We start from the raw sequence: 72,089 nt of genomic DNA, 5'->3' as shown, positions 1-72,089 counted from the left end.
CTGATGACGGTCGAATCTGAATTTAGTTGACAAGCCGTTAACGACACACTGTAGGAAGTACATTCAACTTTTCGATGACCATTAATCGGCGCATCAGACAGAAGATATAATGACCGCCCATCATTGCAATCATTTGAGGGAAAAGCTTCTTCACCTTGAACTCTATAAACATCGAAGGCCACCATCATTAAAGAGGTTCGATTTCGACACAGTTCGTCATATACATAGAAGATAGAATACACAATTAGTTAGCCGTTAGTCTGTAGTGTTCATATACTTAGAGGTGGAGGCAAGTAAAGAGAAGAAGACGCCGAGAGATCACTTCTGAATAGCTCGAAAGACTGCTGGGAGGCACTGCAAACGGAGAGAGGGCCGACACTTGCAAAAGAAGGAATATTCTTCTGGACAGAGTATAGTAAAAAGACAGTGTAAAAGCCTCGGGAAGCAAGGCATTGCTACCGGGCTTCTTATCCCTACTTTCTGTTGTCGTTTTGTATTCTAACTTTATTTATAAAATGGAATTTGCATCTCAACATCTGTTCAATCTCTTCACATTTCGCATGAGTAGCTAAATTTCCGAATTGAGAACTACTTAGCTAGCATGACCTAAGATCTTCACTTTATGCGATCATCTTGTCTTATGTATGCGTCCTTCACCCTTTAGAGATACTTGAGAGAGTAGTCTATAGAAAGAACCTAGACTTGAGAGAGTCAGGTTAGAATCTAGGCTTGAGAGAGTCATATTAGAACCGCTTAAGCAAGAGATAGAAACTTAGAGATAAGTTCTGTTTGCTATTATGCATCGCATGCACCCTAGAAATAGGATATGATAGTATGCAGTCACCTTGTGTATGTGTGTATCATTCATCATCACATAGACAAGAATAGAGGCTTAGACATAAGTCCTATCGACATTATCGTATATATCGCATGCGTCCTAGAATTAGGAACTATGGCATTTGCATTGAGAGATGACATGTTATTGTGTGTGTAGCATAGTCGCATAACTTGAACGCAATCTTAGGAAGTGTTAGCTAAATTCCTTCTCAACCCGTTCCCCGCATACTCATTGTAACTTTTGCTATCATCAACTCTTTACTCAATTCCGCCGCATAGAATTTACACTTAAAAAAATACACCAACCAACTTATTTGTTTTTGTCACCGCAAAGGAATCAAAATATGTAAAGTATCTTAGTAGTCCCTGTGTTCGACTCTAGACTTACCAGGAAACCTAGTAAGATTTATACTTGGGTTTTACTAGGAAAACTTCCATGTGCAACGCATAAACCATCATCACAATTATACACCATTTGTCTCACTATAAATAAGAACCATAATTCCAACAGTCGTGATTAATATTGACATAATACAAGTAAGTGGATCGATCAAGTAGCCCAACTCTAAAGAAAAATCATTATTGATAGTTCAAGACCATACATGTTGATAGATATAACTACTATTTATTCGGCGATTCCTGCTCATTAATACATAGAGTCCAATAAGTATATCTTGAGTTGGTACAGAAATGGGATCCCCAATAGCTGAAGACAAGAGATTCATATGAGAAAACATAAGTAAACGCGCCTCTGCTTGAGCCTCCAAAGATAAAGGTACATGAACAACCATTTCCAAATATTTTTCCGAATCCGTTTTTTTGATAGAGAAGTGCGCTTTTTTGGAACTGCCATTCAAAAATTATAATTGATTATTCATTGCTATAGTTGGATGATGTCATCACATTCACTACGCATCACTGCATTAAGTTCCGAAGATTGAATATTGTCTTCAACTCGTATGGCACTCATTCCCTTGTTGTTTTCTTGTTCATAGCATACCGATAATTAGTGTTTGTTTGCATAACTGTATGTTTTGAATGTATAATGTGTATTTCGGTCACGGTGAGATCGGAGCAATCCAAAATCTCTCATGGAACTCTTTGGTAAGAGATTCTTCAAACCTAAGCCCTTCTGTGGGGCTTGCGACGCTAAAGCCCTAGAAAATTTCATCTTTGATATAGAGCAATATTTTAGGGCAACGAACACAGTGACTGAAGAGTCCAAGATCACCTTGGCAACGATGCACCTAGCAGACGACGCCAAGTTATGGTGAAGGTCCCATTTCATGGACATTCAAGAAGGTCTATGTACCATTTAAAGGAACTCTTATTCAAGAGAACCAATGAGTGAAAGCAAGATCTTTCCAAGCCCATTGTGAAAGAATTAAAGGCATTCACAAACATACAGAACAGTTATGCATCTTAGAACAAATTACAACATTCTTTAGAAATCAAATACAAAAGGGAATGAGAAGCATACCTTTAAAGAACATTTCTTCTGTAAATCTCTTGCTCTCGTGATGAATTGGACAACAACCTTTTGCTCTCGTTCGGATCGCCTACCCAATCGTCTAGTAATCATGAACAATCTTCTCCACGAAAAAGCACTCTTCGACACCACCACTTGGCAACCTTAGTATTCTCGGAGTGAGAATCCAAGAGGTGTGGGCTTTGTGTGAATTTGGTAGAGGGATGGAGGAAAACAACGATCGAACTATATGATTAAGTAAGTGGGAGAAGGTACTATCTATCGCATAGACTATGAATGCTTGATCGTTTAGTGAATCTCACTAGTACACGATCCTTTAGTAAAACACGCTAGATCATTTAGTAAGTTTCGCTCTATCGTTGGATCGTTTACACGATCATTTAGTAAGTGTTGCTTTATCGTTGGATCGTTTACACAATTGTTTAGTCTCTCGCTTGAAGGTTATCATGTAGTCTCTCGTGAGCTAAACGATTAGTAATGCAACTAATGAAGTGATTTTTTTTTAACAAAATGAACACTCTTTTCATTTTATCCTTTAGTTATTTAAAACTGAAAATAACCTCCTACCTTCACGATTAATGGAGAAAATAACGAACCACAATTATCATATAATTGTTTAATTATAAATAAATATAATAACTAACTTATCATATTCTATTTGTAACCTATAGTTTTAATATCACATCATATGTAATATTTAAACCATAGTTCATTTCTCCATTATTTAATATAAATCATATTTATATCAATTCTTCCAATTAATGTATCTCTTACATCATATCAATTATATCACATATAATTGAACCAGTTTAATTATAACATATATAATCAAACTCTCTCTTGTTAATTTGAACACTTCAAACTAATCCAAAAACTTATTCTCAACTTTAATCCATTGAGCTATCAAGGGGACCTTATGGACCCGTAGCTTGAAGCTTCAACGATACATGAATAGCTGACTAAACTCTTTAATCACAAAATTCACCATCTGTTAACTGTCGGGCACTCCACTAAAGACCAGTAGCTGCACTTTTTTTACTATAGATATATTTATGTGTCCATTGGATATAACCAATCAACAGTACAATAACCCTTCATGATCGTTCATAAGTACAGCTGAGCCAATTTACCATTTTGCCCCTATAGTTACATCTAACTCTTTAAGTACCACTGATTCCTCTAATGAACAATACATCATAGTCCTACTATGAGTGAACACCTCTCGGGCCATGAGAAAGTGTATGGCGCCACATTGTTCAATCCCCGGTATCAGCTCTTAAGGGAGCAATCTATTTACTTACCCCTGCTTCAGGGAAGGAGTATATTCCATCTTGTGTAGCTGAGTTCCCAGCTCCCCAATCAGACAAATCCCCAAAGTGGTAGGTTTGAGTCGGCAATCTGGCCACTCACACCCATGCAAATCAAAGACTGCCCTCGTAGGTAAGAGTTCCCAACTCTCTCAGGATTAAGGTCATGTTACTTATGGTCATCCTAGTGAAATGAAAGTCTCTGTCATAAACAGTGTTATATAACGAGACTAAATATTTCGTGGTCCTGTCTTATACATACTCTTTTATATAGGACACCCCCGCTCGCATGTCTCCACATTAATGATTAGGATCAGACCATTAGTAGTACTTTACAACACTTGTAACATCCATAAAGTGGGTCGTATCCATAGTGTCAACAAGATAAGGTTTCCCTTATTTATCCATATACTGCAGATCATTTAGGTTATCACTTAAGGCATGATCCACTTGTATGTCTCCACATACATGCTTAAGTTACAACGATAACCAGAGATCTTAGTTTATTAGTTTGTGGTAAATGTAACTAAAATATCTCATATTTCATAGACAACGGTGAAGAAAATATCTCATATTATTACATCACGAGCGTTTGTTCAAACAGATGTTTACAAACTACAAGACTCTACGAGATTTAGGGCATCAACTCCAACAATCTCCCACTTGTCCTAAAGCGAATGGGTGTACAAGATAAAAAACAGTACAAAATAATACACTAGGGCCCTCAACACATGAGACATGTTGAAACAAGAATTATGTTCTTAATTCTTCCCCAAGAATGTTGAAATCATGGCGAGACTTAAACTGCGAAAACTGAAACATACTGGTAGTATCAAGGAATATGTAAAGTAATTCGTGGGACTGATGTTGGACATTCGAGATATGTCAGAGAAAGACAAAGTTTTCTGTTTTTTCAAGTGCTTTAAGACATTGACGAAAACCAAATTTTATGAACAGAGAGTTCTAAGTCTCCCTGAAGCCTATGCTATAGTAGAGCGGTTGTTTGACCTCACTAATGATATGCCCCAAGAGTCGAGACGAAATCCTCCCTCCTCTAGTGGGGGTAACAAACCAAACAGATCTAGCTCTCTCAAGAGTGGGGGAGGGGACAAAAAGGGATGGACATAGCGTAAACCCTTCCATCCAATGGGAGGTATATGAGGCGTACGCCCAATCAACAGTAGAGTAATTACAAGGGGGGACCCCTTTCGTGCTTCCTGTGTAAGGGACCCCATTGAGTGTACGAATTTCCTAATCGAGCGGTCGTCAAAGCTTTCCAGGATTCGTTGGCAACAAACTCTAAAACTGATGGGAAAATACCTGAGTCAAACTCACCGACAGAAGAAGGCGACGATAACCCACGGATGGGGGCCCTAAAGCTTTTATCTGCCCTCCAAAAGAAGTCAGAAGGAAACAAGGGATTGATGAAACGTGGGCTCATGTATGTCAAGGCATGGGTGAATCATAAACTAGCCAAGAGCACGATGGTCGACTCAGGAACCACCCACAACTTTATGACCAAAACGGAATCTCGTTGCCTCAACCTGCAGTGGGACAAGTGAAAGAAATCACAACAGAGATCTCTATGAGCAACAGAAGAGGATCGTTCCAAATTCCATTCAGAATGAACACAAATAATTACAGTCTAACCGGAAACAAACAGATTATGCATAAATTGAAATTACAACATGCTACAAGAAGACACAAGGGATAGAGTATGCGTACCTTTGAAGAACTATTCTTCAAGTATCCCTTGACCAATGTCCAATGCATCCAATGCAGCACTCGAATGCAACAAACAGAACACCAACAGCACGATCAACTGGATGCTCCTCGAACCCAATTGAGTCCAACTCGATCCATGAATTGAGTTAGAACACCACCACGAGTGTTACCTTGGTATTCTCAGTGTGAGAATCCAGGAGTTATGGGTTCTGTATGATCTTGGAATGAGGAAGACAGGAGGTATAAGATTGAGTAGACGATCGAGTAAGTGGGAGATGAAGACTCTATCTATCGCATAGACGATGTACTCGATTGTTTAGAAAATGGAAGCCTATCGCATAAACAATGTATTCGATCGTTTAGAATATGGAAGCCTATCGTATAGACTTTACTACTCGATCGTGTAGCAACGATCAACGAGTAACTATCGTATAGTCAACTCTTAATGATCGTATATGCTCTCAACGACTATTGCTTAGTAAAAACTTTTTTTACTTGATAGCTTTTTTCGTGAGAATTTTCCGAATTAATCAACTCACTAATTTTGGAAAACAATTTTCCTTTTATCTCACGATTACCATAAAACTTCCAATAACCTCCCACTCAAATCTTAGAGAACAAGAATTAATTATCATATAATTAATATATTATAAATAACTATGATAACCAACTTATCATATTATATTTATAACCTATAGTTTTAATATTTTATCATATGAAACATATAAAGTTCTTTTTCTATTTTATGGTATTTAATATAAATAATATTTATATTAATTCCTCTAATTAATGTATCTAATACATCATATCAAGTATATCTCATATAATTGAGTTTCCTCTTGTTAATTTGAACACTTTAAACTAACCCAAAATATGATTCTCTTGAACCCATTGAGCTACCAAGGGGACCTCATAGACCTGTAGCTTGAAGCTCCAATGGTACGTGAATAACTGACTAAACTCTTTAGTCACGAGATCCACCATCCATTAACTGTTGATCACTTCACTAAAGACTAAGAGTTGCATTCTTCTCACTACATATATATTTTTGTGTCCATATAACCAATCAACAGTGCGATAACCCTCCACAAAATGCTTGTAAGTATAGTTGGGCCAATTTACCATTTTTCCCCTGTAGTTACATCTAACTCCTTAAATACCATTGATTTCTCTAATGAACAATAAGTCATAGTCCTACTATGATTGAGTCCTCTCTTCCAAAGAAAGGGTGTGGCCACTATGTTTAAGACCCGGAATCGGCTCTTAAGGAAGCAATTTATCTACTTACCCCTGCTTCGGGAAAGATGAAATTCCATTTTATGTAGTTGAGTTCCCAACTCCCCAATCAGACGAATCCCCAAAAAGGTAGGCTTGTTGAGTTGGCAATTGGGCCACTCTCACCCATACTAATCAAAGGAACGCCCTTATAGGTAGGAGTTCCCAACTCACTCAGAATTAAGGTCATGTCATCTATGGTCATTTTAGTGAAATGTAAGTCTAATTATTAATGGTGTTATATAAAGAGACTAATCATCTCGTGGTTTGGTCTTATATATACTCTTTGCATAGGACACCTCCGCTCGCATGTCTCCACGTGAATGGTCAGGATCATACCATTTGTAACACTTTACAACACTTGTAAATATCTACAAAACGGGTCGTATCCGTAGTGTCACCAACATAAGGTATCCCTCCTTTATCCTTATACGACAGACCATTTAGGTCATTACATAAGGCATGATCCACTTGTATGTCTCACACACATACTTAAGTTACATGAAATAACCACGGATCTTAGTTTATTGGATATGAGTAAATGCAAATAAAATAACATTTATTTTATTAATAACAATGTGTACAAAAATGTTTACAATCTACAAGACCACCGAGAGAATTAGGATACTAATCAGCATAATAAGGACCCAGGAAAAATCAAAGTGGTCCACTCAGTCACCTTACCCATTAGGGGAGTTGCACGCAAGGTCACGATAAAACTAGGTTCATGGGTTGGGTAGGCTGATTTTGTGATCGTAAAAATGGATGACCTTGATGTTGTGTTAGGGATGGAGTTTCTCCTCGAGCAGAAGGTCATCTCTATGTCTCCCGCCAATTGTTTAGTAATCACGGGGTTGAACCACACTGTTGTTCAGATAAGCATCAAGCAGCCATACGGAGTGAAAATGATATCGGCTCTCAAACTGAAGAGAGGCCTAGCCCACGATGAACCTACCTAATTGGCCATCCCCGTAGTCGAGGAAGAGGGGCAAAAGAAATTTATTCCCAAGGAGATCCAGTATGTGTTAGACAGATATGTTGATGTAATGCTAGAGAGTTTGCCGAAAGCCATACCTCAGTGGAGGGGGATAGACCATGAAATTGAGTTGTTACCCGAGGCTAGACCCCTCGCTAAAAATTCATATCACATGACGCCGACAGAGTTGGCGGAACTTAGAAAACAGTTAGATGAACTACTAATTGCAGGATTCATTAGACTCGCCAAAGCGCCCTATAGGGCCCCTGTGTTGTTTCAGAAGAAGAAAGACAGAAGTATCCGGTTGTGTATTGACTACAGAACATTGAAAAATCTCACAGTCTAGAACAAGTACCCTCTACCCATCATCACTGACTTGTTCGATCGCCTCCATGGGGCCAAATACTTTATGAAGCTTGACCTAAGATTAGGGTACTACCAAGTTTGTATTACAGAGGGCGATGAGTCAAAAACCACTTGTGTTACGAGATATGGGGCATTTGAGTTCCTGGTCATGCCCTTTGGCCTCACCAATGCCCCAGCTACATTTTGCATGTTAATGAACCAAGTGTTTCATGAATATCTAGACAAGTTTGTGGTAGTCTACCTTGACGATATAATTGTGTACAGACCGTCTATGAAGGAACACTAGGTCCACCTATAGTTAGTATTCAAAAAGTTGAGGAAGAACCAATTGTATGTAAAGAGAGAAAAGTTCTCATTTTCACAGTAACGTATCAACTTACTCGGTCATATGATCGAATGCGGGCGAATAGGGATGGAAGAGGAGAAACTGATGGCTATCCGGGATCGGAAGGTGCCGATCTTCGTTACTAAATTGCGATCCTTTCTCAGACTAGTCAATTACCACCATCGATTTGTGGAAGGGTTCTCTAAACAGGCAGGGCCCCTGACAAAGTTGCTAAAGAAAGATACGAGTTGGAGGTGGACTCCAGAGTGTCAAGACGCTTTTGAAGGCTTGAAGAAATCCATGATGGAAGGATCGGTCCTCGAGATAGTTGATGTTACTAAGCCCTTCGAAGTTGAGACTGATGCATCAGACTTTGCTTTGGGGGTGTCTTTCTCCAGGAAGGGCACCCCATCGCGTATGAGAGTCGAAAGTTGAATGACACTGAGAAGCGGTATGCCACTTTCGAGAAAGAGATATTGGTCATTGTTCATTGCCTGAGGGCCTGGCGGCAGTATTTCCTGGGGGCTAAATTTGTGGTCAAGACAGACAACAGTTTGATATGCACTTTTTCAATCAACCCATGTTATCATCAAAACAAGCACGATGGCAAGAATGCTTGGCCGAATTTGACTTTCAGTTTGAATGTAAGCCAGGTAGGGCTAACTAAGCAGCAAATCCTCTTAGTCGAAAGAGCGAGTATGTGGCCCTGTGCATGCTCGCCCACCTCAAAGCCAACAGTTTGAGTGGGAGTATTCGGGAGACGATCAAAACACATCTTGCAAATGATAAGGCGGCTTAGGTTATTGTGTAGCTAGCGAGGGAAGGGAAGACTCACTAGTTTTGGGTTGAAGAAGACCTCCTCTTCACCAAAGGTAACCGTCTATATGTCCCTTAGTCAAGGGAGTTACATAGATTACTGATGAATGAGTGTCATGACATATTATGGGTTGGACACAATGGTTGATAGAGAACTTACGCACTGTTGAAACAAGGCTACTACTAATCGAACCTCAGAGACTATGTCATGATACACCAAAACTTTTCTTGTTTGCCAACAAGACAAAGTCGAGAGGACAAAGTTAGCAGGTTTATTAGAGCCCCTACCAGTACCCTCAAGGCCGTGAAAAAGTGTATCTCTTGACTTCATCACGCATCTATCGAAAGTTGGGGAATTTAAATCAATACTGGTCATCATTGACAGGTTTTCAAAATATGCCACATTCATCCCAACTCCGAAATCATGTTCTACTGAGATGAAAACCCACCTGTTCTTCAAGCATATCGTGAAACTATGAGGTGTTCCTGCGAGCATCATTAGTGGCCGTGATGGGAGATTTACGGGGATGTTCTGGATGGAATTATTCAGAATGTTGGGCTCAACTCTAAACATCTCGTCGAGCTATCATCCACAGATTAATGGACAAACTGAACGCTTCAATAGTATGGTCGAAGAGTATCTCCGACACTTCATCGATGCCCAATTTAGCTTCAACAGTCAGAAAAGCTCGTCCATAGGGAAGACCCCATTTGAAGTTGTTTGCAAGCAACAACCTCTCATGCCTCATGTCATTGACCATCCCTATGCAGAGAAGAGCCCCCAGGCACATAACTTTACCAAAGAGTGGAGACAGTCTTCTAAAGTCGCACGAGCGTGCTTAGAAAGCGTCAAAAGACGCATGAAGAAGTGGCCCAATACTAAGCGTAGACCTCGAGAGTTCCAGATAAGCGACTAGGTATTGATTAAACTGCGGTCAGAGCAGTTCCGATTTTGGGGCCAGCGAGATAAACGCCTTATAAGGACATATGAAAGACCAATTAAAGTGATCGAGAAAGTCGGGAAGACCTCTTATCGAGTTCAGTTGCCCTCATAGGAAGATTCACCTTGTCATTCATGTTAGCAATCTAAAGCCCTACTATCTGGAACTCAATGATGAACAACGCAACACAGTGTCCCGTTCGCTTGTCACGATGAAGAACACAGTAGAGAAAGAAGTCAAAGAAGTCCTTACTAAACGAATGTGCCACATTGGCCAACCAAGATGAGATGTACTAAAGTTTATGGTGAAGTGGAAAGACCTCTCAAATGAAGAAATCAGTTGGGAGCGTGCAGAAGACCTAAAGAATGTTATTCAACAGATTGTTAAGTTCAAATAAAGTCGGTTGACGAGGTCATCAACCAATTGAGTGGGGGAGAATGTAACGGTCATGCTTGTCTAGGGCGTGTTGCCCGTGGTTGCAAGCCGATCCAGCCCTTTTTTATCATGCTTTCATGTTATATATTTCATTATTTATGTTAGTTGACTTTCCTTGTAGTTTTTTTGTAAGTAACAGCTCGCCCTTTTGCATATGCAAGTGTGCCAGTTGGCTTTTTGTTCAAAATGCACTATATGGGGATCAGACTAACCCTCACTTCCCCATATCTAGAGTAATATGTTATAAAGCTATTGTTGTTGCTTATTGCTTTCTAGCCTACTACAATATTTCTCTTCTCTATTCATACATTCAAATCGTTTGCAAAAACCTTTTCTCCAAACCCGTTTTCTAAAACCATTTTCTCTTAAATGAGGGTGGAGGTTGCGAGAGGCATCCAGTGTGCTATCGGCGATCCATGTTCGAATTGGCTGACTTGTTTGTGAGCGGAAACAAGTGCCGCACAATCGCTAAGTGAAGCTTCCGAAAGTGTAATTATGACACCATGCACTCCATCTCCCTTCATGTATTTGAGCTTATAAATTGAAGCTCAATGCTGAGAAATTAGAAGGCATGCTGAGACTTACACCAAAGGTTGCTGAAATAGAAACCCATTTGCCCTCTTTCAAATTCACCTAAATTTAGCTCAATTTGAGTGTTACCACCACATAATCCTCACTTGAGATTAGTAGAGAAGATCTTGGTGGTGGTCTACTTGAAGATTCAAGCTCAAATTCGTGGATTTCTTGATGAATTAGTGGAGTTTTCATCAAAGATAATGTATAACTCAAACCCACTTGTAATATAGTTATGAGTAGCATGTTTTAAACTCAAATTAAGTGTAGTTAGAGTGCTTATTGATTCTGATTTCTTTCTTTGCATGTTATCTAACTCCATTAGATACCTGAGTTCTTAAGGCATCGAGAGCATTCTTCGTGTCCTGTTGAAATTTCAAAGAGTTATCAACTAAACTTTTAACAATATCCTACATGGACATACTTGAGCTCGATTAAGCTCCTTTGCTATTGAACTTGCTCATTCTGGCCACCCCATTTAAAATTTGGATGATCCTGCCACCCTGGATTATAGCTCTGACTGAAAGGGTCTCTTTGTCTATTTTTTCCATTAAAGTTGAACCCTTCAATAGCATTTACTTTTGGGATTATCCCTTGGAATCTATCTCATCCTCAACATCCTCAAGGGTTCCTAAAGGGCACATGACTAGTATATACCTGATCACCATGCATACTTGGCAAACTACATTGGGTTTGTTCTTTTCCAAGACCATCTGTTTCACAACATCAACAAGATTAGAAATTTGCCAGACCTTGATGAAAGTTAAGGAACATAATGTTGGGTTGTATGTCCTAAAACTCGTGGTTTATAAACAATAAACATATTATATTTTCCAATAAACTTGTTATTGAGGTTTATTCAGTAAAGATGTTATTGAATATGTGAATTGCACTTAAAAACCCTAAATCCAATAAACTAAGAACCCCTTACTATAGCATGAGTACTTGAACTATATGTAGAGACATAAAAGTGGATCAAGTTCAAGTAATAGTCGAAACAATCAATAATATAAGGATAAGGGTGGGTACCTTATCTTGGGGACACTATGGATTCAACCCCCTTTATATTTGATACAAACGATGTGATCCTGAATCGTTCATGTGGAGACATGCGAGTGGAGCATCCTATGCAATGAGTTTGCATAAGACCAGACCGTGAAATAATCAATTTTACTTTACAACACCGTTTACTGTTAAGACTATCTATTTTAATACGATGACCTAGGTAACTCGATTGTAATCCTGAGCTAACTATGAACTCTTATTTATTCAGGATTATCCTTTAATCTACATAGATGAGTGAGTTCGTCGACTCAATAAGCCCCACATTTTACACGTAAGATTAGGGATATAGTCCTACAAGATGGAATTCACTCCTACTCTATTCTAGGAATAGTAGATGGATTATTCTCTTAAATGTTGACTTTAGGTCTTGAACAAAGGGCCTCACCCTCTCATTGGCCTGAGAGGGGGCTTGGTTTGGTGGTTGGACCACAAACCAATTGTTCATTAGAGGATCAGTGGGATTTAAGGAACAAGATGTAATTACAGGGGTAAAACAGTAATTTTGACTCTAATTACGATCAACCCGTGAATATCGACTTACTAATCATGGTTATACTAAATGGACAGAAATATTTCTACAGTGAGAAGAGTGCAGCTACCGAGCTATAGTGGAGTGTCCCGGTAGTTAACGAATCTTGATTAGCTAGGTTAAAGAGTTTAACTGGTTAATCTCGGATTGTTGAAGCTCATGATCTTTATGTTCATTAGGTCTCCTTGCTAGCTCATATCAGACTAAACCTTAGAATAGTGTTATGAAAGAATTTGAATTGCTCAAATCGGCTTAGGGAATAAACTTTAGTTATATGCGATATAATTGACATAATCAATATAGTTTAATTGTGAATTAAACTATATTACAAAGAGAGTTGGAAATATATAAATATGATTTAAATATTCTACACATGAGTAAGGATTCATGATTAAGATTGTTGTTAATTATTAATTTATTTGATATAATTAACATTATTAATTAATTATTTAATATTAATGTTAAATAATTTAATATTTGATATTAAATTAGTATTAATTAAATTGTAAACTAATTTTATTTAGAATTAATTTTATTGGTTTTAAAATTAATTAGAATTAATTATTTGAATTAATTCAAAACTTGAATTTTGGAAATTATAATTTTATGGAGATGGTGGATTTATCCAGGTTTTCCTCTTTAACACCTAAATCCCGTTATAACTAATGTTCAGTTTCCTATCATTTTGAGGAGAATTGAATATGCATGGTTTCTTCTTTAAATAGAAGAAAATTTGTTGAGAATTGAGTTCTTTTGGCTACCTTATGAAGTTGGAATTTTCTCTCAAAATTCATAAACTCTAACTCTCTCAAAACTCTATTTTCCCTTCAAATTCATCATGTTTTCCTCATTAACACCTCAGTTCTCTTTGCTTTAACTTACATGTTCCTTAAACCGAGTCCCTCTTGGGCCAATGAGAGGGTGTGGCCCCTTGTTCAAGACCCGGAGTTAACACTTAAGAGAACAACCTATCTATTATCCCTAGAATCGGGTTGGAGTGAATTCCATCTTGCAAAACTATGTCCCCGACTATTTGCCCGGTCTTATCCCTAAAATATGGGGCTTATTGAGTCGGCGAACTCAGGTCACTCTCACCCACGCAGACTAAAGGATAATCATGAATAAACAGGAGTTCATAGTTAGCTCAAGATTAAGATCAAGTTACCTAGCTCAAGATTAAGATCAAGTTACCTATGTGATTGTATTGAAATAGTTGGTCTTAACAGTAAATGACGTTATAAAGTAAAAATGACTATTTCGCGGTCTAGCCTTATGCAAACTCATTACATAGGATGCCTCCACTCACATGTCTTCACATGAACGGTTCATGTCACATTGTTTGTATCAAATACAAAATGAGTCGCATTCATAGTGTCCCTAGGATAAGGTACCCAACATTATCCCTATACTATAGATCGTTTTGGCTATTACTAGAACTTGATCCACTTTTATGTCTCTACATATAATTCAAGTAGTCATGCTATACTCAGGGGTTCTTAGTTTATTGGATTTAGGGGTTTTAAGTGCAATTCATATATTCAATAACATCTTTATAGAATAAACCTCAATAACAACTTTATTGCAAAATATAATACATTTATTATTTACAAACCACGAGTTTTAGGATATAAAACCCAACATTCTGTTCCTTAACTTTCATCAAGGGTTGGTATGTCTGCAGCTCGTTGAGTAGGGTGGTCAGGTTGTAGTCAAGCTTGTTCATGACAGTGTTGCTATGGAACTGAAGCTTTCAGATAAAGTTTCCAAGATGAAGCTAACTTGACTGGCTTCGTCGATGACATACCCATTTATCTCCATCATGTTAAAGTGGACCATCATGTTCAAAAAATGTTCACGAACAGATGTCCCTTCTTTGATTTGGGCATTGAAGATGTGCTTGAGAGCGTCATGCTTAAGTCGTGTGGACGATTGTCCAAACATTCCCCTCAAGGACTCCATGATCTCATGGGCCATGAGTATAGGCTCATGCTTCTTGCCAAAACTTCAGACAAGCTGGCCAAGATATGTGTTTGGGCCTTTTCATTCGCTTTAACCCATCGCTCATATGCTTCCCAAACATTTCAGGCCACATTGGCAATTGGGACTTGAAGAAACTCCTCAACCAGGACGAAGCATAGGTTATCGATAATGCGTACAGTATTAATAGTATTATTCCAGCTTGTATAGTTATCGCTGTTTAACGTATGAGTAGAAGGCCGATTTAAAGTAGCGCTCATCATTATGAAATTGCTGAAACCATACAATTAATTTATATTAGTTGTTAAACGCATGACCCAATTAAATAACTAATCAACTTAGAAAAATTTTAATGTACCATATGTGACATCTATTTTATAATGATGCTTCAATGAGGAAGGGTAAAAGTCATTGTAGGGTGATCAGTTACCCTTTCCCTGAATTGAGACAATCTCAACTAATAATTACACTAGAATAACTCTTATTCCTATAATTATTAGTCACCATTGTTTGGTCCAAAAATTATTAACTTGCTTAACATTTTCTTGTAAGTGTAACTTCTCTTTTTAGATTCTAGAGTTCTGCCCCAATGAGCCAACCATAGGAAAAAATCGATTGGGATAAAAACTAAATCAATCCTATCCATTTCTAGAGTTTGAGTAAAAAATCATGCAAACACCATCCGTAGGGGACACAAGCAAAGGTGTCTTGAGGTCGAGTATGAAAATTTGCTACAAACTAATGAACAAGACTGTGGGATTTGTTGACACACGTCTCTCTCCCACTTACTATGAACACTTTCTACATTCACCTTGTTATTGATCTATGCAAATACCATCCATAGGGGGACACAAGTAAATGTGTCTCGAGATCAAGCATAGGTCTCACTATGTGAACTTTATAGAAGAAACATGAAAGGAAACTGAAGTATCATAGACAAATTTTCCTCCCACTGAGTATTCTACCTAACGTTGATTAACTTAGAAAAATTCGGTTAATAATTATCACTAAGTGTTTGTTAACTTTTCCAATGTAACATTTACATTTGATAGTTTAACAATGTTGATTATTATTCATAAACACTTTAACAAACTTTAATAATTCATTGCATGTTTGTAATAAATCTATCTAATTTACCTTCCAGATCAGTTCTTAGGTAGGGGTGTTTCGTTTCTGTCATCTTAAGTACCTCAGCCTAGACAAAACTATCATAAGACAAAGGTCCTTTATAAATACATTTGTTACAAATTTAATCTTTTATTCAAATTCAATTTAATCCTATTAAACTGAATTAAAAGATTAAACCTATTTCTAATCGTATTAGAAATTTAATAAATATAGGTATAATGTGAAATCAATTTTAAACTATTTAAAAAAGATTTAACCTATGTTAGCATGCAACTTTTTATTATAGATTTTAGTTCTAATTTCATTTAACTTATAACAATTATAAAGATTAAATGAAATAATTAAAACCTATACATGCATCTAATGACATACTTAAAAAATTATAACAATTATAATTTACTAAAGTGGTGTCATGCATCATGCGATCCCTGTTTCATTACATTACATATATAACAATTATATACTAAGATAATGGGGAAAAAAACAACATACATCCATACATCTAAATTTTACATTATAACAATTATAATATAAATGATGCATGAAAATGTTGTTTATGTATATATTCATACTTTATAACATTTATACAATATGATGCATGAGCATGCTCAATATATCATCAAACCTTATAATATAACATTTATATTAAAATGATGCATGAACAAATGTATATTCTATGGTGAGATTTTCTTATATGACATACATTATGACATGTATAATAATTAAAATAATCATACATCTTATGCATAATTAAAAGCAACAATTTGGACTAGGATTGGCTTCCTAAAATATTAATTAAATTAATATAATATTTATATTAATTTAATTAATCAAAATATAATAAAATAAATAATTATTACAATTAATAATTAAAAAACTAAAGAAAACCGCCGCTTGAACCACCTCAAGTCCCCGAACCGCCAGTTTGGACTAGCGTCTCATGTCCGAAGCGTTGCAACGCTCTTCACCAGCGTTGCGACGTTGGCGTCCTTCAGTTTGTAGTGCAACACTACACTGCTTGCAGCATCACAACACTCCGCGCAGCGTTAATCCAATGTTGAGACTTCTACCTTATAGCATAAAGTTAGTGTTGCAATGCTGAAGTCTTACGCTGTAAGGTAGAATGCTTGCAATTCTTTGTCCGTTCATCCAAAACTCTCCACTCTTGCTCCATTTTCTATTAAATCGAAGTCGGAACAAGATCATGATCGACATGGACATCAAATACAAACTCGATAGCAATAAATTATGCCCAAAACAACAGACCCTTTACATACCGAATCATAAAAGTGTAGCAGTATTCTACAAGGCCAATCCCGAAAACATCAAAATGTGCAAAATCCATTCAACATTCATAAATGTAGAATAAAAATCCAACCTTTACTCTATATTAAAGTTCGGAATCAAAATTGGGACTCAACCAACACTCTAATACCAATTAAAAGACTATGTGAATACCCATTGTAGAAGGATTGATGTCCCAATTTTATTTTACAAAATATTAAATTCATTCAGAGGACGGGAACAAGATTCACTTGACTAATTAAGCATACTTTTCACAGTACAAAAGAAAAAAAAATGAAGAGATAACAAGAACTTAGCTTTAAAGATCGAATTCTTCATGTTTCCTCTCCAAGTCATGAACTCTTCGAATTCTCTTCGAACTCATGAACACTAAAAAACATAGCTCAAACTTCGGATACTACCATATGGAAACCTTATTATTCTTGAGGATATAGAATCTTGAGAGTTTTGTGGGCTTCAAGATTAATTTGGAGAGGGAAGAGTGTTTGATTTTCGAAAGCAAAAACACATAGATACTTTTATTCTTTTTCATAGTGCTTCAAAGATGCAGGGGAGAAGAAGAAAATAGAGGAATCATATATATCTCTCTTTTATGAAACTAATTTCACATATGTGATAAGAGAGTGGGTTGAGGGAAGTTATTAAAAAATAACTCCCTCTCATTATTTAATTTTATTTTTAAAAAATTGAATTTTACTTAAAAGTTAATATATATATATCAAAACATATGTTATATCTAATATAACACATAACTTATAGTTTATTAATCTCCCATTTAACCTATAGTATTTAATACGAATCATATTCATATTAAATTTTGGATCACATTCATATAATTAAGATTTGAATCATATTAAAATATTTATTCTCTCTCAAACAAAACTTTATCTTGTAATATATCATATACATTATATTGATTATATATATAATTAATTTCCTTTATTAATTTGAACAATTAAAATTAATAAAAAAATTAATTTGATTCTCATTTAATCCCAATCAAGCTAACGAAGGGATCTTATGGACCTATAGATTGAAACTTTAATGATACTTGATTAATTAATTAAACTATTTAATTATATTAATTAACTTCCATTAACTACTGATCGCTCCACTAAAGACCGACAGCTGCACTCTTCGCACTACAAATATATTTATGTGTCCATTGGATATAACTAATCAACAACGCGTTGGCCCTTCACAAATTACTCGTAAGTACAGTTGGGCTAAAATTATTGTTTTGTCCCTACAATTACATATGATTCCTTAAGTACCACTGATCCCTCTAATAAACAATAAGTTATAGTCCAACTATAACTAAAACCCCTCTCAGGCTAGGAGAGAGTACGACACCACATTGTTCAAGCTCTGGAATCAGCCCTTAAGGGAGTTTCTTTACTTACCCTAACAGTAAGGAATGAATGAATTCCTTCTTGTAAAGTTGCGTTCCTAGCTCCTCAATCAAACAAATCCCCAAGATGGTAGACATATTGAGTCGGCGAAACTAGCCACTCTCACCCATGTAGATCAAAGGACCATCTTCATAGGCAAGATTTCACAACTCACTCAGTATCAGGTCAAGTCACCTATGGTCATCCTGATGAAATGTAAGTCTTTTCTAGCAATGGTGTTATATAGAAAGACTATTTATTTTGTGGTCCGGTCTTAAACAAACTCTTTGTATAGAATACCCCTGCTCACATATCTCCACATGAATGATCAGGTTCATATATTTGTAGCATTTTACAACAATTGTGACAACTACAAAGCGGACTGTATTCATAGTGTCACCAGGATAAAGTAGCCAACCTTATCCATCTCCTACAAACCATTTCGGTTATCCACATGATCAACCTGTATATCTCCACATACATCTTTAATTTACATAAGATAATCTTGAATCTTAGTTTATTGGTTTTTGTGGGTTAATGCAACTAAATGTCAAATAAAATACATTTTATTTTATTAGATAAATAAATTATTTGTACAATACAATTACAAACTACAAAGACCATTACAAGACTACGATATTTAGAGCATCAATCCCTACAATACGATTGTATATCATGAGGTATATGATTGTATACCACAACATATACAATCATATATATAGTGCTATACGATCGTGTATAACGTGGTACATGATCGTGTACCTCATGATATATAATCGCAAATACAATGGTACATGATTGCATATATATTGGTGCATGATCGGAAAAATAATAGTGAACGAACTTCTAAAAGTTTTGGTTAACACTTACCGTATTCGTTTTTGGATATGTAGAATGATCTTCTTTGAAGAATGCTCGCTCTATACCTACAAAATAAATTAAATGGAGTTGAATGCGATCTGTGTTCAACTGAAAGTGATAGAGCAATGGAAAAAGTGATAGTGTTCGAGTGAAACGGAAGAGTTGAAAATGATATTCGTTTACTTATTCAATTGTTAAGATCCAATAACATTGAATTCTAGTGGTACAATGTTGGTTGAGAATAAATGGTTGCATTTAATTGTAAACGATTGATGGTTGGAAGGAAAAATCAAAGGATGAAGAAGAATAAAAGGAGAGTAGCATTTAAAATTAGAGGCAAAAATGATATTTTTTGTGTATAAAAGATGAATGAGAACAAAGTTTTTAAATTCTCCATAGAAAAGTTTTTGTTTTTGAGTTATTTTATGAAATTTTTCCAGAAAAGAAAAAAAAGAAAAAAAAAAAAAAAAAAAAAAGGAAAAAGCGCTCAACGGCTGCTGGAGCATCGAGCAAAACCCGGGGCGGGGCTGACTGAAACCAAGTTTTCAGAATTTTGTTTCGCGAAGAGCATTCAGCGCATATAATCCACCGAGGAAGAAACTCTTTGCATTGGCGATGGATGCTGGATCACCGTCCTCCCAAGAAAATCAATCATCTCCTTCCTATCACCATGAATCTTCTCCAGGAAAACCTCAATCATTGGAAGACTTAGCTAAGCCTTGGGCTGAGTACGCAGCTCAACAGGCGCTGCTATACCAGCGGGCTATCGATCACTCCTTGGAGTCTGCCATTGAAGCCTCCAAATCTCGCCTTTCTCAGATTCGTTCCACCTCCTATCCTCATTTCCAGAAGGCCATTGTAATTTCTCCATCTCTCAGCCGACACCCCCCCCCCCTGTTTAGTTTCCAATTAAGAATGGATGTTAGTTTAGGTCTCCAAGAGACAGGGGTTGAAAGGACGTGTTGGATTGTACTCAATTCGTAGATTTGTTGGTTGATCGATGCCTGTTGTGTATAAGCCGTTGGCAAGGGCTTGTGGTCTCTTAGTAGTACCGATTTTGAGGGTCTAACATTCGAACCAAAACGTCTCCTGGGTCCGAGCCTCGGGGGTGCTGATGGCCCGGAGGGGAGTAAAGCTGAATAACCGAACTCCAGACCTAGCCTGTTGAATGAATATTATAAGGCTCTCTTAAAGTTTTTTACCACAACTGTTGGCTTTGGAAATAAAATGAAGATTGCAAATATGACTAGCTCGGCTGCTTGTGTTATGTGGGAAATGTGCATGAATTTAGTGAGCCAACGGAAGTCCACATGCATTTCTTAAGTCCAATTGATGTTTCATTTTTTCTCAATGAAAGTTGATGATTTCATTGAAAAAATAGTTATGATGTTTTTGGCACATAGAAGAGTTAGTTCGTAATTATTTCTTTCTAAAGTTGCTTATGAAAATGTTTTTCTTGCCTCTAGCAAGAATTTTATATTTTTATTTTCTTGTCAGTTAGCTTTCTAGTAGGGAGATTTTATACAGTTTCCTCCTGCAGTTCTTTCCTCCAAGTTTAAGGGAGGGTGATTGAGTTGCAGGGCTGCCCAAAAGTTCAAGTTGGACTGAAGAAAAAGACTTCTTGATCAATTTTGATATTGCTTGCATAGTTAATATTCAGATGAAACGTTTCTTTGTTTAATTGGTAAAATCATTTTCATCTAGTCCATAGATTTAGATGCTTTCAAAAAATTCTGTGACAGACTGTGGAGGCAGGCTATGATTGAACAGTCAGGCTGCATAACAAAATGAACTGATTTATTTTATTGAGATATACTTTTATTCGACAGGTCAGGTTGTACAACTGAGTCTTTGACTTCTAAGGTTTTAGAAACCCTCTTCTTTGTTTGAAGTTTGCGTAGTTGGGGTTACATTTTGCCGATCTTCAACTCTCTGGCATGAACACAGCAATGAGGGATAAGTTGTGTCAAGTCAAACTATGGGGGCAGTGTTTGAAGTGGCAGCAATAGAGTTTTCTGGTAGCTTTTGATGATAGATTAAGATCTTCCTCATCAAAGGGTTCACCAAAGATATAAGTGCATAAAGATTGAAATCATAGTTTTGAGGAAATAGCAAGAACTCCTGCAAAGAAAATGAATGCAACTGAACATTCTTAATGTTTCAGCTAGCTGGATGTTGTTGGGGATGGTTTTTTTTTTCCAGTAAGTTTGGGCAGTAATATACCATGCAAGACAGAAGTGGTGGCAGTCATATAAGGTTCAATCTGATAATCATTTGGTTTTTCAAAATTTTACTTGTTATATTACAATTTCTTTACAATGTTCCACATCGTTCTTAAGAAAATATTTGAATTCTTAGCTAAATTCAAAAAACAAAAATAAATTCTTAAAAATTATATTTTAAAAGAATTTCATTTTATTTTAGTTTTCAATATCCAAAACCAAAAACCAAATGATTTTCAAAGGTGGCCATCGGTGATACACGATGTGAACTAATGGTTTTCAGTAGACAATAATCTACCCAAAATCTTGCTGCTTTTTAATTATGTATAGATAGTGCATTCTGTCTCAGTAGAGGGGTTCTGAATTCGTTGAATTTTATAGTCTATGATGGTTCTGTTCCTTATATTTTGGATAATCTTGTTTTGAATTTTCTTAATGAGTAAAAAAAGTTGATTGTTCCTCTTGGGAACATAAAGCATCTGAATATATATCTCTTGGATTAGAAACAATTTCATTGATGAATGGAATATCCAAAGAGTACAAAATGGGCTCATAAATGGTCTTACAAAATATTCCTCCAATCACATACAAGGAAATTTAAGTTGTAACTGTTGAGGGGCTATATACTTTTACACCAAAATATAGCAATAAAAATGGATGATTGAAGGACATCCCCAGGGGATCTTTCTTTTCCTTTGAAGAATCCTAGAATTTCTCTCCTTATATCTTCCAAAGAATGGCTCTGATAATGCTAGCCCATAAATTCCCTTTTGTTGCCTTAAAAGGGTGATCAGCGTGCTTATGATCCATGCAATTGTGTCCAATGGAGCAGCAATATGCCAACCAACAGCCCAGATTTCAGCAGAATAAGAACAATGGAAGGAGTGGACAATTTCCCATAGAAGAAACTTGACTCTCTTTGGACTAGGAAGTTTTGTTTGAAGAGATCCTTCATGAATGAAGTTGTTCCTGAGGTAAGGTGTGATATTAAGGATTTGGCAGTAAGAAAGCCACTGTTATCCAAATTCCAGATCCAAATGTCCTCCCTCATTGTGAGATTGAGAATGGGGATGAGTTGATTTAAGGAGACCCATTTGGAAATTTCATCCTTCATTCCTCCTTGAGGTTTCTTCTAAAGTTCAGCACCTAAGATGAGTTATCTAATTGGAATTTAAGATGCAAGTTATATGCTTGTTTTTATCTCGCCTTGATGCCACTTACATGGCCTAGTCATTGAAAGCCCTTGTTTCCCACAATAAATATTTTTACTTTATATTATTTCATTTTATTTTGTTGCCAAAATAAACGATACATACTCTTTATAATGGAGACCTTATTTGATAGTACCTTGTTCATTCTCTGATTGCCTACTTTTGACTCCTCTGTATTTGTATTTATTTTATTTAACATTATTCTCTAAACTTATCATTCTATGCATTAAAACCATGCCTCTAGGATTTCTTTTGGGAGGGAAAGTCCGAGCTCGCTGCTTATGAGAATGTATTATTTGGAAAAATTAGAGGTTTGTTCCTCATTTATCATTGTGATGGAAAGCTGATTTTTAACTTACCTTCCTTCGTTCTTTTCTTTTTCCCCCCTCAAATATTTAAATAACTGAAAATTGTTGTTTTACATTTTTTCTGCAGATGGTATTCTTGTTGCTGCATCACATCCGCTGATCAGTTGTGGAGTTGCAACTGGCATGGGTTTCTTAGTCTTTAAAAGTATGATATCATTTATTGATTGGTTTAATTTTCTGATAAGATTTTTTAACAGGTAGTTATAAATTTATAGTTTCGTTGACTTCAAATACATTCTTTATCTAATCATTTTTTCATATTTCATATCTCCCAATATTAATTGCTTTCTAAGGACACCAAATTATTCAAGCATGTTAGAAATGATTTTGAATTTTTCTCTAATTAAATCTTCGAAAAGCAAGCACATTATTGCTCTACAATAAATTCACAGTTCACCTAGATTTGAAGGCTACTTATGTAGTCAGTACATGAAACTTGTAACATTCTGAATCTTGAGCATTTATTTTTCAACAGACTAATATTCTGTTTATCCTGCAGAGCCCAGAAATTTCTTATACTACAGAACCATTCGACTTTTTGTGAATGAAGAGGTGAGCAAATTTTGATCTATCATAATTAAAAAAGACGAAAAAGGAAAAAAGTTTAATGTGGAGCTTCAGGTAGAGGCTCTGTATTCAGATATATACTAGTCATTGAAAGCCTATAGTTACTGGTTCCTTTTGAGCTAATCTTCCCAAATTTTTTTTTTCTTGATTTGGTCGCACATTCTCGTAACACTTTTGAGGCTGAAACAGTTGTCTGAGATTTCCTTGTATTTTGAAATAAATTTCCAGCTACTGTTTCTTTGGATTTACCCATGGTTATTTGTGAATTAATGGTGGTTAAAGGTTGTGAAGCTCATATTTACTTGGTATTATGGATTAACATGGGGTTCTATTGTTGCGGAAATCTCCAAACCTACTTCCTCATAAACTAATGTTCTTGTATCTGAGGTTGCTAATGCCAAGTCCACCGTTTCTATGGTTAAAAGCTCTATTCTAGCAATTTGATGACATACCGCCAGTAGCTTTACCTAATCCTTAATCTTTTTTATAAGAATTCTAGCAGTCTGTCTTGATATTTGAATATCTACATATAATATTGGGAGTTGAGATAGGACAGTTTGTATAATAGCCAACATACCTCCCTTTGAGAATTGAGAATATGATGTTTTTCCATTTCTCTGCTATTCTAGAGATTCTTTCCACTACAAGGTTCTGGGAAGGGAAAGGCTTGCTTCCAAGGGGCATGCCAAGATAATCGAGTAGGAGGCTTCCAACTGCAGCAAAAGATTCGAGTTTTTCCTGAACTGTTTTACGTGGTCAATATTAAAGCCTGGGAGAGTAGTTTTGGCTAACGTACTGTAAGAGACCTAGCTAGAGATATAATAGAGTTATCAGTAGAATATTAGTATGGTAAATAGAAGGGCAAATTAGTAAATAGTTAATAAGTTGGTTAGGTCTTTTGGTTATAGTAGAGGAAGTGGGGGGAGTAAGAGTATGAAGAATTTTATGTGAGGATTTCCTAATTGGGAATTTGGAAGAGTCTAGCCCTCTCGAAAGGCTAAGGTTTATTTTGTTACTTTACTTATGAGTTTATAGCATATTTCAATACATTTTCCTATATTTTTATAATTGAATTATCCTCAAGTTTATTTTGTATTCTTGAGTCTTGTTCTTGTTAGGAGGGGTCGTAACAAATTGGTATCAAAGCTATTCTTTCTTGGGTACTATTTTATTTTGTTTGGCAATGAGGGAAGAAGAATCATCGACGTGGGAGTGGTTGCGTAAATGGATTGTTGATCGTAAATGTGAGGCAGCCGAGAGAGGAGAAACTCCATGGACATGAGAGCAAATGCAGAAGTGGATAGCTAATTGCAAGCGTGAAAGAGTTGAAAGAAAAATCTGGGAGAAGATGCAAGAAACTCGAGGAGAAGAAAAGAAAATGATTCAAAAAACATTGGAAGAAAGGGTGGATGCTGCTGGAAGGGAGATTTCTTAGCTGAAAGCCTTGACGCAAGAAATGGCCGAGAAAATCGAGCGGTTGTCAAGGGTAGTCAATAGGGTTTGGTACTCGAGTAGAACGCCCAGGGGTGAGATCAAGAGCTCAACCTCGATTGTGGATGAATCGTCACAGTCATGGAAATTCCATGAGATTAAAGAAGCTGAACGAGGAAGGGAAAAAGGAAACACACTGGTTGGAAGGGAGGATGGAGAGAGAACAGAGTATGTATTGGAGGCCATTGGTGTCGAAGAGAATGATAAGAAGGTTGGAAAGTAAAACAACGTGAGGGTAGGATTTGTGCAGACCACTATCGAAGAGATACAAATGACGAAAATAGAAGCAAAAGGAGAAAAAGAAGGTGAATCAAAGATGGAGGAATCAGAGGAGACTATTTATGAAGAAGATGGAGAGAAGCGGTACCTGATCGTTGATGTCCATAACCAGCATCGAAAGGAGAGATGGTCAGAGACAAGGCTAGGGTTTATCTTGTTACTTTGTTTATGAGTTTATAGCATATTTCAATACATTTTCCTTGTGAAGCTAACGTACTGTAAGAGACCTAGCTAGAGATATAATAGAGTTATCAGTAGAATATTAGTATGGTAAATAGAAGGGCAAATTAGTAAATAGTTAATAAGTTGGTTAGGTCTTTTGGTTATAAATAGAGGAAGTGGGGGGAGTAAGAGTATGAAGAATTTTATGTGAGGATTTCCTAATTGGGAATTTGGAAGAGTCTAGCCCTCTCGAAAGGCTAAGGTTTATTTTGTTACTTTACTTATGAGTTTATAGCATATTTGAATACATTTTCCTATATTTCTATAATTGAATTATCCTCAAGTTTATTTTGTATTCTTGAGTATTGTTCTTGTTAGGAGGGGTCGTAACAAATTGGTATCAAAGCTGTTCTTTCTTGGGTACTATTTTATTTTGTTTGGCAATGAGGGAAGAAGAATCATCGACGTGGGAGTGGTTGTGTAAATGGATTGTTGATCGTAAATGTGAGGCAGCCGAGAGAGGAGAAACTCCATGGACATGAGAGCAAATGCAGAAGTGGATAGCTGATTGCAAGCGTGAAAGAGTTGAAAGAGAAATCTGGGAGAAGATGCAAGAAACTCGAGGAGAAGAAAAGAAAATGATTAAAAAAACATTGGAAGAAAGGGTGGATGCTGCTGGAAGGGAGATTTCTTAGCTGAAAGCCTTGACGCAAGAAATGGCCGAGAAAATTGAGCGGTTGTCAAGGGTAGTCAATAGGATTTGGTACTCGAGTAGAACGCCCAGGGGTGAGATCAAGAGCTCAACCTCGATTGTGGATGAATCGTCACAGTCATGGAAATTCCATGAGATTAAAGAAGCTGAACGAGGAAGGGAAAAAGGAAACACACTGGTTGGAAGGGAGGACGGAGAGAGAACAGAGTATGTATTGGAGGCCATTGGTGTCGAAGAGAATGATAAGAAGGTTGGAAAGTAAAACAACGTGAGGGTAGGATTTGTGCAGACCACTACCGAAGAGATACAAATGACGAAAATAGAAGCAAAAGGAGAAAAAGAAGGTGAATCGAAGATGGAGGAATCAGAGGAGACTATTCATGAAGAAGATGGAGAGAAGCGGTACCTGATCGTTGATGTCCATAACCAACATCGAAAGGAGAGATGGTCAGAGACAAGGACTTGGTGGAATTCGAAACACCGATGTAAGTTTCATGTGCTGGTGAGTTTTAAGTCCTTAAACCACAAAAGAAAACACAAGGACAGAGGAGTCGAGGAACAAGGTCGGCCAAAGGGAAGAAAAAGGAGGCGACGGCAGTGGAAATTTCACAAGGAAGAAGAAGAAGAAGCTGAAGGGAAAAAGGAAAATGTATTGAAATATGCTATAAACTCATAAACAAAGTAACAAGATAAACCCTAGCCTTTCGAGAGAGCTAGACTCTCCCAAATTCCCAATTATGAAATCCTCACATAAAATTCTTCCTACTCTTACTCTCACCCCACTTCCTCTGTTTATAACAAAAAGACCTCACCAACTTATTAACTATTTACTAATTTGCCCTTCTATTAACCATACTAATATTCTACTAATAACTCTATTATATCTCTAACTAGGTCTCTTACATGTACACAGAAGTAAGTATGGCAATGATCTTGTGATCCACATCATCATCATAGTCATTACAAACTCAGATTTTAGTTATGAAGGAAGATGATTGATGGGAATCTGAGGACTTTTAATACCCTATTGCTCAGGACGTGAAATGTCTCTTGAGAAACCAGGCTACTGCCTGCAGTTCAATCACAAACATCAAGGCAGAGACTACATCCTAGCAACTTCATCCAATCCAACAGACTTGACAAGATTATGAACGTGGGCTCAAACCTTCCAAGTACGATGATATCTATACTAAGTTGATTCCCTGAAGCTAACACTCTCCTTTGCTTGGAACCACTTGAACATGCTTCAGATTGACTCTAAATCATCACTCTTGGGCTGGAAGTTAGTCTTTCCATTCCACAAATTAGGCAGAAGAAGAGGAAGTTTGTGCTCAAGTGAAACTTTGAATTCAAGGACACGGTTTTACAACCTATAGAACATATCATATTCAAGTAAGATCACGTGCTCAATGGAATGAAGTAAGCGCAACTTGATCGATAGGAAGGGCGGAAAAAAAAAAATCAATAGAAGGCCAAATGCCTGTCTGATTGATGTTAGGTTCATCCACTTAGATTAGCTCGCAGACATGGCAGTCGTCAAGAAGAAGAACAAAAAGTAGAGGGTCTACAGAGACTGTCTTAAAGGTTAAGGTTATGAACAAGGCATGGCCAAGGATTATTTCCACTCTCATGAACACCTTAGGCTGCATCTAGATTTCATGCTTCCAGTTAACCAAGAGAAGAATGCATTTTGTCATGCATATTAATAGAGAATGCTCTTTGGCCTGAAGAGTAGGAGGGCAACATACACTACCCAACCAAATGTTCATTGACCAATTTAACAAGACAATGACCAGATTATTGCCCTAAATCTTATTTAACATGACAATTACCCTAAATGTCTAAAATAATTGGAGTTTCTCCTCTCAGTCCTCTTTGGAATTATGGAGGAAATTGTTTGCAACATTTAATCTTCATTGGGTTTTCAGCAATGTTTTCAAGGAAAATGTGGCTCAGCTTATTATCGGTCCTTTTTTAAAAGCCCACTCGCTTCAGTTATGGATTAATGCAGTTAAAGCAGTTTTGATGGAAATTTAGTTTGAGAGAAATCAGCGTATTTTTCAAGAAAAGTCTCTTCAATGGTTTAACCGTTATGAGATTGCAAAAGTTAAAGCTTCTTCTTGGTGTTCACTTTCCACGAATTTTTCAGATTATTCTATTCAAGATATTTGTCTTAATTGGAATGCTTTCATTCATTTTATGTAATGGTATTATTAGACACATGGTTTTCTATTGTATTCGAAATGTTCGTTTTGGGGTATAATGAGGATGCTATGGGTGTGTCAACCTAGTTGAGATAACCAGGTGCATTTGCTGATCCCTATTTCTTATTTTTAGTAGTTTCTTGTAATTCGAGCATCGGTCTCTTTTCATTTCATCAATGAAAAGTGGTGTTTCCTTTTAAAAAAAAGAGTCTCTCTCCTCATTCCAACTCTCTTTGTAACATGATTATTGCTACTAAGTTTCGTCCTCATCCTTTTGAATGACAGTCAGGCGGGGTTTAAGGCACTTACTTGGAAGGATATTTCTTAGGAGCTTCCTTCTTTCACTCATTTGGTCTGTTGTGTGGCGGGGGAGGGAAGAATGTGTACTTTTGAGAAGATTAGTGGGTGGGGGATAAACCCCTCTGCTTTATGTCCCCTCATCTCATCCTACTTCCTTTAAAAATCTTGTGGTTTTTGGCTTTTAGTTTGATGATTCGGTAGGGGAGCTCCTTTTCTTTTTATTCAAGTTTTATCACTCTTTGTTCAATAGAGAGCTACGAGGGTTGTCTTTCTTCTGTCCATGCTTGAGGTGTTTATTTTTAGACATGGGAGAAGGGACATTTGTGTGTGGAGTCCCAACCCTTTGGAGGGATTCTCTCGCAAGTTTGATCCGTTATTTGAGTCTAAGGGGTCCTGCATAATCACCACTTCCCTAATAGGAAATGTGTACATGTATATACATCCAAAAATTCACTCTTTGCTCTAATATGCTTTCACACCAATGTGTAGTTCTATACTAACTTTGGCATCAAATTTCTTTGGTTGACATCCACTCTTTGCTGAATGGGCTTCTTTATCTAATTATCTTCCATCTGTTAGACATTGTCCTTCCACTCATGTTTGGATTTGGCCTTCAGACTCTTCTGGTTACTATACTGTCAAATCTCTTTTAGTTGATTTGATTGATTCTGTTGATCCACATCGGAAAGACCTTTGTTTTGTTATTTGGAAGGACTCCTACCTGATAAAGATTAAAATTTTCTTATGGGAGCTCAGCCTTGGAGCTATTAATACAGCAGATTGTTTGCAACGCCGTATGCCTTACCTGCACCTCTCCCCTTTTGGTGCCCTATGTGTTGCCATAATGCTGAAACTCAGGCTCATTTGTTTGCTCATTGTTCCTTTGTGACATGTTTTTGGAATCTTGTTTTGGATGCCTTCGGTTGGCCTTTGGTCTTCCCCAATTCTACTTTTGATCTTTTGGCTTCTCTATTTGTGGGGCATCCTTTTGGTGATTCTAGAAGAACCCTTTGGCTGGCTATCGTGCGAACCTCCTTTTGGACTCTTTGGGTGATTGTAATGGTCGGATCTTCCATGACATATATTTTACTTTTGATATATTTTTTGATACGGTGCTTACTCATGCATTCAATTGGTGTAATTTTGAGCCTCCTTTAAATTCTTATAGTTTGTCTTTCTTCCTCTTCCATTGGAGAGGTTTCTTGTAACTCCTATTTCATTCATCAATGAAATGTTTCTTTTTCCAAAAAAAGACATCCACTTGAAACATGTTTGATTTATTATTTTTTGGTTCAGGGCAACTAGCCTTGATTCTTCTGATTTTTCAGCCACCGCTTTAGGGCTGAAAATGACCTGTTATTCGTGGTGAATCTGTATCATTATTCGTACCTTACCACAACCCTGCATTGCCTATGCATATAGATTCTTTATATTACAATTAAATTTTACTTATTTATATGACATTATTTTGGCTCTAAAGTTTGAAATGTTAAAATTATGAATTAGAATTGGAAAGTTAAAACAATATAATTTGAAACAAGACTATCTTTGTCATATAATATTTATTTAAATGAATTATTTTCTAACTAACTTAGTGTATTATTTATCTAATGCTGACTGTCATTTTAGACATGCTCATGCATGTACACATATGGGGGTTGGCAATTTCCCTTACGTAGGAATAGGATAGACTTTTTATCCTAATGTATCGTGCATGATTTTTACCAATGCATTGGCAGTCTTTTACTTAGTAAAAATTTGGTACATCTATATTATATACTTGAATTTTAATAAAATTTATTAGAGCATGTTTTCTGCCTTGAAGGATGTAATATTTTCCTACAATTATAGGTTTCTTAAAATTAGTGTCAGCTACTCCTATAGTGAAAACCCATCCCCAATTTGAACAATACATTATAATTGTACTCATGCAATAGTATCCATCCTCAATCCATTTCCACATACTAAATGTGTCCAAATTGAAATTTATTCTATCACTGTCCGTTCCCTCTCTTTATACCATTATGAAGTTAATCAATTTATCCTGTTATTCCAACTTTTACAAATTTTATTATTTCTCTAATGGATTATCATGGAAAGTCCTATCTTTATATTGGTTTTGCAGTCCTTACTTTCCAAAGCTGATGCTAACGTAAAAGAGTTGCGACAGTCAATTGATCGGATAAAGGTTGAAAGTGAGAGGCTGGAGGTAGGATTATATATTTTTCTTAAATCCTTAATTCATTATCGCTGATTGAAAAATTAGTAAAATTGTCACATGGATACCTTTGTGTTTATTATATTGAAAAGAGAAATGATTCCTTTTAGGGAAATGCCACTTTTACAATGTATAAGATATTGCTACAAGGTTTGATAAAACTTATGTCTTTGCGTAGAAGAAAAAAGTTCAAATCCAAAAGAGTGATAAAAGAAAACAGTGAAAAGAAAACCTTCCGCACTTGTATGAAACTTTGAAGCTAATGGAGAAACTTGGACATGAATAGTACTTTGGAATGGAGGAAAAAGAGTGAAGATTCAAGAGAAAAGAAATAGAAGCTTTGTTATTTTAGTAGAGTCATGGGAAGCTAGGATGCTAGTAGAGTCATGGGAAGCTAGGATGCTTGGTAGAGACGATTACGATAAATTTAGAATAGCATCAAAATTGGAAATTCTTTAGGAACATAAGCATTGCAGAAGGATCAGTTGGTGTGGCGACTAGCAAGCCAAGGAGACTTGTATCTGGTTATCTACATCCCTATCATCTGATGTAAGGGAGCTTGGCCCTTGGGTTTTCAGGAGAAGATATGGAGATTGTGCAAGAGTTCATCCATGATAGCTTATGTGAGACATTGTAAGAAAGATACAATTTTCAATGAGAGAGGAGTTCATGGAAGTATGCTAAAGGGTTGGATTGTCGATGGTAATAAATGAGAATGGAGAACTATTTTCATAGGGGAAGGAGTTGCCTTTAAATATAGTGGAGGGAGACTCACCTTAAGAAAAAGTGAACAACAATCAATTCTTTAGGGAAAAACAACCAGACTCACCTTAATTCATTCGGTTTTGAGTGAAATTCCCATCTACTGATCTACTTCTCTTTCTCTAGAGCCCCGCATTCGGTCTGTAAGAGCTTGGAGAAGCTCATGAAGATTTACTTTGGGAAGGTCTGGAGGAAGGCAAAAGAGCTGACTTGGTGCATTGGGAAACTATTGGCAAACCTGTTCACCTGGGAGGGTTGGAGCTAAGGGAATTTAAGGGCTCGTAATAATACCTTACTGGAAAAATGCTTATGGCGTTTTCCCCACGAGTCCTTTTCCTTGTTGTGTATGATTATTACGAGCAAGTATGGTCCTCATCCTTTTGATTGGATTTTGGGTAGGATTAAAAGCACATTAAGGAATCCATGGAAAGAGATTTCTTTGGATCTCTCCACTTTCTTTGAGTTGATTCAGTGTGTGGTGTGAAATGGGTTTGGGACTTCTAGGAGAACAGGTGGTTGGGAGATCGCCCCCGTTGCAACAAGTTTGCTCATCTTCATCATCTTTCTACTAAGAAAAACTGAAAAAAATGTTTTGTTGCTGATGTTCTGTTGCTTTCAGGGAGCTCACTCTCTTTCTTATTTGGTTTTCGTTGTCCTTCATCCAATAAGAAAATGACATTGGTTATGACCCTCTTTTTCTTTATTAGGGAAGTTGAGGTTAGGTATGGGAGAAAGGAAACTTGTTCGAGTCTTATCCTTTCTATGGGTTCTCTGGTAAATCTCTCTTTCATTACTTACTAGATTCTTCTCCCTTTAGAGAGTCGGTCTTCTCCATTCTTTGGAAGGTGACAATCCCAAAGAAGGTGAAGTTCTTCTTTTGGCAGGTTATCATGGATACCTTGGACAGGCTTTTGAGGAAGTTGTCGTCCTTGGTTGGGTCTTTTTGTTGTACTCTTTGTCAGAGGGCAGAGGAAGATTTGAATCACTTATTTTGGCATTGTTCTTATGTGCCATCGGTTTGGAACATCTTCTTTGGGCTGTTTCACTATTGGATAGCCCATCACAGAGATTTTAGTATCATGATCAAGTTCCTCCATCCACTGCTTGAAGGTGGAGGGGGTGTTTTATGGAAGGTTGGGATGTGTGCTATTGTGGGGTATTTGGGGTGAGATAAACAATAGTATCTTTCTGGGGTCAACAGGGAACCTTTCGATGTTTGGTTCCTGGAAAATTTCAATGTTTCTTTGAGTCTCTGACGAGTTCTTTTTGTAACAATTTGTTAGGTCATTTCTCAATGAAAGTTGTTCTTTTATTAAAAAAAAAAAAAAAGAATAGTGGAATGGTAAAGGATGTCTGTATGAACTCAGATGTGCTCCCATCATGATTACTTCTCCATATTGGAAGCATAAGATAGTTAATTATTGAGGATTCCATTCATTATTAATCCATTGAAGACTAGCTACAGCCACCATTTCACAAGCAAGGGCTCATCTACAAGTATGGGGACTCACGCTACAGCAAGAAGAATTTTATACCATCATGGAAATATCTTCTTGTTGGGGACAACCATTTGCTCCCAGTTAACTTTAGCTTTTCGCTTTTGATTCTTATCTAACAATATGGATGTATAAACGAGGTACTTTGACTTTTCTCACATGGCATATACCTGAGCAAGGATGTGGGAACATGACGAACCGTATGAAAGAAGAATTTTATACCATCATGGAAATATCTTCTTGTTGGGGACAACCATTTGCTCCTAGTTAGCTTTAGCTTCTCGCTTTTGATTCTTATCTAACAATATGGATGTATAAACGAGGTACTTTGACTTTTCGCACATGGCATATACCTGAGCAAGGATGTGGTAACATGACGAACCGTATGAAAGAAGCTCACATGGAAAGAGTATCATTATGGATTGCAGGGTTCAAACAGAAAACATCCAGAAAGGAATTATATTTCTCTTCTGTACAATTTGCAGCTTGAATTTGTCGTTGTTCCATGTTTGAAGTGTTTGTACTCTAGGAATGAGAAGTTATATGCTTTTCTATAATTTTCATTTGGAATGAGAAGTTATATGCTTTTCTATAATTTTCATTTCAGAAAAGAACACTTCAAGCTCAAGAGGAATTGATACGAGGAAGAACAAAACTCAGGTTTGCACTAGATTTGTTGCTAATGAGCTGTTAGAAATAATACCCTTATTGGTACCCCTTCTCATTTCTTATTACTTTGCAGGCAAGCAGGAAAACAGATTGAAGGTGTGATTCAGTCGGCTTATAAAATTGAAAGAAAGGCAAGAGGTATACAAATGGGTTCTCTAGCCATGTTGAAATTGAAGGATGGTTAGAACAGTGCATGAACTTTTTCCTACATCTCATCTCGCACTAATGTTTGTGTACCATCAGGTTTAAAAGATATTCTTGCAGATCTTCCCACAAGGGAAGCTTCACGATTTAGGACTCAGGTGATTGTTCCATTTGACTGTTCACTTTTTTGATAGTGTTGCATCCTCATCGAAGACTGTTGAGTGTTGAATTCTCTTTCAAAGTATTGATTGAATAGAGAAATGTTTAACATTTGGTTAGAAGAAACTTCAGAGTACGCAGCCTACGAACTTTTAGTTCTTCCTCGCAGTTTTATATTTTTTATAGTCATCAATTTCCTATCCTTTTTATGGTAACTCATTTGTGATGTATCGAAAACTCAGTTTGTGAGTGTGCGTGCACACAAATGAAATAAATTCAAGTTTTACTCAACATGAATCAATTGTAATATCAAGCTTTTAATTTCATCAATTTTAAACCTTATACTAGGACACGTGACCCTTCTCCCTCTCCCAGTCTCCCTTAAATTCTAATCTTCACTGCTATCCGTTGTCACTGCTAGTTACTACTCCTTTGCTGTTTGTTGGTCATGTACGTTGCCATTCATCGGTCGGTCTTTTTTCTTTCCACTTTTCTTCTCTCGCCTAGCTCAACAGCTCTTGGGGCCGGGCCCTTTCTCCTCTCCTCCCTCTCCCTAATACCCCAACCCTTCCTACCAGCTGCTGCTGTCAGGTTCTACCAACACTGCTAGTTGTCATCCCTTCGTTGGTAGCTTGTTGTCTTTCGTCGATTGTTTCCATCATTGTTTGCCGGTCGTTTTTCCGCTACCCTTTTTTCTCTCGCCTTACTCAACAACTGTTGTGGAACTATCTTAGTTGGAAACCCTTTCTTTAGGAGGGTTTTTTTGTGATCTTGGTTTTATGTACGCCCTTATATTCTCTCATTTTTTTCTCAACGGAGGCAACAGTTTTTTTTTTTTTTTTTTTTTTAATAGCTGTTGTGGAAGTTATATTCTGTATTTTCTTCTTTTTGGGTTCTTTGTAGTGGTTCTTTTTGTGTTCCATTTTGTTTTTTTTTTTATTACCTTGTCGAGTTTGTATCTTGAGTCTTAATCTCTTTCATTTATTCAATTATTTGTGTTTTTTTTTTCTTGTTTTTGGTTTGTTTCATAACCATTTTTATCTTTATGTTCTTTATTTTTTAACCTTATACCCAAGTAATGCAATTCACGCCCTCAGTTCAGTTGGATGTGACACACTGACACTCTTTTCGCGTAGGTATTTGCTATTTAAATTGTGTTATTTTGTTGCTAGATTTGAGTGTTAATTTTAATCTTTTTGATTCTAGGATTAGGTTTCAAGTATTTTCATGATTGGGGCTTGGCATTATTTGACATGGCTTTAATTGTTATCTCAATTAAATTTTCTATGCTTTATTGGTTGGTTCATGGGAAAGATTAATTTTAGGACTTGTTCAAGTTCAATTTTTGAATCCATGGAATCGAAAGTTTAAAATTAAAACTGACTCAAACATATGGTATGAATCAAACCTTTCCCTTTATATTTCAATATACACTAATCTTGTACTCTTCATTGCAGGTTTCTAACCTTGCTTCTGAGGCAAAGAAGGAAAGAATTGGCTTGAGCAAGGAGGTCTCAAAAATAAGCAACTACGGTATCTCTGTCTGATAAATTCAAATCCAAAATTTGGCTCAGCCTCAACAATATTGCTCCATCTCAAAATTCACTTGGTCTGCTCTGAAACCACTACCTGCATATCCTCTCTCATCTTTGTTTTTCTTTCATTTACCGTTGAAGGCTGAGTTCTTTTTTCTTCTTTTTATGGTGCTCGGCCAAAATAAGTTTTGACGGCTATCTATTCAGTTGTACCATTGAAAAGTGAATTTGATTGTTCAGTATAATAATTGTAGATGCAATACCAATAGAGCTGGTTCTTTTGATAGAATCGTAATCCTAACAAACTCTTCTTGTACTTGTAAATTCGAATGTTTATGGGAGTGGATGGCAAAATTAAGCTATAACAAATTTATTTGGTTAGAATTTAGAAGTGTGGTGTTCAATGGGTCAGAATGTTGTTCACTGATCACCCTTTTGTCTAATTCGAGCTACTTTATGGAAATTTTGGGATGAGAGTAACTCAAGGATTTTTTAAGGACAGGAAAGATCGCCAGAAATTCAGAATTATCACTACTATTTAATGTTTTTTTTTTTTTTTTGTGAAAATATTCAACCTTTCGATGCTTTCAGTTCGAATTTCCTTGTATCGAATTGAAAAAACGATTATGTAATCTCTATATGGGTCCCTTTTATATATTAAAAAAAAAATAATAATAATAAATAAAAGTACAATGTGAAAGGTGGAAATTAACTGGGACACCAATTCAAAATCATTTTGTGTACTTATAACAAGAAGAGATTTTGGCTCTTCTTAATGTTGCATTTAATATGAAAAGAGAAAATACATTTAATCTAATCTTTTCCCATTTTTGATTGGAGAGTGAAAATATATTTATTATATATTTTTTTATTTTCAATTGGAGAGAATACATTTAATATTTGATTTTTGATATATATGATATGTTTCATTATTTGTTTTGAGTCCTATTTGTTTTCATGTAATATATTTCATTGTTTATTTGACATATATCCGAGATGCTCAATATGTAAACCCTTCTAGTTAGGTATCGCTTGTGTGCCTATAAAATTTGTCTTTCTAATGTAATTTTTATATAATGGTCTGACTTATTTGAATTTGTCTATTATAGTTCATTGTTCACATTTTGCGTTATTATCTCATATATATTATAATTTAGATTCATGGTTATTTTTAAATATATATTAAAACATTTGTTTTTAAATATTTGCAAATATTCTAACCAATATATGAAATATACTAGTAAGATTGACTAAATTTCATTTAAGTAAATTTAATAGGAGCTTCTTAACACAAATCTCTAATTTTGAATTAATGTGACCGATTTAAATTCATTTAAAACCTCATGATTTTCACATAAAGAACGTTATCTATCACGGTATATGAATCCCAAATGAACTTTCTGTTATTGAATATATCATAAAATATATATAATATATCTATCACGGTATATATTAGTGCATATATCATAAAATAGATAGTCTCAATAAAAAAATTGAAGATATATATCACAGTATATATCGAAAATGAATATATATAATACAACATATATCGAAAAATCATTCTATATATAGAAAATGAATATATATACCACAATATATATCGAAAATGACAGTACAATATAAACCACCTTACGATGTCGATCGTCATCATCCAGAACCCCATGTCGGAAGATATATACCACAATATATATCTGCTCGCTTCACACTAGAAAATGCGCTAGATCTGCTTGCCTCGTGTCGGAAGATTCAACCCATGCCATCTGTCTCATCCCCAGCCGTCGATTCGCCCACACCGTCTGTCTCCTGCATGCAACTCACATCGTCGGAAGGATAAAAGAGAGGGAGGAGAAAGAAAGGGGAAGTGAAAGAGTTTCAACGTTTTTTCTTTTCTAAAAAAGAACATTAATGAGCGTGAAACCTTAAGCTTTTGCAGGAGGGAGAGAGAATCAAAACTTTATATATATTATGTGTGTATATGGGGTCAAGACTTAAATTGTAAATAGTGACTGATATTAGTGGAAAAACAAAATTCAATTAGTTTTTTTTTTTTTTTTAATAAAAAATGAAATATTCAAGATATTAATGTAATATAACCCTTATTTTAAGACTTTTTATATCGAAAGGCCCGGCAATAATTGTGAAGTTAGTAAGCAATGTCCAATGTGCATTACTTATTATGCTACTACTCTTGTATTGGTATTGACCAAATGGTCATTATGTTTGTTGAAAATGTCCTTTTTGGCAAATGAGTATCTTAAAATACAAAATGGAAACTCATTAATGTTCACATTGGAATCAACAAAGCAACCGTTGTTGCTTTATTACTAAGAAATGAGTTTTATAGAGCAATAATAATAAGAAAGAAAGAAAACATGTATACATAAAGAGTTGGAGTACACTTATCATGGAAGGGTTGCTGACATAGGAAGGTAACGCATAAACAAAGAGAATTTCTTTATAGTGGACCTACATTGGATCCAAGTTGTACTTGTTTGAGTGGAAGCAACTTCATTGAGAAAATTGAAACCGAGAGTAGAGGAAATTTTACTTTGTCTAGGAGTGAGTTTGTAGATATTGACAAGTACTTAGCGTCCTATCATAATTTTTGAAGTTGGTAGATGTTCAAGAATAATGCTACGAGTGACTTGAGTCAAGTCACTTCGAGCATAATTTTTGTTAAATTATCGATTGACTTAAAAGAAGTTGATTGGTAAAAGTAAATTTAATATTATATCGAAATCAATATTAATTAAGGAACGAAAAAAATATTTCAAGGGTTTGATCATATAATTTCCTGAAACATTTGTTCTTATACTATATTAAATCACCGAGTGATCCAAAAATTAAGCTATTGGGTAAAAGTAGATTTAATTTTATTTCATCTAACACTCTACCTATTATCATATTAAAAATTGATGATTTGATCTTTTAACTCCTATAATTGTTATACTTAAAAGAAAAACCTCTTGGATATGTTTTTTTAAAAGAATTAATCAATATAAAAAATACAAAAAATCGCTCTCAAATTTTTATGTGCTCAATATCCTTATATTATACTAGTAAATAAACTTACAGGGTGTTTGACTCACCAAGTTGGGTAGGTAACTTTTACCAACTAGCCCAACTCAATGTTTGGGCCATAAACTTATTTGTTGAGTTGGTAAAAATTAACTCAATCCAACTCTCATTCTTCCAATGTTTCTAATGATTCCACCCACCCGCCACTGATGGTGATTAACTATGTTAACAACCACCATCGATGGTTACTGTTGCCTCACTTCGGCGACCACACCGATGAGTCAAATCTCTGGCGACCAAGGATGAAAATAACTGTCAGTAACTCAAATTTATTGATATATGGATGAATATTCCAAAAAAAATCACAACTCGAAATATATAAAAATATTATGAATTTTTAATGAGATTCTAGAACAAACTTATTTAAGTAATAAACCAATACCTTAGGCATATACACCAATAATTAGAAGCCAAATATGATTGGAAATAAAATAATAGATAATAAAGGAGACCGAAAATTTATTATGAACATAATATTTCAATAATAAAGTCTAGGTCATACAAAATAAAGGTGAAATACAAGATTCAATAGTAAAAAGATGATCTAGGAGGTATTAGTCAAACGTTAACATAATTTATGTGATAATGACAATATTGCTTCCAAGTCATAGTATGTCCAAAATTTCTAGTATAATTGGAAGTACGTCATCCATGAATCTCAACGTCAACCTCGATTTTACCGATAGGAACATACCTTGGATCAAATCATGTTCCATCCAAATGAAGATGCTCTGAAGAATATTGATAATATAGAAGTTCTAAGTCTGAGTCTTAATCACTTTTGACTTTTATTTTTTTTTTTTTTTTTCTAGAATCAAACTTGGAGCCTCGTTTATGAGGGGAACAATTTTCGGATTTTTTTAAGAAACTTTTCTTACTTCTGTAAGTTATGAAAGGAAGATTGTTTTAGGAAGTTCATTGAGAAACTTCACTTACCTACGTCTTTTGGTATTAATATTATTATATATATTTTAAAAGAATTGAATGGTAATGAGGCCTGAAAAAGCAAATTGTGCCCGGCTTTGGTTAGGACAGAATAGGTCATATAATTGTGTAATTGAATCTATTTATTTAGGCCATATGTATAGAAAGTCCATGTTTTTTATTATTGTTAATTAACATTAGAAAAATGTTGATTGGTGTAATTTTAACTTAAACTAATGTTGGCATTAGAAAGAAAATAATTTAAGGCACATTTGGACCTCCAAATTGAGTTGGGTAGAGTGAGTATTTGTATACCTCAATTAGTATTTGGGTTTGGACTCCTATTATTATAGTTCAAATTACAATTGTTTGAATCCACCTATTAGTTACCGTGAAAACTATTTGAAAACCGTCTTTAGAAACAGCAAACATTATTAAGAGATTCTTTTTAGCTACAATGAACGCAGCATAGCTATTATTTTTTTTTCATGATAGACAATTATAATTTTTCTTAGGTTTTTGTATGTTCAAGAACATAAAAATATGTTCACATAATTTTGAATGGTTTTCTATTTTCACTTAAGTATAAATAATATAGAACCACTAAAATACAAAATATTGTTTTCTTAAATTAAAGTATAAAAAAATGTAATTACAAAAAAAAAATGAAAAAGTTTCAACTTTAACTTTAACTTTTTCTTCTTTTTTCTTTTCTAGTTTTAGTATAATTATAAAAAATTAAGTATAAAAAAATTGTATTCAAGTTCCATTCTTAAATTAAATATAGTAAAATGTAATTACAAAAAAAATTGAAAAAGTTTCTACTTTGACCATTATTTTTCAGTTTAGTATAGTTATAAAAAAATGAAACCTAAAAAAATGTAATAATAAAAAAAATCAACTTTTGCTAATTACAAAAAGAAAAGGAAAAAGTTTCAACTTTGACCTTTTTTTTAGTTTTAGTATAGTTACAAAAAAAAAAAAAAAAAAAAAAAAAAAAAACCTAAAGATGGTCTCTTTTAGATTTACCAATTTTATCATCAAATACCTTTTGGCTTTATGAACTCTAATCATCTCAAAACCAATGAGAGGAGTACGTAGCTCGTATATCTTATAAGGAAGGTATTTGCATAAATTTTGAAAAGAGTGTGAGTAATAAATTTCAACCAATCACAAATTTGTAAGGGTTCTATATTAAATTGAAAACATGATCAAACAGCAAATCAAATAAATGTCACTTTTATATATATCTAACCATGTAAGCTAATCCAATCGAACAGACTCTAATTTAGTGCATACTCACTGAAAAAGTATTGAGTGCCAAACTTAAATAATCCAAAGAATTATTGAAAAAGATTAGAATCTCCTAAAATATTTGTTCCATGTTAAATCACCAATTGATCCAAAAACTTAAGTTGATGGGTGAAAGTAGATTTAATTTTATTTAATCTAACAACTCTACTGATTATCATTTCAAAAATGGATGATTTGATCTTTTAACTCCTATAATTATTATACTTAAAAAACTCTTAGATATGTGTTTTAAAAGAATAAATATAAAAATACAAAAAACCGCTCTCAAATTTTTAGTTGCTAAATATCCTTACATTATATTCGTAAATAAATTTAGGGGGTGTTTGACTCACCAAGTTGAGTAGATATTTTTTACCAACTAGGTTTTGGACCATCAACTTATTTATTAAGGTGAAAATTACAACTCAACCCAACTCTCCTCAACTCTCTCCCCCAACTCTCAGTTCCTTTAATGTTTACAACAATGACTCCACCTACCAACCACTATTGGTGACTAACTACGTTAACAATCACCATCGACGATTAATGTCGCCTCATTTCGGCAACCACCACCAATGAGTATCATCTTTGGCAACCAAGGACGAAAATAACTTTATCGATATAAATATTGGTAACCTAGATTTATTGATATATCGACGAATATTCCAAAAAAATCACGACTCATGAAAATTTGTAAAAAAAAAAATATTGTGAGTTTTTAATGAAATTCTAGAATAAACTTATTTAAGTAGTAAACTAATAATTTAAGCATATAAATCAATAACTAGAAGCCAAATATATTTCAAAATGAATTAATAAATAATAAAGGAGACAAAAAAAATCAATATGAATAAAATATTTCATCAGTAAAGTCTAGGTCATACAAAATAAAAGTGAAATACAAGATTCAATAGTAAAAAGATGAACTAAGAGCTATTGGCCCAACATTAGCATAATTTATGTGATAATGACAATATTGCTCCCAAGTCATAGTATGTCCAAAATTTCTAGTATAATTGGAAGTATGTCATCCATGAGTCTCAACGTCAACCCCGATTATACCAATAGGAGCATACCTTGGATCAAACCATGTTCCATCTAAATGAGGATGCTCTGAAGAATATTTGATAATTTAGAGGTTCTAAGTTTAAGCCTTGATCACTTTAAGTTGACTTTTTGAAAAATATTTTCTGTCTAGACTCAGACTTAGAGTCCCCTTTGAAACTTTTCTTACTTGTGGAAGTTTTAAGAAGAAGATTGTTTAAGAAGTTTATAATTATGAGAAACTTTCACTTACCTACATCTTTTGGTATTAACGTTATTATATATACTCTAAAAGAATTGAATGGTAAGGAAGCCTAAAAAAGCAGATTATGTCAGATTTTTGTGTAATATAATAACTCATTAGGCTATTAAAGAAAAAAAATTAGAAAAGGTTAGACAATTGTGTAAATGAGTATATTTAGTTAGACTATATATATATATATATATATATATAGAAAGCCTATGTTTTATTATTATTCTTATTAATTGGCATTAGAATAATGTTGAATGACGTAATTTTAAGTTAGACTAATGTTGGTATCAAAGAAAAAATCATTTAGGAGATATTTGGATCTTCAAGTTGAGTTGCCGGTGGAGTGAGCTATTGTAACTCACTCAGTAATTGGGTTTGGACCCTTATTATTATAGTTCAAAACTACCATGGTTTAACCCACCTATTAGTTACCTTGAAAACTATTTGGAAATCTCTTTAGAAACGGTAAATATTATATGGAGATCTTCTTTAGCTATAGTAAACACATAATTATTTTTTTTTCGTGATTGATACTTATAATTTTTCTTATGTTTTTACATGTTCAAGAACATAGAAATATATTCCCATAATTTTGAATGATTTTTCTATTTTCACTTCAGTATAAATAATATAGAACCACTAAATTAAAAACAATGTTTTCTTAAATTAAAGTATAAAAAATTAATTACCGAAAAAAAAAAAGTTTCAATTTTTAACTTTAACTTTTTCTTCTTTTTTAGTTTTAGTATAATTATAAAAAATTAAGTATAAAAAAATTGTATTCAAGCTGCTTTCTTAAATTAAAGTATAATAAAATGTAATTACAAAAAATTGAAAAAGTGTCCACTTTGACCATTTTTATTTCGGTTTTAGTATAGTATAAAAAATGGAATATAGGAAATGTTATTAAATTCTCTTTTAAATTTAAATATAAAAAATGTAATTACAAAATAGTTTCAACTTTGACATTTTTTTTTAGTTTTAGTATAGTTAAAAAAAAAATGAAGCTCCCTCTAGACGGTGTTTCTTTTAGTTTTACTATTTTTTATTGGATCACAATTTCTTTTTATTGGACCGAATACTCGTTTGGACTTTAATGAGCTCTAATGCTATATTATATAGTATGAGGTTTCATCTTGAAACCAATTGATAATAAGAGGAGTATATAGCTCATATATCTTATAAGAAATGTGAGATTCATTAATTTTTCCAATGTAGGATTCTCAACATCACACACCCGTTAAAATAAGTCAAAATTATGATCAAATATCCTTTAAAAAAAAAAAAAAACTATGATAAACTATCATACATTTTTTATTACAAATTATTATTTCTTTTTCAAAATTTATTTGCATAACTTTTGAAAAGAGTGAGAATAAAAAATTTCAACCAATCACAAATTTGTAGGGATTCTATTCTAAATTGAAAACATGATCAAATAGAAAATCAAATAAATGTCACTTATATATATATATATATCTGACAATGTAAACTAATCCAACCAAACTATGTCATGTGACTGTTGAACCAATCTAATTTTGGCCCATGCTCACTAAAAAAGGATTGAGCGCCAAACTTAAATAATCCAAAGAATTACTGAAAAAGATTAGGTTAATCCCAAATAATAAGGTTAAGTCCAATTAGACTTAAAGTCAACAAATCTAAAGTCCATAGACAGAACATTCCTAGTTAGAGTTAAAAGCAAGAAAGATCCATAAAATTTAGAAGACTAAAGATCCAGAATTTAGAAGATTGAAGACTCAAAAGATCATTAGAAGACTAGAAGATTTTAATAAAGCGATCGTCTCTTCACTAACTATAAGTTGAAGGTTCAATCCTCCCTAATTTGAAAACAAGCTTGTAAACTCTCAAATTGAAGTTATTTGTGCAATGGGATTTAAAGAAACTAATAATCGTAGGCTTTAGACTAAACTTATGATTTAACTTAAAAAAATTGTATTTGATTTGGTTCCTTACAACTCAAGAGAATGCATGGATGAGGAAAGAGATAAACACATAAAAGACACACAATGGGATTTAAATAAAGATTAGTTGTTTGTGCAATGGCTATAAACTTATATACAAAAATTGAGAGTTGCTTGTGAAACAAATAATCAATAGAGAGATAGAGAGAGACATGAAAGAAATTAAGCAGTCATGTGATGATGAGTGATGAAAGTGAGAAGAAAGTTTAGAAAGAAAGGAAAGTATATGGCAATCAAATACTAAGAAACAATAATTAAAACTATTGGGCCATCACCTCTCATGTGCCTTATATATATGTGTATATAATCTAAAGTTGCTTTTTCCTTCCTCTCCAAATTAGCATCACATGAACATCATAAAAAAGAGAGAGATACAAATGATTATTGAATAATTCTTTTGAGCAATTCAAATATTGGAAGCAAAAGGTGAGATTGTTATTTCATAAGAAAAAGTTGATGATGACTTCATCTACTCATCTTGTAGATTGATAATTTTATTGTTGCTTTCTTGTAAATAGTCTATACAGATAAATGGACCAAGCCTTTTATCAGTTTGTGTACTTTTAGATTGAATCCACCCACCTTTTTAAGAGGTAAAAAGTATTTTTAGTTATTAGGACCACTTTTTTCAAATTTGCATGGTTAGCTTTTAGGAGGGATTGGTTTGTTCTTTCAAGAGAAGATGATAAAAGTAATTTTACTACTTTTCAAAAATTTTTAAGTATAGTGTAACAGGTTATGCTTTGATTTTTTTTTTTTTTTTCCTTTTAACACATTTTAGACCCGTTTGATAACTATTTAAGTTTCAATTGATAACTATTTCCTTTTTAGTTTTAAGTTTTCAAAGTTAGGTTATTTCAGTTGTCTTACATGACTTTACTTTTATAAAGAAGCATTTAGTCAACATTTAACAAACAAACACAATTTTCAAAAACAAAAGAAAATTAAGTAGGTATGATTTTGCACATTTGGCAAATAGTAATTTTTAATTTATGTTTACTTTATTTAAAAGAAGTCACCACTGTCTATTGTTAGAAGTCCTATTACTGATAAACTATCAATCATAAAACTCTATCAATGATAGTTTCTATTACTAAAAAAGGATATTTTTAGCAAGAAACTAAAGGATAGAAGGGATTGGGAGGTACATTAAGAACTCAACTAGATTGACACATTCGTAGTACTCCCATTATATCCGGGACCCAATAGAAGATTCATTACCACAAAAGAGGATCCAAAAGTACAAAGATCATAAATGTTTTTCTACATTTTACTTTTGGTATAGTGTTAGTCATTAACTTTGCAAATAAAATTCCATAAACTATAGAAGTCTTACCTGTGATGGTTAATTGATAGACTTTAATATGTACATAATTCAATCAACAATACAAGATCATTGATAGACTTCAATACAACTATATTTCTTTTAATAATAGAAGTCTATGATATTAAGCTAAACTAACTAATAAATTTCAATAAATATATAATTCCATAAACAATACAAGTCTATCAACTTAGACATTTGATTGATAGACTTCAATTACTAGTTCTAATAACGATATAAGTCTATGATTAAATTAAACTATCAACAATAGAAATTTACCATTAAATAGACACTGACATAATTCAAATACGTGATAAAATCTAACATCGATAGAATTTTATCAACAATATAAGATTTCAGTAATAAATGACAGACTTCAATCACTAATATAATTCTCATATTAATAATTTATCAGTAGGGATGAAATTTTTTTTATACTTTTAATACTGAACTGAATTCAAATTTTACTATATTTACAAATGATTTTAAATTTTGCTATTTACTATTAATTTTGTAAATTTTACTATTATATGCCAATAGTCTACAATCAAATGATTATAAACAGACATAAACTTTCAATTTTTTATTTTATAGTCCATATATTAACTTTTTCATAACTCTTAATAATTACTTTAAGCATGATAAGGCTATATTTACTTTTCATTAATTTTTTTTTTTAAAATTATCTATTATAGAAAATTATCACTCTTAATAGTTACTTTAAGCATTGAGATATTTTAAAAAATTATCTATTATAGACAATTTGATCATAAAATGGAATAATATTTAAAAGCTATATACAAAAATAGAATGAACATTAAAAGTTCTTGGGCCATATATACCACAAAGTTGTTTGAAAGTTCAAACATACAACACAAAAATACACAAAATGTACAATTATCTATGCATATTTGGAAGTTTGAGAGACATAAATGAAAATGGCCACAAATCAATAACAACAAAAAAGAGTGCATTATTTCTCTCTGACTTGAAGGTAATTTTTCAACATGTTTTCCAAAAAATTGGATATGGGGTTAAAAGTTAAAATCTTTTTACCTTGGGAACATGACTCTCAATTTTTTGTTTCCTCCTATGCTTATTCTTTATATATATATATATTGCTGTGGAAATTGACAGTGGCGGGCCTTAGGTATTAAATTAGGAGTGAATGAATCTGCAAAGAGTTTAAAGAAGGGATTGGAAAAGGTACTGTGAGAGATTTTTAAGCCGAAAGCTATTCATCTTTGCATTCAATTCTCTTTGGACTACTCTTCAAGAAACCCAATTTCATGAGTGTATCTCACCCAATACCAACTCATCATTTTTCTCTAGTTTCATTTTATATGTTTACCTAAATTTTTAATAACCTCCAAACACCCCGTTTCATAACCATTTACATCATTATATTTTTAAGAAAATACTTGAATTTCTTGTCAAATTCTAAAAAACAAAAATAAATTATCAAAATTTGATTTGGTTTTTTAAAACATTGGTACATAGTGGATAGCAAAACAAAGATTTTTTTTTTTTTTTTTTGGAAAAATGGATTGCAAAACAAAGAAATTTATAGGTGAAAGTAACGTTTATAATCTTAATTTTAAAAAGTCCAACGACTACAAACCAAAATAGTTATCAAACAAGATCTTAGTTTTTATTTTTTGTTTTTTAAAAAATTAAATTTATCAACATAATACTACTTATACTTATAAGTTTTAAGGTTTTGTTATCCACTTTCTACTGAATGTTATGAAAAAATTAAGTCAATTTTTTTTAACAAGATATTAACGGATGAGGGATTAATAGGTTCACCATGACATCTCAACTAGATTGCATCTATAGTACCTTTATCATACTCCATATCCAAAATCGATTTCATTAGTTTAAAAACTAAGTTAAGTTTTAAAAGTTAATAAGTAATTTCTAAAGAATAATTTTTATTTTTTGGAATTTGACTATGAATTCATGTGTTTTTTTAAGAAATGTGAAACCATATCATTGAAATATTGAGAGGAAACAAACCTAAGACTAATAACATAAAACTAAAAACATAAACTGTCAATTTTGTGTCTTAATAAAGTTATTTATGTGAACTCTATCATCACTCTAACCAATGCTTGGGCATGTCTATGACTATATTATTTAATAATTAATTATATAGCAATTTACTTTTGAGGAAAAGTTTATGCATTTATTGGGGTTTGCATTAAGTTAATAAGGGATTTAACAATCGTGACTTATCAAATGCAAAATTAAAATCTCTAAACCTATTAGCTAAATACCAATTATTATTTTAAAAATGTAAGCACTAAAAACAACCTCGAAAAGTTAAAAACTAAAAACTTATAATCTAACTTTGTTCTATAAAAACAAAATATTACTATTGAAACCTAATATTTCAAACAATATATATTAACCATTAAATTAAATTAATAATTATTGGTAGAGGATCTTCAGAATGTCAACATTAGTTCAATCATATAACCCTAAACTAGGATATAAATTACCCAATAATAAAGTTCGTATATAAGCTATGAAACTATATTCCCGTACAAAATTAGAGGTTCAAGCTCTTTAAAAAAATAATAATAATAAATAAAGAATTAATATATACATATACATATATATATATATATATATATATATATATATATATATATATGTTCCCAACCCTATATTTGACACCTAGTAATTAATTAATAACAGTGGATAAATCTTCCTATAACAAAATTGATTCATGCATAAGACCTCAAAAGTCTTCTTAATCTCTTTCAATAAATTTATTTGAATTTCCCTTATTTTGTTCCTTAATTTGATTGTAGACTTTAGGTTCTCTATCTATTTACTTTTTATTTTTGGAAACTTCTAATAAACTTCCAGAAATACATCATTTTTTTCTTTTATCTAAATGTATTATTTTTAATACTAAAATCATCTTAAATATTTAAATTATTTACAATTAGTTGGCGACATAATCCTTAAATTATATAATAAGATGTCACATAAGTGTTAAACTAACAAAATTAATTACAATAACATATGTTAAAAACTCTTTAATTTAGATACAAGAATAGGTGAAAATCAACCACAAAATTAAATAAACTAAAATTTTTAGTATTTAACCCTATAAATAATATATTTGCCTAGAAATTGATAGAAGAGAGAAAGAAGATACACTATAATTACATTTTTTTTTTATTAAAAGATCTAAAGTGAAAACTATATAATTTATTTATTTATATATATATAACACAAAGCAAAATTCATGGAGTCTACAGATGTTTCCACGCACACTCGAAAGCAACCTATATTATATATATCTACATATATACTTTTTTTTTAATATATTATTAATAATAATAATTAACATTTGAGAATAAGAAAAAGAGAACTATATAGAGAAAATGAAACGAACCCCGGAACGCTGCGTTTTAATCACCGCCCTTTTTTCAGCACATTACGTCCTTCAGAAGCTTGTACCTCCGCGTGGTCGGTCTCGGCGACGGAGTGCTACCGGCGCCGCCGTGTTTCCCCTTCTCGATGGTGGTTGCAGAATCATCATGATGGTGCTTGATTTTTTCGCCGGAATACTCGGAGCGGCTCATGAGTCCGGCGGCGTTTGTACCGGTCGACGGCGGTCTCCGGGAAGAGCTTCCGTGTGATCTGGAGGAAGTCCGACCTTCACACTGACACCAATCACACACCTCTATTGGCTCCGCGGATTCACTGTAGTAATTGCTGCAGTAGCTGCATAAAAAACAATTATTTAAAATTGGGTAATATTTTACATAATTATGAGTTAAAATTGGCACGAAACTCAAAATCCAACAAAATGATTGACAATACGATAATCATGAACTACAACTTAATTCAAGAAGTTTAATATGGTGGAATAAAAATGACAATCTACATGAATTGACATGCATGTGATGATGGAAGGAAGGGAAAGGAGGAGAAGAATACGAGTGTTGGAAGCGGTTGTGGCACTTGTTGCAACGGAAGAGCTTGTCAGGGAAACCGATATCGCCGCACATGCAGCAAACGATTTGAAGATCCACCATTTTTTCCAATTTCTCCAAAAAAAAAAAAAAAAAGAAAAAAGAAAACTAAAATAAAATTTTAATCAAGATGAAGATGAACTACCAAGAGGAGAGAAGGGAGAGAGAGACTTAAATATAAAGAAAAGAAAAAGAAAAAAGAAAAGTGGTGGGCTTTGAAAGTTTTTGGAGTCGGTGTATAAATCCATTTTTTTAACTATTTTTTTAATTTCAATTTATATACAAATATAGTGAAGAGAGAGAGAGAGAGAGAAAGTAGACCACAGGTTACTTGGGCATGGTTGCAGTCGTTTTCAGTTGAAGATGGAGAGGACAGAGAAACTTTATAAATTATTTTTTTAATTCTGAGAGAGAGAGAGAAAATGGGATTTAGTTTAGGCAATACTTAAAAATAGTTTTTAAAAATAAATTACTGTGTGATAATTTTTAATATGTTGCAGTTAAGTTTTTTCCAACCTTAAAAAAGATGGGAGGAATTATGACAATTATGTCCCTATCTACCCTATGTCTAAGTGGTCTATTCTATTGGTTTGGCTATGCCTTCTTTTCGCTGCTATGCTATATTGCTATCCTATTTCTTTTATTTTTATTTTTTTTTACTTATTTCTTTCGTGTGTTTGGGGATGTAAAATGTATCTTGAATGGTGTGGAACACGCGCCTTGTCTCCCCCAATTCTAAAACGGTGTGCGTTTTTCTCTGTCATTGTCCATTTCCTTCTACATCATGTTGGAGTTAAATTTACTCCTCTCATTTCATTTCATTAATGTGAGGGGTTTTTTCCTATAAAATATATATATACACTATGTTTAACCAAAACATCATATTAATTAGAAGAAAATACACGAGTATATAAATAGCATGAGGTCTTTTAGTTAAAGTAAAAGAGAATTAAAGGCTAATTCAGTTTACAAATAGATGATATCGTACTATTGTAGGAGATATGTAAAAGTTATTTGTTATTAGAACCATGTCTTAACTATATTGATAAAAGCCGTTCACGTCAAAGGAACAAAATGGGATGAAGCTTAAAGATGCAACCATATTGTGAATTATGGGAAAGGATTACCCCTGGATATTGGATAAAAAGTTACAAAGTGTGACACTCGGATGATTACCTTTGTTCAAAGTAAGGATAGTTAAGTTTGTGATAAAGAGTGAAAAAACTAGCGTGTATATGTTGGAAATCACTTGGGCTTTTTAGTCCATAACAAAAAGCAAAAATTATTTTTAAGGGAAAAGTATAATGTTGTTTCATATTAAAGGATTTTGATTTGCCAAAATGGTTTATATGTGAAACCTTGCATGCGAGCTTTCAAATTGTGGTTGTGGTGAAAGTAGAAACTTTCTCCACATGTGTGTCCCTACTATCGTTGTTTTTCCATCTTCTCAGATTTGTTGTTTTTGTCTTCTTCTTTATATACTAATAGTAGTATATGTTTTTTCATATCTAATAAGTTTTTAATTCTATTTTCATTTTCCATCTCTATTTTATACTGTTCTAAGCAAACATTCTCCTTGATTCCATTCCTTTCTTCGACGAGTGCACGTCACGTCTAAGATTGGAGGTTGTGTAAACCTTGAGGAGCAACCAAAAATTGTGATTTAGCATCGAGGTCGTACCGATTCTCGCTTTCAACGCAATGAATCTTTTTACAGTACAACAATGATTTATATTTAGTCCTCTATATATATATATATATGGCATTTTATGTAGGTGGTGTGGTCCAAAAGGAAGTCCTTCCACTACTTCAAATCCTCAAAGAATTTTGTCTGGATCAAGAGCAGGACACATGCATGGGCAACTATTCTAAGGCTTTGGCTAGCTACATAGTGTTTTATTAGGGGCAACCTACTACAAAATGAGATGGATTTTGTCTGCATAAAGGGAAAGCTCTCAACTGATCAACTTAAAGAGAGCCAGAGACACATGACATCAACAACTATTCTAAGGGTGCCTACATATAGTGCTTTTTCTAGAGACAAAGTTGTTGAAAAATGCAATCAAAATTTTACTTTTGCTATAAAAGGTGTGTTGTATAAATGAGATCAATCATCTCCGAGACACTTTAGATGAAAGCAAAATTAAAATCACGAGATTAAACTATAAAATGCATAATATATCGTACCATTATAAAAATATATAGAAGGACGTTTATTATCCTTAACATGTTATCTTTAAACATTAAAATTGTTCATACTATACAGTAACGACAGTAATATGCAATGATATCTCACTTACCACTATTTATATAATTTGAATATTTTATTCACATGAAGTACTTGGACTTGTAATAAATTACTTTTTTTTTTTCATTTTTGAAAGCAAAGATTGATAGAAAAGAAACGAGATCCTGCTGGAGAACTCTATGATGAAAGACACTACATTAGAGTTCGTATTGCGCTAAAAAATAATCGTTATATCTCTAGAGTTCGACACTTATATATTTTGATATCTGGAAGAAATATTAGTGACGAACTCTTAAAAATATCATGGATTAGTTACCGATTTGAATATAAATACGAACAATATGATTTATGATTTGTTTTGAAGAGAAAATAGTTTCTTTATTGTTGAAAACAATTTTTTCTAATTTCTTAGCTTCTAAAAGTATATGTTAATATTGATATCAATATAGATAATTTTTCTAACATCGAAATTTGAAAATGGTTTGGGAATAACTTCTTAAGTAGTTTTAACAAGAGAAAAAAAAAATCCTTTGATTAAAGTATGTAGTAGTTTACTGACAAATCCTTTTCATATTTAGTTGTACACTATATAGGAAAATCGTTTTAAATGCTTCCAATACAAGCTACTTCGGTCAAAAGTGTTTTCTCATTTTAAGAGATTTTTGGCTTTTCCCCAAAGTAGTTATAAATTACTTCCTTCATAAGAATACACTTTTTTCTTTTCATGAGAAATAATTTTGTCAATTCGAAATTACTCCAAAATAGTTTCGCCTTTTAAATTACTCTCTAAAATGGTTCTAATAAATTTTTTTTAAAAAGGGTGTTACTTAATGGTTAAAAGCACATCTTAATGCATATAAATTTTATGGTTGGACTAAACAATTTAAAAAATACTTTAGTTCGGTCTCTCGACTTCCAAATAACGTCACTTATTTAGTTATAATGCTACTAATTTTATGATTCTCAATTGAGATGTTTTCATTTAAAATATTTCCTACCTGCTTATCTCTTTCTACTCAATACTCAATTCTCAATTGAGACGTTTATTATCCTTTTGAGGGAAGTATTTTTCACTCTCGATCTCAATACATATCTACTCATTTTTTTTTCTCACTCTAAGTTTGTCTAACTCTCTAGCTTTACTTTTCTTTCTTCCTTCCTTTTCTTTTCTTGACTTACAAATGTTAGAGTGCAAACAAAATTTCACACTAGTTAGGAAAGGAAGTGATCATATGGATATATAAGTGATCGACAATTATCTTTATTGGTATGCAGACTTTTGGAGTGATTCCAAAAACAAACGATGAGAGTTATTTATACCCGACCATTGTGTGGAGATAGATTAATTAGGTTCCATTGTTCTCATCAACAAACGGAGACACACCTCAAGCAAGAAATTCTTTTTAGGTTTTTCTTGGATCTAAACTATTCTGCTAGATATTTCTATAAGATTTATCCTTATGTAAAGGAATTCTAGAATTCCTTGCTCGATCCTAAATAAAGACTAAGATATTTTTAAGCCTTTCTTTTTAGATATGCACGTATATCTTCATCATTATTCTAATATAATAGTTAGTATTTTCTTCTACTAATTTCTTCTACTTTTAACATGTTTATCAGCTACACTACTTACTAAAGTATTCTTTATTAAGGGAAAAAAGAAAAAATAGAAATACTTGTTTTTGCTTTTCCATTTATTCCAAGTCCTAACACGTGTTTTTACTTTACCAAGTGTACTTATTGCTAATCAATCCCTTTACGCACATTTTCCCCTCACTTTTGCATCAATTTTAGTGTGTACACACGTCCTTTCACTAACTCTTTTTCATCTATTTACATATTTTTTTCACTAATAATCACTCTCTTCTAACACGTCTCTCTCTAACTTCTCATATTACACATTTTTTCTTCCATCTTCATTCTTCCCATGTGTACCTTTTTCCTCGTAAATGTCCTAATTTATATCTTCTTACAACCCTTTTTCTTTTTTTTTTTTTTCAAAAAAATCAATTCATACTCTAAATTTTGAAATTCAATATCAGTTAAAACTTCAAACTAAAAATTATATCAATTCAAATCCTAAGTTTTGGTAAGTAAATCACTTTTGACTGTCCATTATAATTTTGTTTTTAAAACATTAATGTATAACTTTCACAATTGTAATAAGAAGTATTTCTTTAAATAAATATGTGAAAATCAACCCAATGTAGTAGGGTGGATTTTCATTTACATATGTGCACATTCCTTTGTTTTTCTCTAAATTATTTGGAAAGAGTTGCATGATAATTTTTTTTTTTTTTTTTTTTTTTTTTTTTTTTTGCTAATTTGATTGAATTTTTGAAGAAGAATGATTTTATCAAAGTAACTTTTGAGCTGATTTTAAATAGAATCAAGCATAAATAGCTATAAATTACTGATCATTATCTAAATTGATTTATTTATGAAAGTTTAGATATTAAAATATAATTTAACAAAAAAAAAGTTAAATTACAAATTTAGTATCTTAAATTTTCAAAGTTGTATCTAATAAATCTTCTTTAAATTTTAAGAACTCTCTATAGTTTATTTGGATGGTTTGCCAAAAAAGAAAAAAGTTCTAAAAAAAGTGCATCTTCCTTTAACAATTTGTATACCTAATTTTTGTTTGGTTTGTTCTACACTAAAAATGTTTATAGCGATGTCAAATTACTAATAAAGGATGACTATCATTAAACAAATTATAAACAAATACATATCAACGTCTTATTAAAAACTTGAAACTAAGAACAAACGAAAATTTTAATATATATATAAATATATATGCCTTATATATTGGAGAGTAATGTTGTAAAAATGTTAATAGAGAATAATTAAGAAAAAAATAAAGTAATTAACATGATCTTTTCTTCTGGAAGTCGAAGATTCAAACTTTATCTTCATCAAAAGTGGGTGAGAAAAATTGTGTTTTACTTTTATTTACATTTTTATTTTTTTACCTTGTTTTGTCGCCTTTGGGAGGGATATGATTGTCATTTACTGACTTGTAATGGATAACTGATGATTTAAGAATATTTAAAAAGAAAAAACAAAAACAAAAAAAGGAAAAAGAATTGGGAAGTACAGTACTGAAAGTGGTTTTGTCTTCCAACAAAGTCTTATTCGCTATTATTAACATTTCCTATGGGCTTCCACTAACCTGCTTCTCACCTCTACTATCCTTCCTACACCTTCTTATCCCAAACTTCTCTCTACCGTCTGATCAAAATCCAACGTATATCAATCGCCAAACATCAATTAACCTTTTTTTTTTCTTTTTGAAAAAGAAGAGATTTCCCACTTAAAATTGAAAATAAAGAGTACTAATATATTAATATTTTAAAATTATAGGATATCAAATGTCACTTCAATAAAACTATTGAATTCATGTTCTATTTTATAAAAATCAACTGACATAGTGTTTGTATTATTGACTTCGAGATCTGAGATTTCCACACTTTAATTACAATACTTTTTAGAAATAAAATCTTTTTTCTTTCTAAAATTGAAGTTAACAGTTGAGTAAAAGAAAAATTAAATACTTTGATATAAATAAAATAATAGACATGTCTGCAACAATAATAACCCTTAAAACACACCGTCATAAGTTTTCTAACAACGTACGTGTATGGCTTAAAGAGATATGAAATTTCTTCGCTTCTTTTGATTTCATTAATTTTGCATTTATCCCTAGAAATAGAAATAAGTTTGCTGATATTGTGCCTAAAAAAGTTAGAATATTAGGGATAAATGAAACTTGGGTAGATTTCTTCCCCATGTGGATTCAAAATATTGTTGTAAATGATTGTATCTCAAACTTTACCCCGGAGGTTTAATAAATACTTTCTTTCTTAAAAAAAAAAAAAGAAATAGTTGTGTAAGTCAACAAAATTTTCACTAAATTTATACTCAAATCTCCCCGTTATATTTGACATAGAATAATTTCAACATGTACAATTGAATGGTCTATCAAACTATACGTTGAATAATTTTTAAATATAAGATTTATTGTCAATCTATTGTCAACGTGTGAGATTTTAAGTGTTAAAACCCTTTTTATTTGTACCGATAATATAGTATTTTTGTTTGTGTAGTGAATATGAAAGTTTGAAGCTAATAAGAATACAAATCAACTACTACTTCTTACCCACAATAGTTTGGCAGTTAATATAGTTAATTTTTATTATATTAAATCTATCTTGATTATCATTTATGAGATATAGTTATAATAAAAATGTTAGGGGATGGTGGGACAATTAAAATAATATTATACATAGTTGGCAGAGCGAGTGGGGCCCAGGAGAAAATCTTGTCTGCGTGGAAAGGGAATTGTGATACGAGAAAATAAACATTTATCTTTTTGGGGACTTAAATGTGATCATCTCCCACCTTTAACAGTGCCATGGATCCTATAAAACCTAATCCACAAAAACCCTTTTAATTACTTCCATGTTACTTTATTTATATATATATATATATAACATCTCATATTTAAGAGGGGATACGAATTAACCGAAATCATATCTAAATGTGAGAAATTTTGAAGACATGAAAGTATGTTTAAGAAACGTTAAAAAGAATTAAAAGTCGATATCTATATCAACAAGGTATACTTTCCTTTTCGGTGGCTCAGCCATAAGAACTTTAAAGTTAAGCGTACTCAGCTTAGAGCAATTGAGTGAGGACAAAGTACGTTGAAAGAACCCGTGTTGGTTTGTGGACAATCTTCACTCTTTGAAATATTCAAGACAAGTAAGAATGACGTTGCTAGATTGCAGAGAACATAGGAAATGTTGGGACCATCATATGTTGAATTCAGATTCCTAATCCGAATATTGGGTTTGGGGTGTTACAATATATAACTTGTAAAACAAGCATAATACAATTGAAATTATGTATAAATAATTAAGAGATCGATAGTTAGAATCTCTTTCTTTTGTTGTATAAAAAAAATTATGGATTAACTTAATGAATAAAACATCAATTACTACATCTAAAGTTGTTAGTTTAGATCTTGTTTGCTGATGATTTAGTATTGTGGCTTTAATCTTTAAAATTTATGTTTGTTTCATTTTAATCTTTAAATTATAGTTTTCTCTCTTCCTCTCACTTGCAGTTTTTTTTCCCACTCTTTCGTTTATACTCTTGTTGTTTGGCAAAAGAGTGATTTTCTGTAATTCTAAATTCTTGCGGTCGAGATTATATTTAAAAAAATAATAATAATAATTAGGTCAACAAAAGTATAATCTTTTAAAAGTATTTATATCAAAACTTTTTTTTGTATAAATTTTAATTAAAATATAAAAAACTGAATGAAGAAATTAAAAAATTGAAGTATATTAGAGCAAGGTCATTTTGATAGAATTTTTTTTGTTTGATAGATTCTATTATTATTAGAAATATACATAGAAATTTTAAATCATACATATTTCATTTTCCTTCTTCATACTAATTAACACAATCAATTTATTCATTTCAAATTGATTGTAATTAAGATAGATTTTCATCAAGATTTTAATCATTTCTAACTTCGGGGAGAAGGGGTGCTCTCCTATCTTTTGATTAGGAAGATTTGATTGAGTTTAATAGCATACATATTAAGGCAAATATCAATTTATATCTCTGAATTTTGGGTATGGTATTAATTTGAACCTTAAATAAATTATTGTATCAATTTAAACCCCAACATTTAGGACTTGTGTCAATTTAAACCCCAATCTTTGGGACTTGTGTCAATTTAAACCCCAAACTAATAATTATATCAATTTAAACCCTTTAACTTTTATAAGTATATCAAATTAAACCAAACTTTCATAAGTGTATCAATAACACATTCCTTCAAATTTAGTTTCAAAGATACCCTGCAAAACATTTACTTTTTCTTCAATTAAACTTATAAATATTGTCATAGGTGAATCAATTTAGAACATTTTTTAGTATTATCTTTTAAAATCATCAATGCATAAATTCTTATACATGTATAGACTTCTACAACTGCCGATTTAATAAAATTGACGATTATAATTTAATGGATAAATAAACCTGAGTTGAAATCTAATTTGATTCACTTATGTAAATTTAGAGGTTTAATTGATAAAATTACAAGTCTCACACAATGTTTATCCAAATAAAATATAAGGGAGGATTTAAATTCATACACTTATGATAGTTAAGATTTTAGGGTCTATTTGGATTGACTAGAAAAAAAATGTTTTCCAAACAAGTCATTTTATTTAAACTATTTTTGATAAAAATTGTTTAAAATCTACTTTGAAATAGTGATTGCCAAACAATTTAATTTTTTTTCCAAAATGACTTATTTTGAAAATTAAACTCTTTAAAAGTCAAATCAAATACACCCTTAAATTGATACAATTATTAACTTAAAGTTTAAATTGATCTCAAAGGTGAAGATTTAAATTGACAAAATTATTAATTTAGAGTTTAAATTAATACAACTCCTAAAATTTAAATTGATATTTGTCCTATATTTAACTTAAAACTTTCATGTCACTTTTATTAATTTTTGTTTCATTAGTCATCCACCATACATTTTTGGATTAACACTCGAAGTTTGGAAAAATATTTGTAAAAAAGAAACAAGTAGGCCGGAAAGTATTTGTAAAAATAAGAGTTTTTTTGTCCTTATTCATTTAAGTCATTTTAGGTGACCTCAATTCAAAAGAATTTAGGGGTCCTAATATTATCTTAAAACTATAACCACTTCTTATTATATTAAATACTATTTTGTAGTATTCAATTAATTACAGTCAACTCTATTTTACATTTACTACGATATTTACTATTTGTTATAATTTTTACTATTTTACTATTTTACATTCATTATTTTTTATTATTTGCTATAGTGTTTACTATTTCTTTCTTAAATTAAAGTAGTTTAGACCTCAAATACATACTATTATAATCTAAACTAAAATAAGAGATGTTTTTAAATATAAAAAAATAAACCAAAATATTTTAAAATATAGCAAAATTTTAGAACTATTATTAATAGACATTGATAGACACTAACAAACTTCTATCAGTGTTTATCAGATATTGATAGACTTCTATCAGTGTCTATCAGTGATATTGATAGACTCTGATACAAGTATCAATGTCTATTAGCATCTATCATTAATAGTTCTAAAATTTTGCTATATCTTATAAATATTTTCAACAATTTTACCATTTGAAATAATTTTTCCTAAAATAATCTACAACCTAAACACAAATTATTATAACTCGACTATAATAATTTAGGACTATTATAACCAACTTCTTGTCCCAAATACCTCTTACTCTTTCCTAAAGACTGAAATTTCCTACGGTCAAGCTATTTTTCAGTGTTCTTTTTTGTTTTTCTCTCTCTTTTTTTGTTCTTTTTTATTCAATTTCGTTTTTTTTTTTGGTAAATACTGAATTAAATTTATTTTAGTTTGATAGATTTTTTTTTTCATATTTTATGATTTTTTTATTATCTTTTATACCTTAATTGGGGTTAGAATCTCTCGAAGAAACGACATTCTTCGAAATTAATTTTTTAGAGAAAATATTCTTTTATTTTAATTGTTTAGTAAAAACTTCATTTTAAACCAAAATACATCGAAGATTTAGAATTTATAATTGTATCCATCCAAGAATTAAAATACATCCACTTTGATCCATTTTGATCAAACTAATATCTTTATTTGTTATTAAAAGATGATCTACTTTGATTATTATGTCTAAACTATCTTTTGTAAATCATATATTGTCCATGATTGCCTCGACCCCATGAAGTTGACGTTTGAACTTCATCTCTACCTTCACCATGGGAGCGCTGTACCACAAAGTGCTGAGAAAAATCGAATGTTGTGGTTGGTTGCATCATGAACAAAACAACATTAAGTTTTAAAACTAGCAATAAAAATTGAATTAATTGTGTATATTTCTTTTTGTCATATTGCAAGTTTTAAAAATGAATACCTTTTTGTTTTTTTAAATTCATGATGCAACCAACCACGACATTTGATTTTTCTCATCAATTTTGTGGTCGGCCAATTTTATGGTGAATGTAAACCCCTGAACTTATTTTACTAGTTAATTAAGTTTAAGTTCTCTTAATTATGAGTTAAAGATGTGTATTAACATCAATAGAAAGAGTAAGTTAAGTGTTTATAGTGAATAATGCAAGTAAGTTAAGTGTGTATAGTGAATAATGCATCTGAAATGTAAGAGAAGGAAAATTTTCTAGGTGTTCTATCTATATGCGTTTAGGTTGTAAACATGGTTGACGCATAGAGAGTTGGAGAAGTTTATTAATGGTAAATAAAAAAAGGACAAGAAAATATGTTAAGTGTGGAACGCTGAGTTCTCGGGTGAAGTAGAAACAAGTTAACACTTAGAGAAGGTAGAGAGGGTTCCATACGTTGGAACTATGAGGAGCCACGTGGCCAGTCCGATTGAACTATCCGGCCAGAGCTCCAAAAAAATGGGTGTTATGGCTAAGTACAACAAAGTGGTATGAAAGATTTATGCAACCAACTTTGTATATCAATGTTAAGGCTAAGTTGACAAGTGATGCGACAGAAGAGCATGCGTTGAAGGGAGACGACTTGGGTGGCTTTAAGGCCATGCAATAAAGTTAAGTAAGGAATTCAACTTAATTAACGAGTAAGTAAGCCAGGTGACAGCCTTGTAAGCGTCAATGAAAGGATGAGCATGCCAGGTGGCAATTAATTAAGCAAACTCTTCATGCACGCTCAAGTATAAATAGGCTTAGCAAAGAAGGAGACTGTTTTGTCAAATGTTTTCTAACGCCTAAGTGAGGAGTGTTGGTGCCATCTGAAGATTTTGAAAGTTGAAGAATTTTCGGCTAGCTAAAGGAAAATTTGAGGAATTTCTAATCGATTCTGAAAGAAATAATGCTCAAATTCTAAGGCAGCTGCATACGAAGAACAAGCAAGTAGTTGACTCAGTGATGTTATGCGTTGACGCATACAATATAGTCAATCCCAATGAAGGTGTTTTGAGTATGTTGCATAGACTGAGAATGCATTTAAGCACTTATCCGAGCACCTTGAGGAAGGATTTTCAATTATCAGCCAACTTATAAGGGCAAACGCAAATACGAGAAACGTATAACCCCTTGGATAAGTAGCTTAAGGCAGTGAGTGACAAGTCTTAATAAATGTTTTTTCAATGTTAGTTTTATGAATGGTTTTAACACATAGGCATTTTGTATGGGGTTTTTATACCATGATTTTCTTCTACATATGCTTTAAAATGAATGTTGATTGCATGATCCATGCTTTTAAATAATGAAGTTATTTATGAGTTCAACATGTGTTTTCCAGTAAGCTTATGTCATGTTTTACCCCATGATGAAATTTATTAAGGAAATAATGTAAGTATACTCCATGTTTTATAAGGCACTATGCATTGATATGAAACCATGAAGTATGATTACTTCAAATATGTATTTTGTATATATTTCTATATCTTTAAATGTTGGTGCCTTGTACAAACCCTACTCCAATGTTTGTACCGAAGGTATCGTAAGGTACACAGATTTCAGTGATGTTAGGAATACTTGACACCGAAGGTATGATAAGGTGATCAAGACCCAATTAAGCTCTACATGCACGTACAACTATGTTATCGACACTGATGAGATCAAGCAAAATGGCTCTCTCTCAACTAAGGTTATTAGGGATTAAGCAAAAGGACTCTCCCACATATTTAGGCAGTGGAATAGCAGAGTTTTCAGGATGATGTTAATGAATTTTATTTCAGGATTTTTACATGATGTGTTTTACGATTTCAAATCCATTTTCAAAACCATGATTATGATGTTATAAATGTTTCCTTGATAAACATGTTCATGTTATTTATGATTTAAAGTATGTTTTACTTCATCCATTGGGCTTTCCAACTCACTCTTTAAAAATGTTTTCCTCCCCAGGTAGTAGTCGACATCTTGAGGCCTAGCAGTTTTGCTAGTTAGTCACTTATGAAACCCACAGAGAATAGAAATTTATGTGGCTCATCATGTTCTGTTATTTAGTTTTATGTCCATGTCAGAGGAAAAGAATAGAGTTATGTTGAACAGATGTTGTGTATGGGTTTGGTTTATGAAAACTATTATGTATGTTGTTGATATTTCTGATTACCAGTAAATTCTATGTTTAAAGTTGTTGTTGAAACTGTATGTTAAGTTCTAGAGCATTATAAACTGCTAATCAAGTGTAACGGGTGTTGAGAATATAGGTTTTCAAGAGTATGTTGGGCAATAGTTGCCATAAGAGAGTTGGCAATTGCTGTCTTCAAATCTCTTCTTGGATTAAAAGGGTAATTTGGAGAGGAGTGTGACAAGTTGGTATCAGGGCATAAGATTTTGGGAATAGAGTCATGCATTAGATTAGGAGCATGTGAATAATGTTATAAGCCTAATAATATATACGTGATGGACTGACTTGATAGATGGCTGAAAAGGATCGTGACCCTATTGGAGGTCTTGTAGCTTGAAAAGATCTAGAGTTAGTCAGAGGACTAATAGTGCAAGAAGCTATATCAGAGAGAGAGTTTAGTACCTCTCAAGTCAGAGCAGATCCTTAGATGGAGGATAGAGTCTTTGATAGGATTGCTTAGAGATTGACAGCTAGTGTAGGATCTGTACTAGCAGATCCTGAGAAGAAGTATGACATCGAGAGAATGAAGGCATTGGATGCCACTACTTTCGAGGGTACAACTAACCCCACAGATGCTGAGGCGTGGTTAATCTAGTTAAAGAAATGTTTTCAAGTAACTGGATGCCCTGAAGACTATAAGGTCAAGTTGGCAGTATTTTTGCTATAAAAACATACAGAACAGTAGTGGAGTGTGATTGATTCTAGAATAAACAAATCAGAAGAAATGACATGGGATGAGTTTAAAAGAGTTTTTGAAGATAAATATTATCCAATTTCGTATTGTGAGGTGAAGAGGAATGAATTCCTGAAACTTGTTCAAGGTAATATGACAGTTGTTGAGTGCGAGCAGAAGTATACCGAGTTGTCCAAGTATGCTTCTACGATTTTAGCTGAAGAGAAAGACCGATGTAGACATTTTGAGAGTGGTTTGAGAAGAGAGATACGAACTTCCATTATTGCGACAACTAACTAGACAGATTTTTCCCAGTTAGTTGAGACTGCCATGCGAGTGGAAGAGAGCCTAGCAGAGGAAATACAGGACAAGGAAGTCTCTAGAGGGGAGAAAAGGAAATTCACTCCAAGAGAGTATAGTAGGAGAGATTTTAGGCCTTGTTTTAGTGGGCCAACGACCTCTTAGGGTAGTACAACTGACAGTCAGCAGAGGAGAGGCAGACAGAGTTCTGGTCAGACAGTTGGAGGATCTAGATTAGAACATTCTGATGAATTAGTGGCCAATACAAATAGGAAGTCTCAGTGTATCAGATGTGGCAAATTTCATACATAATAGTATTATGAGGGGCAAAATGTTTGTTATCAGTATGAATAACCTGGGCATTATATGAGAGAATGTACCCAGTTGATTTTAGGTGAACAGATTGAATAGAAGGCAACATCTCAAACTGTGATGCAGCCTAAAGTGGGCACTATAGGTATGAGGGCACTAGTAGTGCCAAACAGAAGGGTGTAGCCGAACGACCACGTCGGTAGAGCAAGGTCTACACTATAACTCAGCATGAGGCTAAGAATGCATCCGATGGCGTTACTTGTATAGTCTTTATTCATGATAGACCTGCACATGTTTTATTTGATACAGGAGTGACTCATTCATTTATTTATAGCATGTTTGAATTGAATATTGATAAGGTGTTAGAAATTATGCTTGTAGAGTTAATTATTTCTACCGTTGTTGGTGAGGTGCTAGTAGTTAACAATTATTATAGAAACTGGGTAATTCACATAGAAGGACAACATATGAAGATTGATTTGATTTCCTTAGAACTGTTAGAATTTGATGCTATTTTGGGGATGGATTTCTTGTTGAAACATCATGCATCTGTTGATTGTCATAAGAAAGAAGTGATATTCAAACTACCAGGTCAGATAGAGATAGTGTTTATAGAAGAAAGGAAAATACTTTCTACTTATCTAATTTCAGTAGTAAAGGCCAGTAAGTCATTGAGTAAAGGTTGTACAACATATTTGACCCATGTAACAGTTTCTCAACCGAGGAAGATAAGACTAAAAGATGTTCCTGTGGTGCAGGAGTTCCTTAACGTATTTTTTGAAGAGTTATCAGGGTTACCACCTGATAGAGATGTGGAGTTTACTATAGACTTGATACCAAGAACAACATCTATCTCATAGACATCGTACATGATGGCTACAGCTAACTTGAAGGAACTGAAAACTCAACTGTAGGAATTAGTAGTTAATGGCAATATCAGGCCCATTGTGTCACCTTGGGGAACACTGGTTCTATTTTTGAAGAAGAAAGATGACACAATCAGATTATGTATTGATTACAGGTAGTTGAACAAGGTAACTATACGAAATAAGTATTTGTTACCTCGTATCAATGACCTATTTGATCAGCTGAAGGAAGCATCAGTCTTTTCAAAGATTGATCTGAGATTAGGCTACCACCAGTTGAATGTTAGGGAGTCAGATATCCCTAAGACAGCTTTTCGAACTAGATATGGCCATTATGAGTTTCTGGTTATGCCATTTGGTCTAACTAATGCCTCCACAGTGTTTATAAATTTGATGAACAGGATATTTCATCCATACTTAGATCAATTTGTGATTGTTTTGATAGATGATATCTTAGTGTATACAGGAAGTAAAGAAGAACAGGAACATCTGAGGATAGTATTGCAAACGCTATGAGAAAAATAGTTAGATGCTAAGTTTAGCAAATGCGAGTTCTGGCTCGACCAGGTGGTATTTTTAGGACACTTGGTGTCTGCAACAGATGTCAGTGTTGATCCTTAGAAGATTGAGGTTGTAGTCAGATGGGAACGACCTACCTCAGTAACAAAGGTACGTAGTTTCCTTGGTCTGGTAGGTTACTACAGGAGGTTCGTGGAGGGTTTCTAAAAAATAGCCCTTTCATTGACCAATTTGACCAGGAAGGATGCTAAATTTGAATGGACAGTTAATTGTGAACGAAGTTTTTAGGATTCGAAGCAACGATTGGTAACTGCGCCAATCTTAACTCTTCCAGTGCCATGGAAGGAATTTGAGATTTATTGTGACGTATCTTGACAGGGTTTGAGGTGTGTGTTGATGCAAGATGGTAAGGTTATAGCTTATGCTTCCAGGCAACCGAAGAAACATGAAGATAATTACTTTATTCATGTTCTGGGATTAGCAACTATTGTGCTAGCACTAAAGATGCGACGACATTACTTCTATGATGAGAAATGCCATAACTTTACAAATCATAAGAGTTTGAAATATATCTTTGATAAGAAGAAGTTAAATCTGAGACATAGAAGATGGATGGAGTTGATAAAAAATTATGATTGCACTATTGACTACCATCCATGCAAGGTTAATGTGGTCGCAGATGCTTTAAGTAGAAAGTCGAGCTGTTCCGGAGACATATTGTATTTTTTAAGGGGAAGGTTGCTATAAGAGTTCAAAAGAGCTAATACAACTCTGAAAGTAGGTCATTTGAGAGACATGGTAGCACATTTCCTGGTAAGACCTACACTAGTAGATGATATCATCAAGGCTCAAATGATAGACGATAATCTCAACTAATTGATTGAAGAAGTTAAACAACAAAAGAGATCAGATTTTATTTTAAGATAGGATGGAGCTTTGATGAAGGATGACAGGTTATGTGTTCCTAATGATGAGCTATTGAAAAATGTAGTACTAGAAGTGGCACATGATTTAGCCTATGCTATGCACCCAGGTAGCACCAAGATGCACAGGACATTGAAGAAGTCTTATTGGTGGCTGAGGATGAAGAAAGACATAGCCAGTTATGTAGACAGATGTTTGATCTATTAGCAGGTTAAGCCAGTACGTTAGAGACCTGCAGGTTTGTTGAACCCACTTCTATTACCTGAGTGAAAATGGGAGCATGTGACCATGAATTTTCTGTTTAGGTTACCCAAGACACCCAATGGTTATGACGGTATTTGGGTAATAGTGGACATGATGACAAAAAGGACAAAGTTTTTTCCCGTTAAAGTTATGTCTACTCTGGACCAGCTGGCTAAGTTATATGTTGACCGAGTTGTGTGCCAATTTGGAGCTCCAATATCTATTATATCAGATAGAGATCCAAGATTCACATCAAAGTTATGGCCTAGTTTGCAAAAGACACTTGGTTCTAAGTTGCATTTTAATACAACCTTTCATCCATAGATAGATGAACAGTCAGAAAGAATGATCCAGACCTTGGAAGATAAGTTGAGAGCCTATGTATTTCAGTTTAAAGGCAATTAAGATACACATTTATCATTAGCAGAATTTGCTTATAATAATAGTTCTACTATCGGTATGGCATTGTATGAGGCTTTGTATAGAAGATCTTATAGAACTCTGGTTTGCTGGAATGAGGTCGGAGAAAAGCAGTCAACAGGGCCAAAGTTAGTTCAGGAAACATCAGAAAATGTTAAGTTAATCAGAGAAAATCTGAAGATAGCTTGTGATAGACAAAAGAGTTATACAAATAAAAGAAGAGGAGAGTTAGAATTTGATATTGGAGATCAAGTATTTCTAAAGCTATCACCGTGGAAAGGAATACTCGGATTTGGTAAGAAAGGTAAGCTAAGCTCCAAATATATAGGATCCTACAAGATAATTGAACATGTAGGGCCATGAGCCTGTAGGTTAGCTTTACCTACTGAATTATCCAAGATACATGATGTTTACCATGTATCTATGTTAAAGAAGTATATACTTAATCCTACTCATATTCTCCAAGAACAACCAGTGAAATTGAAGGAAAATTTGTCTTATGAAGAGGAACCAGTTCAGTAGACAGAAAAGAGCAAGTGTTAAGAAACAAGATTATTCCATTAGTAAAAGTCTTGTGGAGAAATTATGAAGTTGAGGAGGTTATATGGGAAGCTGAAGATCAGATGAAAAATAAATATCCATACTTGTTCACATGAGGAGTTCTAGGTAAATTTCGAGGACGAAATTTCTTTAAGAGGAAGGTAAATTATAAACTTCTGAACTTCTTTACTAGTTAATTAAGTCTTCTTTACTAGTTAATTAAGTTTAAGTCCTCTTAATTATGAGTTAAAGATGTGCATTAACATTAATGGAAAGAGTAAGTTAAATGTGTATAATGAATAATGCATCTGGAATGTAATAGAAGGAAAATTTTCTAAGTGTTCTGACTATATGCGTTCAAGTTGTAAACATGGTTGATGCATAGAGAATTGGAGAAGTCTATTAATAGTAAACCAGAAAAAGAGCAAGAAAATATGTTAAGTGTGGAACGTTGAGTTCTCGAGTGAAGTAGAAATAAGTTAACACTTAGAGAAGGTAGAAAGGGTTCCATGCGTTGGAACTATGAGGCACCACACAGCTAGCCCGGTTGAACTATGCAGCCAGAGATCCAAGAAAGGAGGCGTTATGGCTAAGTACAACAAAGTGGTATGAAAGATTTATGCAACCAACTTTGTATATCAATGTTGAGGCTAAACTGACAAATGATGCAGCAGAAGAGCATGCGTTGAAGAGAGAAGGCTTGGGTGGCCACAAGGCCATTGATAAAGTTTAAGCTAAGGAATTCAATTAATTAACGAGTAAGTAAGCCAGGTGGCAATTAATTAAGCAAACTCTTCATGCACGCTTAAGTATAAATAGGCTTAGCAACGAAGAAGACTATTTTTCCAAACATTTTCTAATGCCTATGTGAAGAGTGTTGCTATCATCTGAAGATTCTGAAAGTTGAAGAACTTTTAGCCAGCTAAAGGAAAATTTGAGGAATTTCTAATCGATTTTGAAAGAAATAATGCTCAAATTCTAAGACAGCTATATACGAAGAACAAACAAGCAGCTGACCCAGTGATGTTATGCGTTGACACATACAACATAGTCAATCCACAACGAAGGAGCTTTGAGTATGTCGCATAATGACATACGTCATAGAGACTGAGAAGGTGTTTCAACTCTTACCCCAGCACTTTGAGAAAGGATTTTCAATTATCAGCTATGAGGGCAAACACAAATAGGAGAGGCATACAACCGCTTGGATAATTAGCATAAGATAGTAAGTGACAAGTTTTAATAAATGTTTTTCCAATGTTAATTTTATGAATGGTTTTAAGGCATAGGCATTTTGTATGGGATTTTTATACCATGATTTTCTTCAACGCATGCCTTAAAATGAATGTTGATTTGCATGATCTATGTTTTTAATTGATGAAATTATTTATGAGTTCAGCATGCGTTTTTCAGTAAGTCGATGCCATGTTTTACTGAATGATAAAATTTATTAAGGAAATAACATAAGTATACTCCATGTTTAACAAAGCACTATGCGTTGATATGAAACCATGAAGTATGATTATTTCAAATATGTATTATGTATATGTTTCTATATGTTTAAATGTTGGTGCCTTGTACAAATCCTACTCCAATGTTGGTAGCGAAGGTATGTTAAGGTACCACGGGGTGTGACAGTGAAGATAGAGATGGAGGTCTAAACAAAATTAATTTTGAGGAATGTCATTTCTAAGTGATGATAACTCCCAAATTAAGATATAAAAGATTAAAAGAATTATAAAATATGACAAAAAAGAAAAACCTTATCAAAGTTGACAAAAACCTTGAAATAAAAAAGTACAGGAGATGAAAAAATAAAATAAAATAAAAGTTTTATAAAAATAATAAAATTGAAAGGAAAAAAATACCCATTTAATTCAATCTTTACAAAGGACTGAATTGAATAAAAAAAAAAGTGAGATAAATTAAAAAAACTGAAATCAATAAAAAACGGCTTAACATGTGGAATTTCAATTTTTTACATTAATAAAAAACTGTCTTATTTTTATAAATAATGAATGACCCACTTGTTTTTTTGCAAATGTTTTTCCAAACTATCTTATTTTTATACTTGATCCCACATTCATCCTTCTATTGATAATTTAAGCTAGCTTAAAATATTTTATTGTTTCTTGTTTCATCGCAAAATTAAAAAAAATTAAGAAATTGAATTGAATCATCAAAATTCTTTAAAGTGATATCAAATCTTCAATACCATCAACATATTTTAATTAATTCTTTTTGAGAAGTCAAATATCTAAGATATAGCATTAAATAAAAGTTAGCATCATTTAATGAATAAAAAAGTCAAGACGATTGTGAAGGGAGAATCATATAACAAGATACTCTTTGAAAAAGAAAATGCATCACACAAAAATTATCAAAGACATTCTAAGAACTTCTAAGAAATTTTGTGTGTGTAATAATCAATCACCATTATTCCACCCCATGATGTCTCATCTTGAATAGCACAAAAAGAATCTCCATTTGATATAATAAAATGATAGCAAATAATATGACATTTCTTGACTTTTTTGTTTTTATTCTTTTATTCACCTGTCAAGGTATAACAATATCATGACACTTAATTAATGTCATAATTAATTTTTTTATTCATTTCTATCCTAAAAGAATACATTCTATCATATCATACCTTAAATTTTCGTATACATGTCAATTTATACTCTCATTTATATATATATTTTTAAAGATATTGTAATTAAAAAGTGGGATGGGAGAATCAAACTTCAGACCTCGAGGTCGATAGTTGATTATATCAAGATGTAGACTATTCTCATGAGAGGTAGGAAACACATGCAAAAAATAATCCCTAATAGACCCTTGATTTTATTGAACTACTTGTACAATTGATCCGTAGATTTTGGATCTGGACTTGTGAAGCAAGTAATGGTTAAAGCCCCGTATGATAATGTTTCTATTTCTTATTTTTTGTATCTTGTTTCTTGTTTTTAAGGACAAGAAATAGAAATATGTTTGTTAATTATTTTTATTTCTTGAAAACTAAAAATATATTTATGATAAATATATATATTTTTGCATTGTGTTATATCGGTGAATATTTTCAATAATGGTGAATTTTAATATATATTCATATAATGAGACTATTTCGTCATCGTCGCCGTGTCTGAATCCTTCCATGGCCGCCTCTTCCCGGAATCTTCTCCCCATTTTGTTTACACGACGTACCCGATCCACTGGTTGTCAGCGATGTCGACGGAGGTGAGAGACAAGAGATTGGCGGTGTGGAACAGAGGAAGGATTGACTATATAGGCGCAGCAGAGGGGAGTGATGGAGGCTTATGTGACTCGATTTGCGGCAGATACGTTTATGTCGCCCTTCAGAACCCGCCCAGCAACCTTCGTAAGATCAATATCTAGTAGCCTTCGTGAGATCACCAAACTGTAGCCTAAAACTCAATCACCAAACTCCAATCCAATTATCGAAGTCCACTTACCAGCAAATGTTCATTGCCTTCTGTGGTTTTAGTTTTAAGTTTCAAACTATTCAGGCTCTCAATTCCTATGGAGCTTCGCTTTACCCATTGCAATGGAGGCTTTGATTTTTTTTCTTTTTTTGTCTTTTGTTATTTATTGGTGTGTTTTCCTTTGGTCGTAAGTTTTTGAAAGGTCATTAAAGATAGCAATCGATATCTAATAGTAATCAAATAACAATGAGACAATAATCAAACAAAAAATCATATAACAATCGATACCATTAGCAATCAAATAACAGTTTATATCTAATAAAAATTAGATAGTAAATCCGTATAAGTTAACAATCGGACAACAATCAATATCAAATAAATAGCAATCAGATAACAATAATTATCAAATAACATTCGGTATCATTAATCACTATCAGATATCAATCAAATAACAATTAGATAACAATCAGTATCATTGATAATCAGTTTATCATATAGTAATAAAAAAACAATCATATAGCAATCAATATCAAATAAAAATCAGATAGTAATCACATAACAATCAGGTAGGAACCAACTTCTAGATAGAAGTTACTGAATCATGAGGATATTTTTGTCTTTTTAGTTTTAACGTCTCATTTAAATTAGGTTGCATTGACTGATTTTTACATTTTTGAAGACTCGTAGGCCTAATTTTTGTAAACTATTTTGACATTCTTACAAGTGCCTCTAGATTAAATATGTAGGTGGACAATCCAATCTCTGACTTTGAGGTCGTTGATAGTACAAAGATTATATCAATTGAGTCATTCTCATTTTGACTTTTTTATAGCAACTTGTAACGCCAAAAGAAATTGTGGAACATGGATTGCAAGTACTTTTTAAATTTATTATTTTTATTATGAAATTAATTTCAGTTGTAACGATACACCCCATTATCTAAATACCTTTAAGGGAAATTCTTATAAATAAAAAAATCTAAAAAATATTCACATTACATATAAAAAAGTTCCAAAAGTGTTTTGTATTTTTGAAACTTTTTGCTATAAAATATAAATATTTTAAAATATTTTTTATATTTAAAAAGATCCCTTCTTTTAAAGATTTTATTTCATTAATTTAGTTATAAATTAAATTTAAAAAACCTTTAGAATTCTAAAGGTTATGTCTTGATCATCCTCTGTCATTAACACACTTTTATCTTTTCTTCATTTTTGTTCTCTCACCATATTGTCCTAAAAAACATTTTAATCTTCAAAATTTCTCAACTTTGATGTTACAACTTAATTTTGAACAAAGTTGAATAAAAACTTTTGTCAACCAATCAGCAAATCTATTTGAGAATAATATGAATGTATGGCTTTTTCCCCTTTTTAATCAATGTATTATTTTTTTGTTTAAACTATTGGTTGAAAACAATGAAAACATAGTGATCTCTATTTCAAACTTATGTTCAAAAGTTAATTGTGTAACCTAATGTCTCACAAAACTTTTAATATTTAATTTTCAATATTAAATTAAAAATTAATCATCAATAACAATTTGGATGAAGTATGAACGAACTAAAATGAAACAAATTTCATCATTTGATTCTCCAATAAGTTAAATAATATTCTTTAATCATATGATTATAAATTATAATATATAATAAAATTAATAAGTCAATTTATAATCTATATCTATACTATACTACTT

General features: G+C 33.0%; 2 protein-coding genes across 3 annotated transcripts; one reads left to right on the top strand and one right to left on the bottom strand.

The window, feature by feature from the left end:
- Window positions 1-19,659: 19,659 nt before the first annotated feature.
- LOC120067608 (alanine-tRNA ligase) lies at window positions 19,660-36,208 on the top strand. 2 transcript variants are annotated; one of them, XM_039019150.2, is made up of 9 exons: window positions 19,660-20,179; window positions 22,999-23,065; window positions 23,190-23,267; window positions 23,622-23,674; window positions 30,963-31,046; window positions 33,921-33,973; window positions 34,056-34,120; window positions 34,226-34,284; window positions 35,743-36,208. In XM_039019150.2, the coding sequence occupies exons 1-9, from the start codon at window positions 19,937-19,939 to the stop codon at window positions 35,830-35,832; spliced, it is 792 nt and encodes a 263-aa protein (XP_038875078.2). In that variant the 5' UTR covers window positions 19,660-19,936; the 3' UTR covers window positions 35,833-36,208. The 2 variants fall into 2 exon arrangements, with proteins under 2 accessions (XP_038875078.2, XP_090164677.1); XM_090308551.1 differs by lacking the exon at window positions 30,963-31,046 and having other exon boundaries at window positions 19,713-20,179.
- Window positions 36,209-48,926: 12,718 nt separating this feature from the next.
- On the bottom strand, window positions 48,927-49,962 carry LOC120067983 (zinc ion-binding protein). Its single transcript, XM_039019643.2, has 2 exons — window positions 49,682-49,962; window positions 48,927-49,465 (listed from the first exon to the last, which is right to left on the bottom strand). Exons 1-2 carry the CDS (start codon window positions 49,777-49,779, stop codon window positions 49,168-49,170), a joined length of 396 nt encoding a protein of 131 aa, XP_038875571.1. The 5' UTR covers window positions 49,780-49,962; the 3' UTR covers window positions 48,927-49,167.
- Window positions 49,963-72,089: the final 22,127 nt, after the last annotated feature.

The sequence above is a fragment of the Benincasa hispida genome, chromosome 12 (assembly GCF_027475165.1).
Source record: "Benincasa hispida cultivar pf3 chromosome 12, pf3_genome.v1.1, whole genome shotgun sequence".
Taxonomy (NCBI): Eukaryota; Viridiplantae; Streptophyta; class Magnoliopsida; order Cucurbitales; family Cucurbitaceae; genus Benincasa; species Benincasa hispida.
This window is presented reverse-complemented; position numbering and strand designations above follow the sequence as displayed.

What these genes read in the sequence shown, in the direction of transcription:
- LOC120067983 (XM_039019643.2), bottom strand. Translation starts at nt 49,779, where the DNA reads ATGGTGGATCTTCAAATCGTTTGCTGCATGTGCGGCGATATCGGTTTC. An exon ending in CACAACCGCTTCCAACACTC is followed by an intron (nt 49,466 to 49,681) that starts GTATTCTTCTCC and finishes TTTTTTATGCAG; the next exon opens with CTACTGCAGCAATTACTACA.
- LOC120067608 (XM_039019150.2), top strand. Translation starts at nt 19,937, where the DNA reads ATGGATGCTGGATCACCGTCCTCCCAAGAAAATCAATCATCTCCTTCC. An exon ending in CGAGGAAGAACAAAACTCAG is followed by an intron (nt 33,974 to 34,055) that starts GTTTGCACTAGA and finishes ATTACTTTGCAG; the next exon opens with GCAAGCAGGAAAACAGATTG. An exon ending in AATTGAAAGAAAGGCAAGAG is followed by an intron (nt 34,121 to 34,225) that starts GTATACAAATGG and finishes GTGTACCATCAG; the next exon opens with GTTTAAAAGATATTCTTGCA.